Genomic DNA, 72,089 nt, shown 5'->3' with positions numbered 1-72,089 from the left:
ACATACATACTACATGCTACATACATACTACATACATACTACATACATACTACATGCATGCTACATACATACTACATGCATGCTACATACATACTACATGCATGCTACATACATACTACATACATACTACATATATACTACATGCATGCTACATACATACTGCATGCTACATACATACTACATACATACCACATATATACTACATACATACTACATGCATACTACATACATACTACATGCATGCTACATACATACTACATGCTACATACATACTACATATATACTACATGCATGCTACATACATACTACATGCTACATACATAGCAAAAAAGTCCCTAGTCTCACTTTATGCCATTGCTGTGTGGGAATTTCCCACGCAGCAATGGCATAAAGTGAGACTAGGGACTTTTTTTTTTTTTAAGTGGCGGAGGAATACAGTGCGGAAGGATACCTACCTTCCGTCATTGGATTCCTGCAGCCCGTAGAGAACGGCGGCATCAGCTGATGCTGCAGTTCTCTACCCAAGATCGTCGTGGGACACACTCGTGGACTGCTTCGGATCGTGGGTGAGTATTTTTGTGGTTTGTTATGTTAATATTTATTCCTTTAAAAGACAATGGCTTCGGGGAACAATGTGACAAGTATTGGTAAGTATGTTACTCTATGTTATATGTACTGTATGTCTATGTATGTATTGTATGAATGTATTGTATGTAGTATGTATGTAGTATATATGTGGTATGTATGTAGCATGTAGTATGTATGTAGTATGTATGTAGCATGCATGTAGCATGCAGTATGTATGTAGCATGCATGTAGTATATATGTAGTATGTATGTGGTATGTATGTAGCATGTAGTATGTATGTAGCATGCATGTAGTATGTATGTAGTATGTATGTAGCATGCATGTAGTATGTATGTAGCATGTAGTATATATGTAGCATGTAGTATGTATGTAGCATGCATGTAGTATATATGTAGTATGTATGTAGCATGTAGTATGTATGTAGCATGCATGTAGTATGTATGTAGTATGTATGTAGTATGTATGTGGTATGTATGTAGCATGTAGTATGTATGTAGCATGCATGTAGTATATGTGTTATGTATGTAGCATGCATGTAGTATGTATGTAGTATATATGTGGTATGTATGTAGTATGTATGTAGCATGCAGTATGTATGTAGCATGCATGTAGTATATATGTAGTATGTATGTAGTATGTATGTAGCATGCATGTAGTATGTATGTAGCATGCATGTAGTATGTATGTAGCATGCATGTAGTATGTATGTAGTATGTATGTAGTATATATGTAGTATGTATGTAGCATATATGTAGTATGTATGTAGCATGTAGTATATATGTAGTATGTATGTAGTATGTATGTAGCATGTATGTAGTATGTATGTAGCATGTAGTATGTATGTAGCATGCATGTAGTATATATGTTATGTATGTAGCATGCATGTAGTATGTATGTAGTATGTATGTAGCATGCATGTAGTATGTATGTAGTATATATGTGGTATGTATGTAGCATGCAGTATGTATGTAGCATGCATGTAGTATATATGTAGTATGTATGTAGCCTGTAGTATGTATGTAGCATGCATGTAGTATGTATGTAGTATGTATGTAGTATGTATGTAGCATGTAGTATATATGTAGTATGTATGTAGTATGTATGTAGCATGTATGTAGTATGTATGTAGCATGTAGTATGTATGTAGTATGTATGTAGCATGCATGTAGAATATATGTAGCATATATGTAGTATGTATGTAGCATGTAGTATATATGTAGTATGCATGTTGCATGCATGTAGTATATATGTAGTATGTATGTTGCATGTAGTATATATGTAGTATGAATGTAGCATGTATGTAGTATGAATGTAGCATGTATGTAGCATGTAATTTTTTTTTTTTTTTTACATTCAACACATTAGCCGGATGATGGGACTACTACTGTCCCATCATTGGCCAATGTGTCAATCACTGTCATGGTAGCAGGCATCGCCCGATGGGACTTGTAGTCCCATCGGACGATGCCTGCACAGACCCCCGAAGCCTGCACAGACCACCGGCAGGCCGGCACAGCCCCCCGGCAGGCCGGCACAGCCCACCGGAGCCTGCACAGCCCCCCGGCAGGCCGGCACAGCCCGCCGGAGCCTGCACAGCCCCCCCGGCAGGCCGGCACAGACCACCGGAGCCTGCACAGACCCCCTGGCAGGCCGGCACAGCCCCCCGAAAGGCCCGTACAGACCCCAGAGAGGCTGTACAAGGGTAAAACAGGGTTTTTCTTATTCCGATACCGGAAGTCCCATAGGCTTGAATGGGACTTCCGGTATCGGAATCGGCGATACCGATACTTTTTTTTAAGATCGGCCGATCCATTCCGATCCGATACTTTGAAGTATCGGACGGTATCGCTCAACTCTATTCATGACCTTTCTCAGAATCATCCTTACCCCATGAGGAGAGATCTTGCAAGGAGCCCCAGACTGTGGACGATTGACAGTCATCTTGTGTTTCTTCCATTTTCTAATAATTGTGCCAAGAGTTGTCATCTCGCCGAGCTGCTTGCCGATTGTCACACATCCCAGCCTTGTGCAGGTCTTCAATTTTGTTCCTGGCATCCTTAGACAGCTTTTTGGTCTTGGTCATCATGAAAAGGTTGGAGTGTGATTGATTGAGTGTGATTGATTGATTTTGGATAGCTGTCTTTTATACAAGTAACGAGTTCAAACAGGTGCAATTGGAAAAATAAATAAAATCTATTGAAACAGAAAAAAACCCCAAAACAACAGGTGCAATTAATACAGGTAATGAGTGCAGAGTAGGAGGGATTCTTAACCCCTTAACAACCACTGATACACCTTTCAACGGCACTGAGAAATAAGTGTATAGCAATCCCCAGAGTCAGAATTTCTCTGAGGTCTCGGCTACCGGGGGTACCTGAGACCCCAGAGAACATGATTCAGGTCAGTTTTTACCTACCCCAGTGTTGCGATCGCCGTTTGTTGTGAACTCTCTTAATCCGACTTTTGAGGCAAGGTTCCCTCTGGTGGATACTGCTGGTAGTGGAGCTGGTCAACATGATGTTACCCAACAGCTGCAGAAGATAATTGGAGAAGTGGGGGTAGTAACTGGGATTACATAAGCGAGCAGACTTCTCTCAGTGGCTGCCAGTGATATACATTTCTTTGCTTATTGAGGATTTCTGTCTCCTGCCTGATCCTGCATTTTTCAGCTAAGTGTCATTTGCTAAACCCTTTGCATCTGATTTTGCCTTGCTGTCAGGGGTCAGCTTGCTCCCCCAGGGGCTGCTGGCTCCTGCCCTGTATTTTTGCATCTTGTGTTTGTTTGCTCAGTCCCTTGCTGTATTAGCCTGTTGCTAGCCGCCAGTTCACACCTGAGTGCTGATATAGTGGGGGCGAGGTTTGTGCAAACCTCAGTATTTTTGTACATCAGTCGTGTTGGAATTGTTAAGGTTTTTGCATGATTGCAGACAGTGCCTTTTCTGTCCTGTCCTATCTAGTCAGTGTGGGCCCCATCATTTGCTCAGTCTATTTTCTGTCTGTGTTTGTGCTTCATCTTGTCTCACCGACAATATATGTTTGGGGGCTGTCTATTCCTTTGGGGATCTGCTCCGGGGCAGTTTAGATTTCACCTTTCTGTCTTTAGGCTTAGTTAGTCCTCCGGCTGTGACGAAGCGTCTAGGGCAACGTAGGAACGCTCCACGGCTACTGCTAGTTGTGTTGTTAAGATCAGGGGTCTGCAATCCGCTGAGTGACCAACCATAGCCTATTGCGCTCTCCTCCTCGGTGACCCATTCATAACAGAATCACCAGCCCAACTGTAGATTCTAGGGTACTCAAAAGAAGGAAAGAATTGCAAAAAAAAAAAAAAAAAAAAAAGGTGTCAGAATTTTTTATATATTTTTTCCTCTTTTTTCTCTGGGGCCGTAGAAGGATTTTTTCCTTAGTGGAGACTAAGCAATTGTCCGATCATGTTGAGCAGCTCGCTGCTGAAGTGCGGAGAATTTCTGCTTATCTCGCCCAATCATCTGTTGTAGAACCAAAGATCCCTACTCCTGATGTGTTTTCTGGGGATCAGTCTAAATTACTGAACTTTAAGAATAATTGTAAACTATTTCTTGCTTTGAAGCCTCACTCCTCGGGGAGCTTGGTGCAGCAGGTTAAAATTGTCATTTCCCTGCTGCGCGGCAATCCCCAGGACTGGGCCTTTTCTCTGACACCTGGAGATCCTATTCTGGCTAATGTAGATGTGTTTTTTCAAGCCCTGGGGTTATTGTATAATGAGCCTAATGCTATTGATCAAGCTGAGAAAACCTTATTGGCATTAAAACAGGGTCAAGATGCTGCTGAGTTATATTCAAAAATTCTGAAAGTGGGCGGTCCTTACTAAATGGAATGATGATGCCCTAGCAGCTCTCTTTCGGAAAGGTCTGGCAGAATCCATAAAGGATGATATGGTGGGATTCCCTGTCCCTTCTGGTCTTGACGACTCTAAGTCGTTGGCCATTCAATTTGATTGACGTTTATGAGAACGTAAAACTATGCGAGAGGTGGTGCCTCCTTTCCAACAAACCTCTGAACCCATGCAATGTGATAGGGTTTTGTATAGGGCGCAACATCAAGAGTTTAGAAGGCGTAATAAGTTATGCTTCTTTTGTGGAGATGCTTGTCATGCTATTTCAGCCTGCCCTAAATGAGAGAAACGTTTTGCTCACTCATTTATGATGGGCAGTGCGCAGCCTAAGTTCCTTTTAGCTGTTACCTTGATCTGCTCTTTGTCCACATTTTCCGCTAAGGCATTTGTGAATTCAGGAGCAGCTTTGAATCTGATTGTTTTTGACTTCACTAAGCGTTGTGGTTTTCCTAAGGTACCCCTGCGGACCCCTATTCCTTTGAGGGGTATTGATGCTACCCCTTTGGCGGAGAATAAACCCCAGTTTTGGACCCAGGTGATTATGCGGGTCGCCCCGGACCACCAAGAGAATTGTAAATTTTTGGTGTTGCACAATTTACATGATATTATTGTACTAGGTTTTCCGTGGTTGCAGACCCATAATCCTGTGTTGGATTGGAAATCTGTATCTGTGGTGAGTTGGGGTTGTCAATGTGCTCTTGGTAACACTCCTGCTTTCTCCACCTCTCCCCAGTCTCAAGATGTTCCTGACTATTTGGCTGATTTTTCTGATGTATTTAGTGAGTGTAAGTCTGCGTCTTTGCCTCCTCATAGGAGTTATGATTGCGCAATTGAGTTGATACCCGGGTGTAAATTTCCCAAAGATCGGCTTTTCAACTTATCGGTACCTGAACATGATGCTATGCAATCTTATATCAAGGAGTCATTAGAGAAGGGTCATTTAAGACCATCCTCTTCACCTTTAGGTGCTGGGTTTTTTTTTTGTGGCCAAGAAAGATGGCCCATTAAGGCCATGTATTGACTATCACTACCTTAATAAGATCACTGTTAAAAATCAGTACCCGTTGCCCCTGATTTCTGATTTATTTTCCAGGATCAAAAGTGCTTGTTGGTTTACCAAACTTGACCTTAGGGGGCGTATAATCTTATTCGCATCAAGCACGGGGATGAATGGAAGATGGCTTTTAATACTCCAGAGGGACATTTTGAGTACCTGGGGATCTGCTCCGGGGCAGTTTAGATTTCACGTTTCTGTCTTTAGGCTTAGTTAGTCCTACGGCTGTGATGAAGCGTCTAGGGCAACATAGGAACGCTCAACAGCTACTGCTAGTTGTGTTGCTAAGATCAGGGGTCTGCAATCCGCTGAGCGACAAACCTCTCTGGTGTTCTGGTGGCATAGCCTATTGCGCTCTCCTCCTCGATGACCCATTCATAACAGCCGTTATTAATGGAATAATGGCAACCACAAAAAAATCTGATTTCTGATTTAATTTCTCTCTCTTCTGATGTGATTGCACATCAGAGGAGAGAGAAATGGGGTCCACCCGATTTCCCCCCGGCACCTCCAGTGCCCCTGGGCCCTCCTGCATCCGGCGTTCCTGTTCCCCTGGCCAACGACGTCTTCTTCTGGGAAGAAAATGACGGGTGCAGTGCGCCCGCTGAGGTCTGCCGGCCGGGCACCCTGCAACAATAGGAAATTTTTCCTATTGGCTCATTTTGATAGGGTCTATCACAGTGATCAAAATAAAAAAAAATAGTAAATCGAACACCCCTTTATCACCCCCTTAGTTAGGTAAATATAATAAAATTACAAAAATGTATTTATTTGCATTTTTCCATTAGTGTTAGGGTTGGGCTAAAGTTAGGGTTGAGCTAAAGTTAGGGTTACAATTGGCTAGGGTTAGGATTGGGTTAGGGTTGGGCTAAAGTTAGGGTTGGGCTAAAGTTAGGGTTGGCTATGGTTAGTGTTGTGGTTATGGTTGGAATTACAATTAGGGTTAGGATTAGGGTAAGGGGTGTGTTAGGGTTAGGTTTGTGGTTAGGGTTATGGTTAGGGTTGGGATTAGAGTTAGGGGTGTGTTGGAGTTAGGGTTGTGGTTAGGGTTATGGTTAGGGTTGGGATTAGGGTTAGAGGTGTGTTGGGGTTGGGTTGGAGTTAGAATTGGGAGAGGCTCCACTGTTTAGGTACATCAGGGGTCTCCAAACGCGACACAGCACCACCATTGATTCCAGACACTTTTGCGTTCAAAAAGTTAAACAGTGCTCCATCCCTTCTGAGCCCTGCCATGCACCTAAACAGTGGCTTCCCCCCATAAGGGGTATTGGCATACTCAGAAGAAATTGCACATCAAATTTTGTGGTCCATTTTCTCCTGATACCCTTGTGAAAATAAAAAAATTTGGTTCCAAATTAAATTTTTTGTGAAAAAAGTAAAATATTCATTTTTTTCTTCCACATTGCTTTAGTTCTCGTGAAGCACCTGAAGGGTTAATAAACTACTTGTATGTGATTCTGCGCGTCTTGTGGGGTGCAGTTTTTAGAATTATGTCACTTTTGGGTATTTTCTGTTATCTTGACCCTCCCCCTACTCACTTCAAATGTGAGGTGTTCCCTAAAAAAATGGTTTGTAAATTTTGTTGGAAGAATGAGAAATTATTGGTCAAATTTTAACCCTTATAATATCCGAACAAAAAAAAATTATGTTTCCAAAATTTTGCTGATGTAAAGTTGAAAAGATGAAATGTGGGAAATGTTATTTATTAAATATTTTGTGTGACACCACTCTCTGATTTAAGGGTATAAAAATGTAAAAGTTTGAAACTTGCAAAAGTTTCAAAATTTTTGCCAAATTTAAGTTTTTTAATAAATAAACGCAAGTTATATCGAAGAAATTTTACCACTAGCATAAAGTACAATATGTCGTTAAAAAACAGTCTCAGAATCAGTGGGATACGTTGAAGCGTTCCAGATCTATTACCTCATAAAGTGACAGTGGTCAGAATTGTAAAAATAGGCTTGGTCATTAAGTACCAAGTTGGCTCTGTCACTAAGGGGTTAAAGAAAAACTAACAGGTCTGTGAGAGCATTTAAAAATCATACAATGTGATTTTCACTTTTTTTATTTTTAAATTCTGTCTCTTACCGTTGAAGTATACCAACGATACAAATTACTGACCTCTCCATTCTTTGTTGATGGGAAAATTTGCAAAATTGGCAGTGTATTAAACACTTATTTTCTCCACTGTATGTCTTCTGGATATCCCCCATCCTCATGCATACATTACTCACAAAAATTAGGGATAAAAATTAGGGATATTTGGTGAAATTTATGGAAAATGTAAAAAGTTCACACTACAGTGATATTTTATCATGAAAGTAGGGCATTTAAGTAGAAGCATGCAATGGTCATTTCCTCATCTCAAGCAATTTATTGAAACAAAAGCCAACAACAGTTGTGGGTATACACCAACAAAAAATGTAAATGTCTTAGTAACTTGTCATGTGGCCTTGGGCACCAATTAAAGCTTGACAACAATGTCTCATGCTGTTCACAAGTGAAGTTATTGTCCACTGAGGCATGACATCCCACTCTTTTTGAAGGGCAGCCCTCAGGTCATTGAAGTTCTGGAGTGCAGAGTTATGAACCTCTACACAGCGACTCAGCTGATCCCATAGTTTTTCTATGGGAGTCAGGTCTGACGAAACTGCAGGCAACTCCATTTGAGGTACCCCAGTCCCCAGCAGCCGTTCCCTAATGATGCGACCTCGATGACCTGGAGCATTGTAATCCATGAAGATGAAATGTGGCCGGTGTTGTTCGTGATGACTGAATTAATGATGTTAATGACTGGGTTAAAAACTGGGTTAGTGATTTTAATGACTGAATTAATTGAATGTTAATGTTATTAAAGTAGTAGGGGCTTATCAGTGCACCATTCGCAAAGTGTAGGGAAGTTCTGTATTGACTAGACACACTTGCCCACACTGTTAACATCACCACAAAATGCTCTACTGGTAACAACAGTGGCTGATTAGTAGTGCTCTCCTTGACATCTCCAACATCGTTGACAACCGTCATTTTTGCTCAGCTTGAGTTGACTTTCGTCAGTGAGTGAACAACACTTTGGCCCACTGATCCCTCATCCAGTGTAGATGCTCCCTGGCCCATGCAAGACGATGACGTCTGTGCTTGGTGATCTTGCAGGTTGTCTAGCTGATTGTCAGGTTGTCTAGACCACACTGATATAAATGGGTATGAATGGTATGGCATAACAATTGCGTGCCTCTCACCTCTTTTAAATGTGCCTGGAGATGAGTTGCATTCATCATCCAGTTCAAAAGGGCATTGTTCACAATGAAGCGGTCATCAGTGTGGGATGTAGCCAAGGGATGTCCATCTCTCTGCTTTTCTGTGACTCTTACAGTCTCTCTGTATCTATGTTGCAACCTGCTGATGACACTCTGTGACACTCTAAGCTCAGTGGCCACCACCATCTGAGAACATCCAGCTTGAAGCATCAAAATAGCATGTTACTGATGATCAGTTGTTAGGTTTCATCTTGGTCTCATGATGTCAAACTGTGAATAACATGATGTAGAGGACTGTTTAAATACCAATTCTATTTGAACCCCAAAATTTATTGGCTGAATGACAGCTGATTTCAACGTGCAAGCGACAGGAGCGCATGATGTCATCGCCATGTGCCCCCAGTCATGTGCATGCCAACTTCAGATGCTTGCATCTGATTGGCCAGCAGCATGTATTGACTCTCAGAGACCTGTCAGGGGCTGGCATTTTCAGGCTGGTAAGGGGTCATGGATATAGGCCCTCCTCAGCACAAAAATAGAAGCCCGCAGCCGCCTCAGAAAAGGCGCATCTTTGACCAGCTTTTCCCACTTGCCCTGTGGCGGTAGCAAGTGGGGTTAATAATTGTGGGGTTAATGTCACCTTTGTATTGTCTTTTGGCATCAAGTCCATGGGATAGTAATGGAGAGGCGTTTATAAGATGTCTATTTATTAATAATCCTATAGTTATATTGAAAATAAACACACACAGAGAATAAAATCGTTTAATTGAAAGAATGACACAAACTCCTTTAACTCCTTTGCCCCGAAGCCTGTTTTCACTTTCCTGACCAGGCCAATTTTTTACAATTCTGACCACTTTCACTTTATGAGGTCATAACTCTGCAACGCTTCAATGGATCACACTGATTCTGAGAATGTTTTCTCAAGACAGAAGTTATAAGGGTTAAAAGTTGACCTGTGATTTCTCATTTTTTCTCATTTTTACAGCAAAATTTGCAAAACCATTTGTTTTAGGGACTACCTCACATTTGAAAAGACTTTGAGGGGCCTATATACAGAAAATACCCCAAAATGACACCATTTTAAAAACTGCACCCCTCAATGTACTCAAAACCACATTCAAGAAGTTTATTAACCATTCAGGTGCTTTACAGGAATTTGTGGAATGTAGAAGGAAAAAGTAAACATTTACTTTTCTTTCACAAAAATTTTCCTTTAGACCTATTTTTTTTTACTTTCACAGGAAAAAATGGACAATTCAATTAGTTGTGCAATTTATTCTGAGCATGCTGATACCCCATATGTGGGGGAAATCTACTGTTTGGGCACACGGCAGGGCTTGGAAGGGAAGATGCACTATTTCACTTTTTGAATGTAAAATTTACTGCCATAATTAGCGGACACCATGTCATGTTTGGAGAGCCTCTGATGTGCCTAAACAGTGGAAACCACCAACAAGTGACACTATTTTGGAAACTAGACCCCTTAGGGAACTTATCTAGATATATATTGAGCACTTTGAAAGCACAAGTGCTTCACAGAAATTAATAATGTAGAGCCGTGAAAATAAAAAAAAAATCACATTTTTCCCAGGTGAATCTTTTTTAGCTCAAAATTTTGCATTTTCATAAGGGTAAAAGGAGAAATTTATCCATACAATTTGTTGTGTAATTTATCCTGAGTGCACAGATACCCAATATGTGGAGGAAAACAACTGTTTTGGTGCATGGCAGGGCTCGGAAGGGAAGGAGAACAATTTGACTTTTTGAATGTAAACTTTACTGGAATAATTAGCAGATGCCATGTCGCATTTGGCAAGCTCCTGATGTGCTTAAACAGTGGAAACCCCCAACAAGTGACACCATTTTGGAAACTAGACCCTTTGGAAACTTACCTAGATGTGTATTGAACACCTTGAAGCAACAGGGGCTTCAAAGAAGCCGTGAAAATAAAAAAATCACAGTTTTCCCGCAAAAATATTTTTTAGCTCCAAATTTTGTATTTCACAAGGGTAACAGGAGAAAATGGACCCCAAAAATTGTTTTGCACTTTCTCCTGAGTTCACTGATACCCCTATATATGGTTGAAAACTACTTTTGAGGCACAGTGCAAAGGTCAGAATGGAAGAAGCGTCATATTACAGTGCATGTTTTGCTGCACTGGTTTGAGATTGCCATATCACATTGGCAGAGCCCCTGAGGTGCCAGAACAGCAGAAGCCTCCATAAGTAACCCCATTTACCAAACTAAACCCCTCAATTAAATCATTTAAGAGTGCAGTGATTATGTTGACACCACAGGTGTGTCACAGAATTTTATTCCATTTGGCAGAGAGGAAAAAATTATTTACATTTTTACCACCAAAATTGTGTTAGCCCTACATTTTACATAAGAAAGCAATAAAAATAGCACCAAAATGTGTCCCACAATTTCTGCTGAATGTAGAAATACCCAATATGTGACTGTACAGTACTGCTTAGCCATATGGAGAGACTCGGGAGGGAAGGAGCGCTATTTGCCTCCTGGAGCACAGATTTTCCTAGAATAGTTTGCGCACTCCATATACAGAGCCCCTAAGTGCTAGAAAAGCAGAATCCTCCCTCAAGTGACCCCATTTTGGAAATTATACCCCTTTGGGAATTTATAGGTATAATGATGATTTTGACTCCATGTTTTTTTCCAGAAATTAGCAGCCGTGGATGTTGCTAAGTGGAAATTGCAAACTGCCGTTGTAGTGACCAGTACGTTGCAGTGACCAGTACGTTATGACCAGTCCGTGCTTCTGGAGGCATTCACCCATAAGTTAGGAGGGCTCTCATCAATACAGAAATGGCAAACATGTGGGAGCTAAATGTGATTTAGGCACACTGGGACTCAGAAGGGAGGGAGGCATTTGGATTTGGGAGGGAAGAATTTGCTGAATTTCTTTTGTGGAGGGCAAGGAGCCATTTCACTTTTCCAGAACCTTTGTGCTACCAGTAACGTGCAAGCCCCTTTTGTGATGCAAATCACTATAGTAAATAATAGTCCCAGAAGTGGAGGACAAAAAACTACAATGACAGATAATAAAAATATGTATTACTTACTGAAAGTAAAGGGAGGTCAAACAATCCAAGGTCAGGTCCAGGAAATGGCAAAGTACGACAAAGGCAAGTCAGAGACAAAATCCAATACACGAGCCGAGGTCAGGAAAGCCAGAGAGACAAAACAGTTTACAGGGAGCAGGCACAAGAGAAGTCAGGTCACAAGCAAAGGGTCTGAGTCCAGGAAGAGAATCAAGTCAAGCAGGGTCAGGCGCACAGAGCGCAGAGGGATCAATGTTACACAGACAACAGCAAATGTACAATTGACACAAAGTGAAGGATCTAGCATGCTTAAGTAGAAGACTAATCAAGGAAAGCGAACACAGCTGATGCAACACAAACCCAGCACAACCCCTACGCAAAGTAACATATGAGACAGAAACAGAGTGGAGATCGAGACACCTATATTTCCGTTAAAAGATGAGAGACAGTGGGGACTTGCTTTTTTGTGGATTGAGTTGAAGCTTTTATTGGGAACATTTTCCATAACATTTATGATCACATTTATCCTGTGCTCTACGCTGATCACTTACATCGGGGTTTTCATTTCAATCTACAAGTGATGTGACAGATGTATCCATTCACTATAATGAGGCAGCAGAGTTACTCTGGACTCTGTCTGGCCTCTGTTTTAGATGTGAACAAAACTGTGGCAAACGGCACTTTTATGCAATCCTAAGAAGACGGACACCGCCGGATCACAGGTTTTATCGCATCCACAGTGTCTTCATCTGCCTCATTATAGGTGTAAACGCTCAACGCAGAGCACAGGATAAATGTACGCCGAGCCTTACTGCGATCTTCAGGAGGCAGAGTGAAAAAATCAACAGCAGGTGAAGAATTGATTTGACTTTTTTATATGCCATTCCTCGTGTGGTATAAGTGATTAGGCGACTTTTTCTTCGGGTAGGTGCGATTACTGCGATAGCAGATGTATATCAGGTTTTTATGTTTGGCTTCTGTCACACACTAAAAGACGCTTTTTATTGCGAAAACTAGTTTTTGCATCGCCACATTTTGAGAGCTATAATTTTTCCATATTTCAGCCGACAGAGTCCTGTGAGGTCTTGTCTTTTGTGGGACGAGCTGACATTTTTATTGGTACAATTTTTGGGCACATGACATTTTTTGATCGCTTTCTATTCCGATTTGTGGGAGACAGAATGAACAATAACCAGCAATTCAGGAATTGCTTTTTGCTTTTTTACACCGTTCCGCTTGTGGTAAAATTGGTAAGGCAGCTTTATTCTTTGGGTCAGTACGATTACAGCGATACTCAATTGATATAGTTTTTTAGATTTTGGTGCTTTTACACCATAAAAACTATTTTATAGAAAAAAATAATTACTTTTGCATCGCTTTATTCTGAAAGCTATAATTTTTTTTATTTTTCTGCTGATGGAGCTGTATGATGGCTTGTTTTTTGCAGGACAAGATGACGTTTTCAGTGCTACCATTTTTATTTACAGTGACCCATTTTGGAAACTGCCCTCTTCTTGAAATTTATCTATCGGACCCCAAAATTTGTTGATCAATTTCTCCTGAGTACACTGATATCCCATATGTGGTGGAAAACTACTGTTTGGGCGCACAGTAGGGGTTGGAAGGGAAGGATTACTATTTGACTTTTGAAGTGCAAAATTGGCTGGATTAGATAGCGGAAGCCATGTCATATCTACTGAGCTACTGAGGTGTCCATATTGCGGAAAGCTCCCACAAGTGACCCAATTTTGGAAATTACACCCCTCAATTAAATTATATAAAGGTACGCCAATACTCCATATGTGGTCAAAAACTACTTTGGAGGCACAGGGCAAAGTTCAGAAAGGGAGGAGCACCATATTCCAGTACAAATTTTGCTGGAATGGTTTGAGGGTTCCATGTCACATTGGCAAAGCTTTTTAAATGCCATAAAATCAGACCCCAGATAAATGACACCACTTTACAAACTACACCACTCAATGAATTCATCTAGGGGGTACAGTGAGCATATTGACACTACATGTGCCTCACAGAATTTTATACCATTGAGTGATGAAGAAAAGATAATTACATTATTACCACTAAAATGTTGTTTTAGCCCCCAGTTTTTAATTTTTATAATGGCTAATAGGGAAAATTGGACCTCAGTGTTTTGTGCAATTTCTTGTAAGTGCGTCAATCCCCTTATATGTAATCAGGAAATATATTTTACAGGTACAGTGGTAAGCTCAGAAAGGAAAAAGGGCAATATTTTAATGCGGATTTTGCTGTTAGCTATGCGGTAAAACTCCTGAGGAAAGGAGAACTATTTGACCATTGGATTACAAAAGCCAAAAGAGCAAAATCCCACCCTGAAGTGACTGCATTTTGAAAATCGCACCCTTCTGGGAATTAATCTACAGGTGTTGTTACAATTTTGACGCCATGGCCGTTTTCTAAAAAACAAGCCGCAATGGATGTGGCTGAGTGAAATTGGAAATCTGACATTGTAGTGCCCGTACGCTGTAGTACCCAGTACATTGTAGTGCCTATACATTGTGCCCAGTTCATGCTTCAGTATGGAGACATAGTCCCTATAAATTAAGCAGTTTCTCATACCTTTAGAAATTCCAAATGTGGATGCTAAATGTGGTTTAGGCACATTGTGGGGTTCAGAAGTGAGGGGGGCATTTGGTTTTTGGAGTGCAGAATTTGCTGGATTTCTTTTAAGAGGGTGAGGAGCAGTTATGCTTTTCCAGAGCCTTTGTGCTACTAGTAATATGAAAGCCCCCTATATTACTATTTACAGATGGACCTAAGTGAGGACTTTTTTTTGTGGATTGAGTTGGAGCTTTTATTGGGAACATTTTGCATAACATTTTGGATCACATTTTTTCTGAGGTGAGCTGAGCGCTTACATCGGGGTTTCCATCTAAATCTTCAAATTACATTATTCAGGTGAAACCCCTGAGGGATCCCTTCTTTTCAGAAGTGCACAAAACTGTGGCCAACCACACTGTTTGCAAACTTAAAAAGACTGACAGCACCAGATCATAGGCCAGAAAAAGTCCACAGTAAAGCCATCTGTCTCATTATAGGGAATCTTCCACTGGGGGTTCCGTCTGAATCGCATATTTCAGAGATTTACATGGAAACCTTGGTGTAAGCACTATATCTTATTTGTTTTTTCCTCTGATGGAGCTGTAATGTGGCTTCTTTTTTGCGGATTTTTTTCAGTGATTCAATTTTTATTTACACTTGACTTTTTGATTGGGTTTTATTCCACTTTTTGTTCTGTGATATGATAAACAAGCACATTTTCATTTTTTTTTACTACTTTTTTATGGTGTTCACTGAAAGAGTTAACTAGTGTGACAGTTTTAGGGTGTGTGCACACGCTGCGGAATGCTCTGCGGATTTGTCCCCGCGGATTTTGTAAAATCCGCAGGTAAATCTGCAGGTCAAAAGACCTGCGGTTTATCTGCGGATTAGCCTGCTGTTTTGCCCTGCGGTTTATCACCTCTACTATGGAGGAGATGGTAAACCTCAGCGGAATCCGCAGAAAGAATTGGCATGTCAATTCTTTCTGCGGATTTGAAACCGCAGCAAATCCGCGTGGAAAAATCCGCACCGTCTGCACTGCGGTTTCCAATTCCCATAGGATAATATGGTACTGTACACCGCAGCAGAAACTGCTGCGGATCCGCAGGGCCAAAACCGCTGCGGATCTGCAGCAGAATCCGCAGCGTGTGCACACACCCTTATAGTTTGGGTCTTTACAGATGCAGCAATACCAAATATGTGTACTCTTTTTGTTTATTTTCGTTTTTACATAAATATATCTATTGGTATAATAAATAATTTATTTTTTCATTTTTTTATTTTTACTTTGTGATTTTATAAATATTTTTACAATTTTTTAAAACTTTTTTTTATTTGGTACATGGCAACGATTGGGCCCTTGCGATGATGTTGCAAGGGCACCAATCAGACAGGAGAGGAAGTCCCCTCCTGGCCATGATAGCTCGGCTATCACTCACACCGAGCTCCCAGCCGCGATCGCACGGGCACTGCTCCTGCCATCGTAAACTTACATCAAAGGTCATAAAAGGGTTAAAGGGGTTGTGCCACCGTAATACAGGTGCTTCTAACAAAATTAGAATATCATCAAAAAGTTAATTTATTTCAATTCTTCAATACAAAAAGTGAAACTCATATTATATAGAGTCATTACAAACAGAGTGATGTATTTCAAGTGTTTATTCCTGTTAATGTTGAGGATTATGACTTACAGCCAATGAAAACCCAAAAGTCATTATCTCAGTAAATTAGAAGAAGAAACAAAGATAAGCTATATAAGATGGGATCTCCAGATCAAATCAAAAGTAAAAAGTAAACCTTTATTGATGAACATACAGTACGTAAAAACAATTAAAAAGGCAATTACAAAACTCCAAGCATGATCAACCATGTGGGGTGATCAACTCTTTCAGGCAATCGATAGCAAGTTCAATCTCTGTAAATAGCAAATATAGCCCAGGTTAAATACACAATATAATAACAGTACACTGATTACGCTCAAAATACATATTGCACAAATCCCTGCAATAAGAAAATACAGCCAGCATGAGTGTTAATAAAGCTATGCAGCTAAAAGCACCTAGCTCTAAATAATTATCAAATAAGGATAATAAGCAGCAATAGAATGTCTAATACAGGTTAAACACCACAAAGTCAGATAGTCAGAAGCACGCGCTTTCGGGGCTTTTGGCGGGAGGAGAGCTGACCGTAAGGGAGAAGGTTCACTCCATCTCCAGACTGGCTGACACAGCTTACAGCCAGGTCGACCGCCTTCCCTCCACCACGCACGCTGATTGTGCATTACCTGAGACTGAGGTCTATAGCTGCCCTCGCAGTTCGGTGTCCCTGACTAGGTCCAACACGCACACCACCGATGAGCCTCATCACCACCCTGTACGCGACGGCACGTCAGTGGCCTGCGTACCAGGATCTCACACTACGCACTCAGAGCCAGAGTGCTTCACCCGTTCTCCATCGTGTACCAGGACAGAGAGTCTTCGCTGGGAAAAGCCAAGGAGCACCGTTTAAGGACAGAGACTGTGCAGTAACATCATCTGGGACCATTTCAACCCTATCTTGCGACACCTTCGCCGCTATCGAGGACTCTTCCAACCTCCCTCCATCTAGGAGCTACGAACTGATAAGTTTACACCTTTTATTTGTTGACTTTTCTCTCTGCAAAGTGTTTATTGCACATTGTCTGTGTACTGTGCACTATTTCACTGTTGTTAACTCCCACGCTCCCTGCGAGGAGCATAAATTGCTACTCTTATTCTTACATAAAACACCTGTTAACTCTTGGTTTGCCTCCTGCTCGTCACTGTATCCCACGTTCCTGGTAGCACATAATAAATCTATCACATGTAAATCCACGCTGGAAAACATAACATATTGCTAGGGGTGAATACAGATGAAGGGTAAAGCATACCTACATCAAGCATATTATGATGCCAATGGTGTATGTTGTTGTGGGAGTAAGCCAAACTGGATTAGCAAACAGTCCATGCTTCAGACAGGGCACAAAGTGCTCAAGGTGTGTCACCACAAGCGTGTGGCTTCCTCAGGGGCTAATGCAGGGAAGGTGTGCAGCAAGCATCTTATATATACAATCATTAATTATAAAGCAGGATCAACTGTTAGAGGACTTACCAGGGGCAAGAAGAGAATTGCGGTAAACGCAAATACCGACACATGTGCAAGGCAAAAAAAGCTGGTAGTAGGTTTAGCTATGGTGTCCTCCCATCAGCGGTGATGTAGGAGGAGAAATCGTGCAATCGTGTACGTGTCACCTTGCGAATGCGCAATTAGCTGGATACAACATCCACCCAACAGCGATGGTATAAGAACGTATGCAACACATACTGGAGTGCTGTATCCAAGCATATTAATGGAATGTTGAGTGGAAGGAAAAAGTGTGGTAGAAAAAGGTGCACAAGCAACTGGGATAACTGCAGTCTTGAAAGGATTGTTAAGAAATGGCCATGCAAACATTTGGGGGAGATTCACAAGGTTTGGACTGCTGCTGGAGTCATTGCTTCATGAGTCACCGCTCACAGAAGTATCCAGGACATGGACTACAAGTGTCGCATTCCTTGTGTCAATCCACTCATGACCAATAGACAACACCAGAAGCGTCTTACCTGGGCCAAGGAGGAAAAGAACCGGACTGTTGCTCAGTGGTCCAAGGTGTTGTTTTCAGATGAAAGTAAATTTTGCATTTCATTTGAAAATCAAGGTCCCATAATCTGGAGGAAGAGTGGAGAGGCACACAATCCAAGCTGCTTGAGATCTAGTGTGAAGTTTCCACAATCAGCGATGGTTTGGGGAGCCATGTCATCTGCTGGTGTAGGTCCACTGTGCTTTACGAAGACCAAAGTCAGCGCAGCCGTCTACCAGGAAATTTTAGAGCACTTCATTCTTCCCTCTGTTGACGTGATTTTAGAGATGAAAGTTTCATTCACCAGTAGGACTTGGCACCTTTCCACACTGCCAAAAGTACCAATACCTGGTTTAAAAACAACAGCATCACTGAGCTTGATTGACCAGCAAACTCACCTGACCTTATCCCTATTGAAAATTTATGGGGTACTGTCAAGAGGAAGATGAGAGACACCAGACCCAACAATGCAGACAAACTGAAGACTGCTATCAAAGCAACATGGGCTTCCATAACTCCTCAGCAGTGCCATAGGCTGATCGCCTCCATACCACACCACGTTGATGCAGTAATTGATGCAAAAGGAGCCACGAACAAGTATTGAGTGCATTTACTGAACATACACTTTAGTAGGCCAACATTTCAGATTTTAAAATAATTTTTTAAGCCGGTGTTATAAAGTAATAATAAATAATTGGTGTTATAAAGTATTCTAATTTACTGAGATAATGACTTTGGTGTTTTGATTGGCTATAAGTCATAATCCTCAACATTAACAGAAATAAACACTTGAAATACATCACTCTGTTTGTAATGACGCTATATAATAAATGAGTTTCACTTTTGTATTGAAGAACTGAAATAAATGAACTTTTTGATGACATTCTAATTTTGTGAGAAGCACCTGTATGTATATTTATTTATGAAGAAAATTTAAATTCTGACCTTTTTTCAATTTCCTTCTATTAAAAATATTACTGTCATGATCCAGGCCGGGTTTTTGTCTTGTCTCTCCTTTCCCCGTCTGGACATATCAGGAGTTAATTTTCCCGGCCTCTTTCCTGTGTCAGTCTGCTATATCTCTGTGCTGCAACCTGTGTGCAGTGTCAGTTATATTGCTTGCCTTCAGAGTGTTTAGCTGGCTCTGGTGAGTTCCTGATCTGTCCTGCTTCGTACATCTGACTCTACCTGTGTCTGTTGACCTTACTCCTATTCGACCCTGCTGCTTATTGACCTGTGTGTTTGGATTCCCCAGTATTTGACTTTGGCTCGTTCCTGACCTGATCTGTCTCTCCCTTCTGATACCTCTGCTATTGACCGGAGACCTTTTGCTCTCTCTACTGACTCTGCGTTTTTGGATTCCCCCTTTGTACTACGTTACTTCTGGTATTAAATCGGCCCTCTGACTATTCCACTGCCACCTAGTGGTTGCTTCGCTGTAATTCTGCTGGTCTGCTTCATTGCTGAATATTCAGAGCATTCTCCGCTCTGCTGCCATCTAGTGAAGATTGTTACTCCGCCTTAACCCTCAGTATTACAGCATGACAAATACATTTTTCTGTGTTTTATCCTAAGAATGTTGCCTATAAATTTAACAAAAGTGCCGGGCTTATAATTTTTTAAATAAACAGATCTACCCTTGAATTAAAAGAATACAGCTATGGAGCATTGGAATATCTTAGCATAAAAAAGTATAATAGTCAATTAGTCAATTTGAGATTAGTCAGTGATTTTTACTATGTTAATTTATCTCAATCCACTTAAAAGAGATAACTTTGTGAGAAAAGTTATCAAGATAACAAATTATTTGCGCACATAAATCTGGCTATATCAATAACTGTTTATAGATTACTGTGTTTTGAGTAGAAAAAAATACTACTAGACACCTATAGTAGTGGCTTAACTCTAAGAAGAACAAAGATAAAGTTGGGGGAGAGATGGATTCATGATGTTAAATTTCCATGCCCAATGTCCCTCTTCCAACATCACCTGTTGTGAACTCATTTTCTGATTTACCTCTGGCTTCTGGTGAGGGTGGTGGAGCTGGCTGTGTTGACAGAGGAGCCGTGAGTTCTCCATCCGGGCTCCCTCTAGTGGTGACAGTAGGTAATGAAGCTGATCTAAATGGCAAAATGGCAGAGACCTGCCACCTGAGGAGGAGGACTGTGAGTGGACATCAGGAGTCTCTGACTGGATTTAAGACAGCCGACTCCCTAATTTTGTGCTGGTGATTTTTTCCTGCCCTGAGGTTCTGGTTTCCAGTTCTGTTCCTGCCTTTTCAAGCTAAGTGTGCTCTGCTATTTTTTCACATGAGATTTGGTCTGGTTTACTCAGTTTTTGGGGTCAGCCAGCCCCTGCTGGGGCTGTGCTGAGTTTCCATTCTTATGTCTCTGTTTATGCCACTTTGCTTTTTGTCCCTGATCAGATTGGTCTCTTTTTACTCTGTCTTCAGAATATACCAGAGTGCTGATATAGGGAATTGAAGTCTAGCGACTTCAGGGTTTTTGTTATCAGAAAGTGTTGGAAATTTTTTGGCAGGGTTTTGTGCGTGATTGCAGACAGCATCTTTCCTTTCCTGTCCTTTCTAGTTAGTGTGGGCCCCATCATTTGCTCAACCTATTTTTCTATCTGTGTTTGTGTTTTCATCTTGTCTCACCGACAATACATGTTTGGGGGCTGTCTATTGCTTTGGGGTCTGCTCTGGGGCAGTTTAGATTTCCCCTTTTCTTGCTTTAGGCTTATTTACTTCCCCGGCTGTGACGAGGCGTCTAGGATCATCGTAGGTATGCTCCACGGCTACTGCTAGTTGTGTGGGTAGGATCAGGGGTCTGCAATCCGCTTAGTTACCAACCTCTCTGGTTTTCTGTGGCTTAGCTTGTTTTTGTTTTTCCGCATCTGCTCCGAATGGGTATTAAAATTCGTGATGAACCTTACCACCTCTGATTTAGCTGGCACCTCACTAGACTTATACAGCAGGACATTCCTGTCACTAGATTTGGCACGTAAATACACTCTTTTAATAGAGCGTTTACTGTAACCCCTCTCCGAGAAGCGAATCTTCATATCCATGGCCTGCTCCTCAAATTCCTCCATCGTTGAACAAATACTGCCCTATGGGTACCGAATGCACCATATGTGGAGGATGGGAAGAGGATGCGTGCAGAAGCATATTCGTAGAGGTTGGTTTTCTATAAATGGTAGTCTGAACCATCCCCTTCCCATCCCTACTTATCAACACATCCAAAAACGCCACACTGAATTTATCAGTCAGGGAGCATGTCCTAGGCATAGAGGCTGCGGCCAATGAAACGGATGTATACTTGCTAAAAACTATCCCGAGACATTTTAAAATCTTCCACGACTGCAATAGTAAAGGTCTCAAAATAAGGAGAATTGGCATGGTGGATCTGGGGATACGGGGTGGGAGAATATCCCAACGCCTTGCCCAGAAGGAGACACGGTGGATCTGGGCTTTGAACACGGTCCACCCGCATGGGTTGAATGAAAATCTATCAGATGCTTCATTCCTGTGATATACTTAGTCCTCTGTGGGGCAGTGCTACGGTAGACATACAGGTGCCGCAGTGCTGTGTTTGTTTGTTTTTAATTCCTTCTATTTATGTGTTGTTTTAATCATTTTTAGATTCACCCTTGCACTTGGTTGGGACCACATGATTGTCTTCACTTTATATCTGCTCCCAGCGGGGGATGAAGATCTTCGGATTCCTTCAATGAAGTTCTCCTAGTTTGGATAATATGAAAAACACAGAGGTCTTAACATTGAGGACTTTTGTATTACCCTTACATTCTAGTGTAATTTAATTGTCCTTATTTGGATTAATGTAATTATATCTCTATAAGCAATATGTTGTGTGATATAATTTTGTCACACTATAGGTACTATAATGACTTTTTTTAAGGTGTTACCTTCCCCCCCCTTTCTCTTTTTCTATACCCTTCAAATTTTAAAGTTTATAATTAATTTTTTGGCTACATGAGAGGTATAGATTTTTTGCTCTATTAGGGGATCTTTTGATATTGTGCCATTCATTATCCACTTTTTGTGGCTCCCTTTATGGACGCCATTCACCAACCTAATTGTTTGTAGTGATGTGTTATAATATGATTGCTATCCAGTTTAAAGGCTCCTTGTATTAAATATTTATGGGGTTAATACGACCAAATACCTATTCTCCTGCTTCTGAGTTGATTCTAATCTGGTAATTGTATTATGGCCATGGCAGTGTCCCGATGACGCATGCGCGCCATGCCCCAGGCTTGTATGGTGACCGCGGTGTCTTTATGCATGGGGTGGACTCCGGTGTTCTCCGGAGCCTCCCACTGCATGACGCGGCGTGCACCTTGCGCTCTGCGTTGCTATGGCGATGCATGCGTCACCTCTGGGATGCGTCATATGCCTTTCCGGTCCAGCGCTATTTTAACTGACACCTCACTTCCTTTACCACGCCCCCTGACGAAGGAGCCACTCTCCGAAACGCGCGTCGGGGAGACGCGCCGTCTTCCTGTCTGACCGCATGATTGCCCACAGATAATAACTTATTGGATTCCACTCCTGTTCCCTTGCCCTTCTCCCTGGTTCTCACCCTCCCCTCTGGGTCATATTCTGCGATTACCACACTGACTCACTATCGGTGGGGGTGCAGTATCCCATACATATGGTTAGATACTTATCAACACATAAGGATATAACATGGACACTGATATTACATCAGTTGGGTGGGAAACTGCTGGGAATTCAATTTACTCTTTACTCTTATTGATTTGATCATCATTCTATTGCATATAGATGGAGTCATTTAGCAGGGGTTTGATTACACCTAGGGGCATTATTTAGGGACAGTTCCTCCATCTTGTTTACATTGGTATTTTAATTTTGATGGCGATTTGAGTGTATTAGTTTCATCTGACCATTGTTGCATATGGAATATCATGAATAGATGTGAGCTCTCAGTAGTAATACACAGACAATATTCCATGCGGTCTTGTCAGGTCTTTGACGCGTCCTATAACACTGTTGCACTTTATTGTCTTCTGCACCTGCTCCCCCATTTATTCTGTCTAGTCCTGTTTACTTAATAAAGTGTTATTTGCTACAATATTTAGGACCTTTGTGTCGTTTTCTGTGTGGTTTCCACACTTGTGTTCTACTTAGTGTAACGATGGGTTCTTAACTCTCCGTTTTCTGTAAACAGCACGTATTCATGAATGTTGATTATAGCATACTGTTTTTTACCCTTGCTGTGATATTGTGACCTACCAAAAGAGGAGTGTTTGATTGACTTCTTCTTCTAATGCGTATACTAGCCTTAAACGGTTTGTCAGATGAGATATTATTTTAGGACAGAAAATACTCCAATACTTGGAAATGCTGTTCATTTGCCACCTACATGGATATAATGCAATAATAATATACTCCAGTTGGTAAACTTATTTAATCATATTGGAAACTTTTACATGTAGCCCAAAATTTAATTATAAAAGGAAAGTGTGCTCTGGAAATTTATAAAAGGTGAACTTTAAATGAAACTGGGCAAAATGTCAGTACTGCTTTTTATCTACATTAATGTTTCTATATTAAATAGGGGAAATAATGATATTAGCACAGAATTCGCAGAATACTAAATGGAGAAGAGTCACAACACTGCTCTTTTAATCTTATTAAAATAGGTTTGATCAAATTAGTTGTAAATGCTATGGACGTTTTCTTCAGATCCTTAATGTAATAATTTATTTCATCTTCCTGTTTTTATTGAACTGATTTAAATGTTATTATGAATTTAAAATATAATGCTGCATAAACATCACATTAAATTACAAAAAATATAGATGAAAAGGCTAAACTTAGAAAATAGGTTGTCTACCACTGGTGAACACAGACCAAAAAGGGTCATGTGCAAGAACAGTATATGGGCCTTTTACAGTCCAATAGCTCATCAAAATGCAACATTTCCCTGATTTGGAGGTGGATGTGGTCCCCTTACTACATGGGCACCTTTGCTGTTGCAGAGGTTGCACTGTAAGCAGGTTACAGGATGCAGCAACGCAGGGAAGTCAGAGCAAGGGTTAACAGTAAAACAATTTAATTTTAACAATAAAGGAACTCCTCGCAGGGAGACAGCAGGGAAATCAACAAAAGGGATTGCAATGTAACACAACAGTCCGGTTATTAAACTTATTATGTCTTTATGTTCCTCAGCCACAGGCAGTCCGCTGGGGAGCAGTAACAGCAACGGCCGGTTTGAAGTCTTCAGGCGTCTCCCGCCAACACACGAATAAGCTTCTGGCGGCAACAGGTGGTCTCCGGTTTTGCCCGTTAAGCCCTTAGTCCATCAATTTGCAAAGCTGTTAATAGGCATTGGGGTAGAAGTCTCTACCTTGTATGTGCCTCTCAATGAGAGCACGACACAATGTATGGCTGGGTGCCCGACACTCTGTGCACCCACTATCTCTGCGAGGCCCTCACGCGTCCTCTGCTGAGTCCCAGCTCCACACTGTCCCTCTGCAGAGCGCAGCGCACCGCTGTGTCTCCTCTCTGCGGCGGGAAACTGAGATTCATTCCCTTGCATCTTGTACTCTCCTCAGTCTCGCACGCCCCCTCTCAACAGGTCAGGGGTCCTGTGCGGCCCAATTCTTTCCCCCCGGCAACACCGGACAAAGCATCGACAGTTCCGGACCCAGCATCGTGCAAGTACTCACAACCCGGTCTTCCTCCTTACAGCACCAATGATATGTTTGCCCCTGTTGCCTACATACCAGGCTTCCCACAAGCTGAGTGTATTCAGTGAAGCTCTAGGATCAAAATGGCAAGCGTCCAAAGAAGCATTGTTCCCCTAGTTGCTCAAAGTAAAAAAATCAACAAAAAGGCTGGCAATGGGATGTAAACGCGTTTCAGTGCTGGACCGCACCTTCATCAGGTGTAATGGACAGTAGTTACTGGTTGTAATATATACATTGGGAAGAAGTTTAAGTGCGGTGACCCCTGACCTCATTTAAAAATTGGTCAATACAAAATAGTATAAAAAGTACAAAGGTAAAAGTCAGAATGTAAGGGGTTAATGAGACTGTCCTGTATTGATATGCATACATTTATGTATAGTTATACAAATGTATATTGTTATATGGTAGGGAAAGCGTAGTACCCTAGTTGGTCCATTAAATGGGGGTAGTGTGATGCTCAGCATGTAAATAGCTAAAAGTAGAACGGGCTATCTATGGTTAAGCTGGGGAGCATCTGACATTTTAGTCAGTTGGGTTAGGTATCCCTGACAAGGCAGTTAGCCCCGTAGCATTTAAGGAAGAGCCCAGCCATCCATAGCACAGGTCAGGACAACAACAGGCCAGGAAAACAGCAAGATAGAGTTACAGTGGGCTACAGCAGTGTGGTACAGAAGCTGAAGGAAAGGCCAGGAGTGTACAGGGACCCAGGAGACTCCATGAAGTGGCAGCTTACTGCGTGGACTGATGCCCTCAGTACTGGGGCTAAACGGCTGAGGGAGTCTCCAACTGCAGTGAGAGTGAACAGAGAGGACGCTGCATTACCGTTAAAGGCGGTAGGTCCCCGCAATGTACTGGAGGCCATAGAAAGTACCTCAGGAGAAGCTAAGACAGTACAGAAGGGCATGTCGCTCGTTATGTGGCAACTGACTTCGGGTACAGGTGATTTGGTGTCTGGGGCGAAATAGATAGAGGAGTATCTAACCGTGGCAGAGGCAAACAGGGAGGATGCTGATAGACCGGCTGGGCCGGTCTGACCCAAGTTCGTGCTGAGTAGCCATGAGAGAAGTGCAGGGAAAGATGAAGATATATATATTGTGCAACCTGTTATAAAAGCTGTGGAGTATAAAGATGTGCTGTGTAAAGAATCTAGTAAAGTCGTCCAGTTAAAAGTTGCAATGGACTATGCCTTAGTTTGTGTGAGTTGGACCTGGAGCTACAGGTATATCATTGTCATCCGATTTGTATGTGATGCTGTAAGGGAATGGTCTATCTTTTAACTCTTACTCGTATTTTACTGGTACTGCTACACGTTCATGTGTATTACCATTATGTGTGTGTCACATAGGTACTGCTACACTATTCTGTGTATTACCTTAACCTCTTTACTCCCAAGGGTGGTCTGCACGTCCATGACCGGGCCAATTTTTACAATTCTGACCACTGTCCCTTTATGAGGTAATAACTCTGGAACACTTCCATGGATCCCAGTGATTCTGACATTATTTTCTTGAGACATATTGTACTTCATGTTAGTGGTAAAATTTAATTCATATAGCTTGTGTTTATTTGTGAAAAAATGGAAATTTGGTGAAAATTTAGAAAATTTCGCAATATTCCAAATTTAAATTTTTATGACCTTAAATCACAGAGATATGGCCCACAAAAAAACTTAATAAGTAACATTTCCCACATGTTTACTTTACATGAGCACAATTTTGGAACCAAAATATTTTTTTGGTCCGAAGTTATAAGGGTTAAAAATTGACCAGCGATTTCTCATTTTTACAACACCATTTTATTTTTAGGGTCCACATCACATTTGAAGTCACTTTGAGGGGTCTATATGATAGAAAATACCCAAAAGTGACACCATTCTAAAAACTGCACTCCTCAAGGTGCTCAAAACCACATTCAAGAAGTTTTGTTAACTCTTCAGGTGCTTCACAGGAATTTTTTGAATGTTTAAAAAAAAAAAAAAGAACATTTAGCTTTTTTTCACAAAAAAATTACTTCAGGTCCAATTTTTTTTATTTTACCAAAGGTAACGGAAGTAATTGGACTGCAAAAGTTTTTTTGAAATTTGTGCTGAGCACGCTGATACCCGATATGGGGGGGAACCACTGTTTCGGCTGATGGCAGAGCTTGGAAGGGAACAAGCGCCGTTTGACTTTTTCAGTGCAAAATTGGTTGGAATTGAGATCGGACACCATGTCACGCTTGCAGAGCCCCTGATGTGCCTAAACAGTGGAAACCCCCCACAAGTGACCCCATTTTGAAACTAGACCCCCCAAGGAACTTATCTCGTTATGTGGTGAGAACTTTGAACCCCTAAGGACTTCACAGAAGTTTATAACGTACAGCCATACAATTAAAAAATCATATTTTGTTCCAAAAAAATGATCTTTTCACCCCCAATTTTTATTTTGCCAAGGCTAACAGGACTCCAAAAGTTATTGTGCAATTTGTCCTGAGTACGCTGATACACCATACCGCCACCATATGTGGAGGTAAACCACTGTTTGGGCACATGGCAGAGCTCAAAAGGGAATGAGCACCGTTTAACTTTTCACGCAGAATTTGCCTAAACAGTGTAAACCCCCCCCACAAATGACACCATTTTGGAAAATAGACCTCACAAGGAACTTATCTAGATGTGTGGTGAGAACTTTGAACCCCCCAAGGGCTTCACATAAGATTATAACGTACAGCCATAAAATTAAAATAATATTTTTTGAACAAAAATGATCTTTTCATCCCGAATTTTTACTTTCCCAAGGGAAACAGGACCCTAACAGTTATTGTGCAATTTGTACGCTAATACCCCATATGTGGGGGTAAACCACTGTTTGGGCGCATGGCAGAGCTTGGAAGGGATGGAGCACAGTTTGACGCATAATTGGCTGGATTTGACCTGGGGCACCATATCGCGTTTTGGAGAGCCCCTGATGGGCCTGAACAGTGAAACTCCCCACAAATGACCCCATTTTGGAAGCTAGACCCCCAAAGGAACTTATCTAGGTGTGTGGTGAGCATTTTGAACCCCCAAGTGCTTCACAGAAGTTTATAACGCCCAGGCGTGAAAATAAAAAAATCACATTTTTTTCCACAAACATGACTTTTTAGTCCCCAATTTTTTATTCTTCCAAGGGTAACAGGAGAAATTGGACCACAAAAGTTATTGTACAATTTGTGCTGAGTACCCTGATACCCCAAATTTGGGAGAAAACTACTGTATGGGCACACGTCGGGGCTCGGAAGGAAGTAGTGATGTTTTGGAATGCAGACTTTGATGGAATGGTCTGCGGGTGTCATGTGGAAATCACAGGGGCTCTCTCCTCTGATGTGATCACACATCAGAGGAGAGAGAAATAGGGTCCCTGATCCCCCCTGGTACCTACCGGTGTCCCTGAGTCTCCTGGCTTCCCCACACGGGTATCACCATCTTCTTGTAAGAACTGCGCATGCGCCCGCCGAGATCTGCCAGCCAGCACCCGGCAACAATAGGACAATTTTCCCTATTGGATCATTTTGGTCACTGTGATAGACCCTATCACAGTGATCAAAATAAAAAAAATTAAATAACAACCCCTTATGACCCCCTTAGTTAGGGAAAAATAATGAAATAAATAAAATATATTTATTTCCATTTTTCCATGAGGGTTAGAGTTAGGCTAAAGTTAGTTAGGCTAAAGTTAGTGTTATGTTAGGGTTAGTATTAGGGTTAAGATTAAGGTTAGGGTTAGACTTGGGGTTGGGATTGGGGTTAGTGTTAGGGTTGGGATTAGGGTTAGGGTTGGGATTAGGATTAGGGGTGTGTTGGGGCTAGGTTTGTGGTTAGGGTTATGGTTAGGGTTGGAATTACGATTAGGCTTGTGGTTAGGGTTGGGATCAGGGTTAGGGGTGTGCTGGGGTTAGGGTTGTGCATAGGGTTATGGTTGGGATTAGGGTTAGGGATGTGTTGGGGTTAGGGTTGTGATTAGGGTTGGGATTAGGGATGGGATTAGGGTTAGGAGTGTATTGGGGTTAGGGTTGGAGTTAGAATTGGGGGGGTTTCCACTGTTTAGGTACATCAGGGGTCTCCAAATGCAACATGGCACCACCATTGATTCCAGCCAATTTTGCATTCAAAAAGTCAAACGGTGCTCCCTCCCTTGTGAGCTCTGCCGTGCGCCCAAACAGTGGTTTACCCTCACATATGGGGCATCAACCTATGCAGGTCAAATTGCACAACAACTTTGGAGTCTAATTTCTCCTGTTACCCTTGGGAAAATAAAAAATGCGGGGCTAAAAAATCATTTATGTGGAAAAAAATGATTTTTTTATTTTCACGGCTTGGAGTTATATACTTCTATGAAGCTCTTGGGGGTTCAAAGTGCTCACCACACATCTAGATAAGCTCCCTGGGGGGGTTAGCTAACAAAATGGGGTCACTTGTGGGGGGTTTCTACTGTTTAGGCACATCAGGGGCTCTGCAAATACAACATGATACCTGCACATCAATCCATCAAAATCTGCATTCCAAAACGGCGCTTCTTCACTTCCGAGCTCTGCCATGTGCCCAAACAGTGGTTCCCCCCCACATATGGGGTATCAGCGTACTCATGACAAATTGCACAACAGCCTGTGTGATCCAGTTTCTCCTGTTACCCTTGTGAAAGTAAAAATTTGGCTGTGAAAAATAATTTTTGTGGAAAAAATATGATTTTTTATTTTCACGGCTCTACGTTATAAACTTCTATGAAGCACTTGGGGGTTCAAAGTGCTCAACACACATCTAGATAAGCTCCTTGGGGGTCTAGTTTCCAAAGTGGGGTCAATTGTGAGGGGGTTTCTACTGTTGAGACACATCAGGGGCTCTGCAAACACAACATGATGCCTGCAGACCATTCCATCAAAGTCTGCATTTCAAAACATCACTACTTCCCTTCCGAGCCCCGACGTGTGCCCAAACAGTGGTTTCCCCCACATATGGGGTATCAGCATACTCAGGACAAACTGGACAACAACTTTTTGTGTCCAATTTTTCCTGCTACCCTTGTGAAAATAAAAAAATGCGGGTTAAAAAAAATCATTTTTGAGGGAAGAAAATGATTTTTTATTTTCATGGCTCTGCGTTATAAACTTCTTTGAAGCTTCATGAGGGTTCAACGTGCTCACCACAAAATAAGTTCCTTAAAGGGTATATTTTCCAAAATGGTGTCACTTGTGGGGGGTTTCCACTGTCTAGGCTCATCAGGGGCTCTCCAAATGTGACATGGTGTCCGATCTCAATTTCAGGCAATTCTGCATTGAAAAAGTCAAACGGCGCTCCTTCCCTTCCGAGCTCTGCTGTGCACACAAACAGTGGTTTACCCCCACATATGGGGTATCGGCATACTCAGGACAAATTGCACAACCAGTTGCACATATAATTTCCCCTGTTACCCTTGTCAAAATAAAAATTTGTGGGAGAAAAAAATCATTTTTGTGGAAAAAATATGATTTTTTATTTTCACGGCTCTACGTTATAAAATTCTGCAAAGCACTTGGGGGTTCAAAGTCCTCACCACACATCTAGATAATTTGCTTAAGGGTCTAGTTTCCAAAATGTTGAAACTTGTGGGGGGTTTCCACTGTTTAGGCACATCTCCAAACACGACATGGCGTCCAATCTCAATTCCAGCCAATTCTGCATTGAAAAAGTCAACCGGAGCTGCTTCCCTTCCAAGCTCTGCTGTGCGCCCAAACAGTGGTTTACCACCACATATGGGGTATCGGCGTATTGAGGAGAAATTGCACAACAAATTTTGTGGTTCATTTTCTCTTTTTAAACTTGTGAAAATAAAAAAAATTGTTTCTAAATTAAAATGTTTGTAAAAAAAAGTTAAATATTAATTTTTTCCTTCCACATTGCTTCAGTTCCTGTGAAACACGTAGAGAGTTATTAAAATTTTTGAATGTGGTTTTGAGCACCTTGAGGGGTGCAGTTTTAGAAGGGTGTCACTTTTGGGTATTTTCTGTCATGCACACCCTTCAAAGTGACTTTAAATATGATGTGGTCCCTAAAAAAGATGGTTTTCTAAATTTTGCTGTAAAAATGAGATATCGCTGTTCAACTTTTAACCCTTATAAGTTCCTAACAAAAAAAAATTGTTTCCAAAATTGTACTGATGAAAAGTAGACATGTGCAAAATGTTATTTATTAACTATTTTGTGTGACATACACTACCGTTCAAAAATTGGGGTCACCCAGTCAATTTTGTGTTTTCCATGAAAACTCATACTTTCATTAATCAAATGAGTTGCCAAATGAATTTAAAATCTAGTCCAGACATTGACAAGGTTCGAAAAAAGGATTTTTATTTTTTTATTTGAAATAATAATTTTCTCCTTCAAACTTTGCTTTTGTCAAAGAATGCTCCCTTTGCAGCAATTACAGCATTACAGACTTTTGGCATTCTAGCAGTTAATTTGCTGAGGTAATCTGGAGAAATTTCACCCCATGCTTCCAGAAGACCCTCCCACAACTTGGTTTGGTTTGATGGGCACTTTTTGTGTACCATATGGTCAAGCTGCTCCCACAACAGCTCAATGGGGTTGAGATCTGGTGACTACGCTGGCCACTCCATTACAGATAGAATACCAGCTGCCTGCTTCTTCCCTAAATAGTTCTTGCATAATTTGGAGGTGTGCTTTGGGTTATTGTCCTGTTGTAGGATGAACTTGGTTCCAATCAAGCGCTGTCCATAGGGTATGGCATGGCATTGCAAAATGGAGTGATAGCCTTCCTTATTCAAAATCCCTTATACCTTGTACAAATCTCCCACTTTACCAGCACCAAAGCAACCCAGACCATCACATTACCTACACCATGCTTGACAGATGGCATCAGGCACTCTTCTAGCATCTTTTCAGTTGTTCTGCGTCTCACAAATGTTCTTCTGTGTGATCCAAACACCTCAAACTTGGATTCATCTGTCCATAATACTTTTTTCCAATCTTTCTCTGTCCAATGTCTGTGTTCTTTTGCCCATATTTATCTTTTCCTTTTATTAGCCAGTCTCAGATATGGCTTTTTCTTTGCCACTTTGCCCTGAAGGCCAGCATCCCGACGTCGCCTCTTCACTGTAGACATTGACACTGGTGTTTTGTATGTACTATTTAATGAAGCTGCCAGTTGAGGACCTGTGAGGCGTCGAATTCTCAAACTACAGACTCTAATGTTCTTGTTGCTCAGTTGTGCAGTGTGGCCTCCCACTTCTCTTTCTACTCTGGTTAGAGCCTGTTTGCGCTCTCCTCTGAAGGGAGTAGTACACACCGTTGTAGGAAATCTTCAGGATCTTGGCAATTTCTCGCATGGCATAGCCTTCATTTCTAAGAACAAGAATAGGCTGTCGAGTTTCACATGAAAGTTGTTTTTTCTGGCCATTTTGAGAGTTTAATGGAACCAACAAATGTAATGCTCCAGATTCTCAACTAGCTCAAAGGAAGTTCAGGTTTATATCTTCTCTAATCAGCCAAACTGATTTCAGCTGTGATAACATACCTGCACAAGAGTTTTCACGGGTATTCTAACCATCCATTAGCCTTCTTACACAGCAAACACATAGTATCATAAGAACACTGGAGTGATGGTTGTTGGAAATGGGCCTCTATACACCTATGAAGATATTGCATTACAAACCAGACGTTTGCAGCTAGAATAGTCATTTACCACATTAACAATGTATAGAGTGTATTTCTGAATCTTTGAATGCTAGCTTCATTGGAAAAACTTGTGCTTTTCTTTCAAAAATAAGGAATTTTCTAAGTGACCCTAAACTTTTGAACATTAGTGTGTCTCTCTGATTCAAGGGCATAAAAATTTTGAAAATTGCAAAATTTAAAAAAATTTCACCATATTTCTGTTTTTTTCATAAATAAACGCAAGTCATATTGAAGAAATTTTACCACTAACATGAAGTATAATATGTCACGAAAAAACAGTTTCAGAATAAGTGGGATCCTTTACAGCGTTCCAGAGTTATATCCTCATAAATTGACAGTGGTCAGATTTGTAAAAATTGGCCTTGTCATTAAGATGCAATTTGGCTCTGTCACTAAGGGGTTAAGTGGTTAATCATTGTAAACAATATGTTCAATACATCAGGGAAAAAAAACTATATTTCTGTTATAGAATGCCATACTACATTAAATCTCCCTGAAAATATGTGTGTGCATATTTAATTGTCATCTTTTAAGTGCTTTGCAGAGTCTAGTTACTATGGAAACAGTGAACATTTTGCAATATACACTATATAGATTGATAAACTATAACATTAAAGAGGTTTTCTTAAAAAAACATTCCGATGATAGGTTTTAAATGATTGATAGATGGGGTCCGACATCTGAGACCACATTGATCACCAGAATAATGCAGCATCATGCTCAAACTATTGAATTCATAGATACTGTAACTGAAAACCCACTATACAGAGATAAAAATTCTCTGGAGGTTTTATAGCACAATTCACATACAGATATGTCCTTCTTTACCTTTCCTCTAGACAAAGCAATAAAAAAAGCATTTTTAATTGCAAAGCTAGTCATCAGGTGCCACTCATCTTGAGAAATCTTGGTCCAACAAAATAGGTAAACAGAGACATATAGTACTGCATCTACATATAGTGACCCCTTTAAAAAGCCTCAGGGTACTTGCCCAGGAATTCTGCGGTTTTAACGATGCGTATTTATGCAGTGCCAAAACCGCTGTGGACAGATGTTACCGCATAATGGATGGGATTTCTAGAAATCGCATGTTCACTATGCGTGCATACTCGCTTGCGGATCACACTGACATGCGGCGCATCTTTCAGGACCAAAGCATGTCAATCACTCTTGCGGATACGCAGGTCTCCACAATAGAAATTTAATCAATAGAATGTACTGAATGTGGTAAACACGTGCGGATTTACATGTTTTCAATAGATTGCATCGTTTCAGAAGCAGAGAAAATACGCTGCATCCAAAACTCTGCTACTTCCAGTTCATGGGCACATAGCCTCTTACTTAACTCCTGAAAATAGTGCTTCCCAAAATGCTCCATAGAAAATTTGTGCTTCAGTGTATACTGTGCCTTCTAGAAATGCCCAATGTAAGATGATGCCATGTACACTGTAAATGTAGTGTGCCATGACGTGACCAGTCCACATAAAAAATGATTTCCCTCAAAATGGTTCTTACAAAATTTTGCCCTATATAAAATTGTGACTCCCTTAAAAGTTATGCAAAAAAAATTAACACTCCTAATACTCCATGTAAATTTGTACCCCTTCCCCACCCCATATTTCCCTATATAAAATAATGGTCCCATGCAAAACTATAGTCTTTATAAGTTCACCATATCAATTTGTTCCTTTATGTAATATTAACAGATTCTCAATAATTTCACATTATCATGCATCATGTACTTATGTTAAGCCCTGGAAGTCTGCTGCAACGTCACATTGGTAGGTGCTGTGATGTTATAGCACTACAAGAAGTGCTGAATTCTGTCTGCCAATAAATTTAACTATAGGAAAATATTACAATTTGAGAGTCCTTAGTGGTTGAAGCCTTTTAATGGCTAACTGTAAAGATGGTAACAAATTGCAAGCTTTCGAGAACTCGAAACTCCTCAGCAGCAGAGTCAGCATCATCACCCGGCGCACCCGCGTAAGTGCCAGGGCCCTAAATAGGCGGGGGGATCCCACTCGCATATGTATGGAGCCGTCACGATGCCGCGGCCGCGGCCTGCTCCTGTCTTGCTGCCGCTGCCTCTCCCTGTCACGCCGCCTCCCCCCAAGCCCCGGTGTACTTATCGGTCCTCAGCGTCCCGGCACGTGCCCGCTCAGGTCCCTGCTCTGGCTCCTGTCTCCCGTCAGGGGCGCGCGCACTGAGTTCAGTGGTGTGTGCACACTCCATCCCTAGTAACCGTTCCTAGCAACCCTGCCTCTCTCTCCAGCCTGCTCTATGGTCTGGAGAACCCTGACCCGGAAGTCCTCTGCACACTCTGCTTATCAGGCCGCCTCTTCCTCCTGGCTGTGCCTGACTGTCATTTGGCCTATACAAGTGTTCCTGGCCCTACGTCCTTCGGCACTCCTTGTCTTCTCTGCCGCTAGCCCTTCCCGCCTTGCCTCTGAGCTTACGCCCTCCGTGTGCTTTCTCCTAGTGCCTGCCCACCTGTGTCTCCGTGACCTACCCTTGTTCCCGTGTCTCCGCCACATCTACCAGCCAGTGTCTCTCTCCGTGTTCCTGTGTCCCAGCTGTGTCTTCCTGCCAGTGACGCCCATCTGTCTGTGTTCCTGTGTCCCAGCCGTGTCTTCCTGCCAGTGTCTCCAGCCTGCCTGTGTTCCCTTGTCTTAGTCGTGTTCGGCTGTCAGTGTCTCCGTCCTGTCCGTATTCCCGTGTTGCAGCCGTGCCAGCCTGCCGCCAGTCTGCCTTGTCTTTCGCTGAGGCTCCTGTTGTTCTACCCTGGGTACCAGCTGCCGTGGTGACAATCTCCCTTGGGCCTGCCCCTAATGCTCCCTATATAGGGGTGGTCCACCTGGTCAGCTTGTCCGAGGGAGGTTCATTGTCACTGTCTAGCGGGTCAACCCTTGGACGTCTACTAGCCGCCACAGTACAGTCAGGCCATGGACTCCGCTGGTACCTCAGCCCCCGCCCAAAAGGAACTGCTGTTCCTATGGGAAAACCAAACCCGGATCATGGCTTTCCTAAAGTCCATGGAGTCTCGCAAAGCAGCATTACAACCCTCTGATCCAGGGAACGCGTCCCAGCTGGCCAGTCTCCAACAGGAACTTGCCCAGCAACGCAACACTCAGGCCCACATCCTTAATTATATGGCCTCCGTGGATAATCGACTGTTATCCCTACAGTCCGCCACCTCGATCCCTGCTCAGGTTCCTGCTCCACATCCACTGCCCCATTTGGCCAGACCTCCGCTGTATAGCGGAGATCCCAAATTATGTCGGGGGTTCCTGAATCAGTGCCAATTGCACTTTGAATTACTGCCACTACAATACCCCACCGATCGGGCTAAGGTGGCCTTTGTCGTGCTGCACCTGGAGGGCGAGGCTCTGGCCTGTGTGAACCCCCTCAGGGAGCAAGACGATCCTCTGGTCTCCCAGCTCGCCACCTTTCTTGAGACATTTCGCGAAGTCTTCGACGAGCCCGGGCGCTTGGCCTCTACCACCAAGTCCCTTTTTAATCTCCACCAGGGCACTCTCTCTGTTGGCCAGTATGCTTCTGTACCCTGTCCTCCGAGCTGGGATGGAACAATGAGGCCCTGTTGGGAGCTTTTTGGCGGGGTTTGTCTGCCCAGATCAAGGACGAGCTGGCAGGTCGGGACACGCCAACGTCCCTAGAGTATCTAATTTCCCTGGCAACTCGCACTGAATTGTGTTTCCAGGAACACTCCCGTGAAGATGCCAGGGAGAAGAGACTTCCCCATCTATCTTGGGTCACACACAGCCCCCCTGTTCATGACTCGCATCTGCCTCGGCAGTCTCGCACCAGAATCCATGCAGGTAGACCGTCTCATGCCGGCAGAGCAGCGCCACAGAGAGAGAGTCACACAGGGTCTCTGCCTCTACTGTGGCAGTGCCTCTCACCTTCTACCTGTCCAGAGAGGCCGGGAAATGCCTCCGCCTAGGCCAGGTAAGAGAGGCCTCCCTAGGTGTCAGTGATACCTCTCTACCCTTGACCCTCTCTGTCTTGCTGAATCTGGGCTCTTGTCGCTTCTCGGAGGTCACATATATTGATTGTGGGGCAGCAGGGAACTTCATTCAGCTCGAGGTGGTCAAAAGACTTCAGATTCCTGTCAGGTCCTTGAAGACTCCTAGGAAGAAAGCTTCAGTTGATGGCAGGCCTTTGCGGGAGACCATCACCCTGGTCACCGAATAGGTGGAGCTACAGATCGGAGCCTTGCATCGGGAGAAGATAGCCTTCTACGTGCTGCCCTCTTTGTCCCATACGTTACTAATAGGTCTTCCTTGGTTGCGAGTCCACGAACCCATCCTTGACTGGCGATCTGGTGACTTCTACGTTGGGGTCAATGTTGCCAGACCAAGTGCCTGCTCCCTGTTCAGCCGTTAAAGTCCCCTCGGCCTGCCATGGTACCTGCAGGTTTGCCTCCACATTACTGGTCCTTCGCGGACGTCTTCAATAAAAAGCAAGTGGCGAGTCTGCCCCCGCGTCATCCTTATGATTGCCTGATCGAACTGCTTCCAGACTCCACTCCGCCCAGAGGCCGCATTTACCCGTTAAATCCTCTCGAGTCCCAAGCCATGACCTAGTACGTCCAGCAAAATCTGGCCAAGGGTTTTATTCAGAAGTCTTTGTCCCCCGCAGGCGCTGGGTTCTTTTTTGTTAAGAAGAAGGACGGATCTCTTCGTCCCTGCATCGACTACCGGGGTCTCAACACTATTACTGTGAAGAATAAGTATCCGCTCCCTCTCATTCCTGAGTTATTCGACCGGCTGCGGGGAGCACGAATCTTTACCAAACTGGATCTCCGTGGAGCTTACAATCTCATCCGTATCCGCCCTGGAGATGAGTGGAAGACCGCTTTCAACACCCAGGACTGGCACTACGAGTATTTGGTGATGCCCTTTGGCTTGTGCAATGCCCCTGCAGTGTTCCAGGAATTTATGAATGATATTTTCCGAGATGTGCTGTATTCTTGTGTGGTCGTATACCTGGATCATATTTTAGTTTTCTCTCCGGATCTGCCTACCCATAGAAGGAACTTCCATCTAGTACTGCTGCGCCTGAGGGAGAATCGCCTCTATGCCAAGCTTGAAAAATGTGCCTTTGAGCAGTCGACTCTCCCGTTCCGGGATTACATCATCTCCAACTCCGGCTTGCGCATGAACTCGGAGAAAGTGTCTGCCGTGCTCAATTGGCCGCGCCCTCATGGTGTCAAGGCAATTCAGCGATTTCTCGGCTTCGCGAATTACTATCGACAGTTCATCCCTCACTTTTCTTCACTGACCGGTTCCATCTCATCTCTAATTCGCAAGGGGGCCAATCCTCATGTCCGATTGTCGGAGGCCGAAAATGCCTTCTTGTCTCTGAAGCAAGCCTTCGCCACAGCACCCATCCTCCATCGTCCGGAGGCTAACAAACCTTTCATTCTGGAGGTAAATGCCTCAGCCACCGGGGCCGGAGCAGTACTTTCTCAGAGGTCTACCACCGGTCGGCTTGTCACCTGCGTTTTTTTTCTCCAAGTTCTTTTCCTCCTCCGAACGGAGCTACTCCATTGGTGACAGAGAGCTGTTGGCCATCAAGCTGGTGTTACGAGAATAAAGGTACTTACTGGAGGGGGCCGTACATCCTTTTAAGATCTTTATGGACCATAAAAACTTGACATATATCCAAGTGGCACAGAGACTTTACCCCTGGCAAGCTAGGTGGTCCCTATTCTTTGCCCGCTTCGACTTTGAGCTCCACTTCCGTCCCGGCAGTAAGAACCTCAAGACTGACGCACTGTCCAGGTCCTTTTTTGTCGGTGGATACAGAGGAGGAACCCACGCACATCTTAGACCCATCCAAGGTCATTACGCTAGCACCCATCAGTTTAACTTCCCTGCCTCCGGGTAAGACTTTTGTTCCTGTGAACAACAGAAGGTGAATCCTGCGCTGGGGTCAAGCCTCCAAACTGGCAGGTCATGTAGGCCTCAGAAAAACTCTCATCCTTGTGTCCCGCTGCTACTGGTGGCCAACCCTTCCCCAAGATGTCCGTAACTTATAGCCTCCTGTCTGTCTTGTACTAAGAACAAGATTCCCAGACAGCTTCCCTCCGGTCTGTTACACCCGCTCCCAATTCCATTGGCCCCTTGGCAGCACATTACTATGGACTTTATTACGGATCTGCCTCGGTCTTCGGGCTGCACCGTCATCCTCGTGTTGTGGACAGGTTTTCCAAGATGGCTCATTTCATCTTGCTTCCTGGTTTACCCTCGGCATCTGAGCTAGCCAAGATTTTCGTCCACCATGTTTTTCGTGTTCATGGCCTTCCACAACATATTGTTTCGGACAGGGGAGTCCAATTCACCTCTCGGTTCTGGAGGGCTCTCTGCAAAAGTATGAATGTCACGCTTGACTTCTCCTCTGCTTACCACCCGCAAATCAACGGTCAAGTAGAACGCACTAACCAGATTCTGGTAACCTATCTCCGACATTTCTCTAATGCCCACCAGAACAACTGGAACAACTTACTCCCATGGGCTGAATTCGCATTCAACAATCACGCCAGCGATTCTTCTTCCATGTCACCCTTCTTTGTCGTCCATGGGCAGCATCCTGGTGTACCTCTGCTGGTACCTCCTGTCTCGGGTGTGCCAGTGGCTGATCTACTGTCCGGGGAGTTCTACAGGATCTGGCAGGAGACCAAGACCGCTCTCGAACAAGCACGTGACAGAATGAAGAGACACGCGGACAAGAGGCACTTAGACCCTCCACTATATCATCCTGGAGATAGGGTCTGGCTGTCTTCTAAATTCATCCTCCTAAAGATCTCCTCATATAAACTAGGTCCCCGGTACATTGGACCCTTTGAGGTCTTGGCTCCCATCAATGATGTCTCTTACAAGTTGAGGCTACCCGCCTCGCTCCGTATTCCCTATTCATTCCATGTTTCTCTTCTGAAACCAGTTGTCTGCAATCAGTTCCATGCTTCTACCACTCTTTTACCTCAGTCGGTCTCCACTGATGATGTTTTTGAGGTTAAGGGCATCCTCGCCATGAAAAAACAAAGAGGCAAAACCTTTTTCCTGGTTGATTGGAAGGGTTTTGTTCCTGAGGAGAGATCTTGGGAACCCCGGGAGAGCATCCAGGCTCCTCGAATCTTGGCTAAATTTCTTTCCGGCCATAGGAGGGGGGCGCAAAAGGAGTGGGGTACTGTCACGATGCCGCAGCCGCGGCCTGCTCCTGTCTCACTGCCGCTGCCTCTCCCTGTCACGCCACCTCCCCCCGAGCCCCGGTGTACTTACCCATCCTTGGCATCCCGGCGCGTGCCCGCTCAGGTCCCTGCTCCGGCTCTTGTCTCCTGTCAGGGGCGCGCGCACTGAGTTCAGTGGCGCGAGTACGCTCTGTCCCAAGTAACCGTTCCTAGCAACCCTGCCTCTCTCTCCAGCCTGCTCTATGGTCTGGAGGACCTGACCCAGAAGTCCTCTGCGCACTCTGCTTATCAGGCCACCTCTTCCTCCTGGCTGTGCCTGCCTGTCATTTGTGCTATACAAGTGATCCTGGCCCCACATCCTTCGGCGCTCCTTGTCTTCTCTGCTGCTAGCCCTTCCCACCTTGCCTCTGACCTTATGCGCTTTCTCCTAGTGCCTGCCCACCTGTGTTTCCGTGACCTACCCGTGTTCCCGTGTCTCCGCCACGTCTACCAGCTATTGTCTCTCTCTGTGTTCCTGTGTCCCAGCCGTGTCTTCCTGCCAGTGATGCTCATCTGTCCTTGTTCCTGTGTCCCAGCCATGTCTTCCGGCCAGTGTCTCCAGCCTGCCTGTGTACCCGTGTCTTAGCTGTGCTCGGCTGCCAGTGTCTCCATCCCATCCGTATTCCTGTGTCGCAGCCGTGCCAGTCTGCCGCCAGTCCGCCTTGTCTTTCGCTGAGGCTCCTGTTGTTCTACCCTGGGTACCAGCTGCCGTGGTGATAGTCTCCCTTGGGCCTGCCACTAATTCTCCCTGTATAGGGGTGGTCCACCTGGTCAGCTCGTCTGAGGGAGGTTCATTGTCACGGTCCAGCGGGACCACCCTTGGAGGTCCACTAGTTGCTACATGAGCATTATATGGGGCCCATCATATACTGTATGGCATTATATGGGGCCCATCATAAACTGTATAGAGCATTATATGGGGCCATCATATACTGTATAAAGCATTAGATGGGGCTCATCATATACTGTATAGACTAGAGCATTATATGGGACCATCATATACTGTATAGAGCATTATATGGGGCCCTTTATGTATGGAGCAATATATGGGGCTCATTATGTATGGAGCAATCTATAGGGCTCATTATACTGTATGAAGCATTATATGGGGCTCATTATACTGTTTAGAGCATTATGTAGGCGTAGGCCTCCTTATACTGTACTAGCTGAAGAGTCCGGCGTTGCAACTAACTACGGTTAGTTATAACAAATTATAATGATCTATATATATATATATATATATATAAAGCTGAGTGTATAGCCCCACCCACTCCGCATAGCTACATTCACTATAATATCCCACATCATCCTGTCAGAGTCACTGGACTACTACCCCTAATATCCCACATCATGCTGTCAGAGCCACCGGACTACTACTCCTAATATCCCACATCATCCCGTCAGCCAGAGCCGCCGGACTACTACCCCTAATATCCCACATCATCCTGTCAGAGCTACCCGACTACTACCCCTAATATCCCACATCATCCCATCAGAGCCACCTGACTACTACCCCTAATATCCCACATCATCCCATCAGCCAGAGCCTCCAGATTACTACCCCTAATTTCCCACATCATCCCGTCAGAGCCACTGGACTACAACCACTAATATACCACATCATCCCTTCAGAGCCATCAGACAACTACCCCTAATATCACACATCATCCCGTCAGAGCCACCGGACTACTACCACTAATATATCACATCATCCCGTCAGCCTGGGGTCAGAACCAGAGCGCTGAGTGGAACAGCTCTAACTTCCATACTGGGGATCCCTTTAAGAGAGGCCTGGAGTCAGAACCAGAGCACTGAGTGGATTTGCCCTCACTTCCATGTGACACCCCAGAGTCCGGTTGTCACAGTGACATTACCTCCCTCTAATTGGTAAAGTCATGCTTGGAGGCAGAAAGGGACCCCCGTGCCAGGCAGCATATATTTAATCACAATTTCCTGCTGCAGGTCAGAAAAGGGAGATGTCTTATAAATTCTGGCCAGCAGAGGGGGTTGGTGAGTCAGCTAGAAATCAGCTGAGGGGGTTGTCATGGAAACGAAGCAGCTGTGAGCTGTGAGGAGAAATGATAACGACAGTTAAATGTGAGGACGTGGGGTAAAAGGATCTTTCTGGAAGATCCTGTCAGATGAAGACAGGGAGCTGATTTGAGAGGAGCTCGTTAGGCAAAGCTGATCTGTGAAAAGGGAAAGGACAAGAGCAGAGACTGAGAGACTCTAGGGAAGCTAAAATACTGCATATAGCAGACCTCTGAGTGAAGCGCTAATAAAGAGAAAAGGGACATCAGAGTCCTAGGCTGACAGGAACTGTACGCCCTGATAGCCATATCTGAAAGTACAGGGAATTGTAAATTCCTGTGCGACATTGAACACCTGAGGGCACGGCATCGGATAAGGAGCCCGGGGCCGACGGTGAAAAGGACGGTACCCGTGGAATAGGCTCATGCTGACAACTGTACAGGTTAGTGAAACCATCATGAATAGAGGGTCGCAGCATAGTTATATACAGTGGAGACCCACACACATAGCGCAGAAAGGAAGGTCCTAAATCCTCACCTGGCAAGGTGGATCCCCTGAATGCCTCCAGGCGAGCCGGACTCATTCCATCACCTGTATGTGGTACTTTGGACTACAACCAATTACCAGTAAAAGGTAAAGAAACTGCACCTCTCTGTGTCTTTCTCTCATTTCTCTGCACCCCAACGTTCACAGCCATTTTTACTATTTATTTAATATCTTTGCCCTGGGACTACAGCCCTACCTGTGGAGGGCTACAACATCATAGCTGCACCCAAGATCCATCCGAGAGAAGCAACACCGCAGTGCTGGCCACCTCTGACTAGAATACCACACGTGGCGTCACGTATTTAACCATCTATAAACTTAATCTTCATTTTTACCACATAAATACCACACAACTTCCCCTATTCCATTTACTGGACGCCTCTGGGCCACGGACCGGGTCGCCACCGCCGTGACACCGTCCCCCATGGAAGTCGACGGGCCCGGTACCGAGTACCACCAGGCCCCGCGGGGCGCTCCATCCATACCGGGGATTCCTTTAAGATGGGTCTTGGGTCAGAGCCAGAGCGTTGAATGGAATTGCCCTCACTTCCATATCGGGGATCCCTTTAAGAGAGGCCTGGCATCAGAACCTGAGTGCTGAATGGATTTGCCCTCACTGTCATACCCGGGATCCCTTTAAGAGGGGCCTGGGGTCAGAACCAGAGCAAAGAGTGGATTTTCCCTCACTTCCATACCGGAGATCCCTTTAAGAGGGAAGATGTGCCTATGAGACTATGGGATGGAGGATGTGTGATGGGTATATGGGCATGGGAGGGGGTGATTCATTTCTGTCATTTGCTCTCTGCTCCTTTCTGGGGGGCAGACAATGGCTGGGAGCTTATGTTTTCGGGGATGCTAGATTTCTCCCACCTGGTCAGTGTCTGCTGAGGTGTTGTGGAGTGGGAAAACTGTTGCTCATCGCAGCCAATCACAGCTCAGCTTCTTTTAAACAGCTCTGGTGAAATGAAAGATGCTTAGTGATTGGGTGGGGCTATGTGGAGTGGGCGTGGCCGATACACACATACATTCATTTTTATATATATAGATGGAGCAATATATGAGGCTCATTATTCTTTAAGGAGCATTATATGGGGCTCTTCATACTGTATGGAGCATAATAGGGGGCCCATTATAATGTATTGAGAAATATATGGGCTCATTATACTGTGTGGAGCAATATATGAGGCTTATTACACTGTATGAAGAAATATATGGGGCTCATTATTCTGTATGGAGGAATATATGGGGCTCATTATTCTGTATGGAACAATTTATGAGGATCACTATACTGTATGGAACAATATATGGGGCTCATTATTCTGGATGGAGCAATAAATGGGGCTCATTATTCTGTATGGAGCAATATATGGGGTTCATTATACTGAAACCCAAATCCCAACATTACAGAGAGGACCATTTTCATTTTCAGAGCAGTTCTAGGATAATGGAATATAAAACTCGCGTCAACAGGGGAAGAAGGAGATAAAAAGAAGACTAACATTGTAATAATTCTATTTCTAATCAAAAGATTCATGGGCAGCCCTGGAGTATCCAAACAAGGACTACATATCTTTTCAAATTTTCGAAACAAATTATGTTTATGATAGACTTCCCTTTCCAATCAGATTATATGATTTATCTTTTGTTGTAGATTTCCCATAGATGAAGGATGTGTGTCTAATAGGGATGATCGACTAGCTTTGGATATGAGCTTATCCGCATAGCTATAGCGCTTCCTGAATAGCTGCATCGGTAACCCGGATACCTGGAGCGCTCCCAATGATCAGCTGTTCGGTGCCGCAGCTGCATGTGTCGTGACTGTGTGATAGTCACAACACATGTATGGAGAGCCTGTTTGTTGGGCTCTCCATGCATGCATTGTGCCTGTCACACAGCCAGGACACATGCAGCTGCGGTGCCGAACAGCTGATTATTGGGAGCACTCTAGGTATTCGGGTTACCGATGCAGCTATTCAGGAAGCGCTATAGCTATTCAGATAAGCTCTTATCCGAAGCTAAGCGATCATCCCTAGTGTCTAACCAATGATATTCAAGAAGTTTGCGTGCTTGAAATAAGATACAAGATGTCACATCTCCACCAGAACGTGCCCTTGCAACTTCTACTTCTGTCACCAGGCGCCGCCGAATTCACTCTGCAGGTGGTGCTGGTGATAGAAATGTCAGAACTAGAGATGGGCGAACCCGAACAGTAAAGTTCTGCAGGACGTCCATGATACTGATAAATTTAGAGTACCTTGAACATCGGATGCTTCCCACGCTGTCATGTGCATGACAGCATGAGAAACACTGGTGGCTATGATTGGCAGTAATGGTGACGCGCACATGTCAGGTTTTTCACATGCAGCATGTGTCATTCTGAAAAACCCACAGACATGTCAGGTTTTTTTGCGCAGTGCGGATAGAAATGCATGCTGTACACGTGCACACTGATGATACAAGGATGACATCTGTGTGTCATTAGAGTGACACGTACCAGCACATGGGACCAAGAGGTACAGCTCATGCTATTCCCTGGCACCAGCCAGCTGCTGACGGAAGCTTTCATAATTGTTGCCTGATCGCACTGTTGTCAGTGTAACCAGGAGACAATAGTGGGAGTTGTCATCAGTGTGACAAGTACCGGCACCAGGGAAGAAGCGGTACAATTCACGTTGTTCCTTGGTGCCGGCTGGCAACTCTCATCATTATCTCCTGCTCATGCTGATCACAGCACGACCAGGAGACAATGATGACAACTGTTGTACTCAGCAGCAGCCGTGTAACTCCTGTGTAAAATAAATAGATAAAAATAAGGTGCAGAGGAATAGAGAAAAAACTTTGTCCAGCTTCACGATGTAGTGAAAAATATTCTTTATTCACTCAATAGAAATGAGGTTTAAAAGCCAGCATGAGTTACAAGGCATGCGATCGATCTACGCGTTGTGAGTGGCTAGGCACTCTTAATCATGATACGTATCATGGGAATCTCAGGCATGAGCAGACCCACACACCAGCGTTCAGCTTTGGGGCTTTTAGAGGGAAGGATGTGATGCCACAGCAATAATGGATGACCTGACAATTCCAGCGATGACGCTGCAATGTAGGAAAGAGGCGGAGGGATTTCCGGGAGTCGGAGAGCCGCAGATAACTACTGCGCATGCCTGAGATTCCCAGCCCCGCAGTGTGAATAAACCATTAGCGACTGCTGGGCGAGATCTCTGGCCGCACATCCATGCAGGCGCGAAAGGAAGGCCAGGAAGTCATGAGAGAGGATGGGCAGCGGTAACTGCGCATGCCCAAGAATACATAGTACAGCGCAGGCGCCAGGATTTGAAAAGGACGATGTGGAGGTGGAGCAAACAATGCAGGAAGACATGATGGATGTGAGGCGTCTCTGTCAGATGGGGAAAGACCTGCCCCCCTGTCAAATATCAGGTATGTCTGACCAATTTTAAAAACGATTATTTCTGCGGTGGAAGGTGCCCTAAATAAAAGAGCCACCTTGACAGAATGCAGCATTAGTGCTGCACAAGGTGGCTCTTTTACTTAAAAACACCTGGGGGGTGACAGGTTCCCTTTAATAATTTGGGAGAAGGGACAATACTCCATAACCCTCCCAGGCTATTAATAACAGCTCACAGCTGTTTTCTTAGCCTTTCCTGGTGAATGTTATGCATGCGCCATTTCTGGGGTGGCTGAGGGCTGATGTTGGCAGCCTGGGGGGTGTAAACTGCTTTTCCAAGGCGCTGGTACGTGTCATAGGGATGGATCGCATATGTAACACATGGACACACGGACACACTAACCCAAAGACACTAAACACGGGCGGCACACAGTTGTCATATACATACACTTGGACACAGACCACGGATCTCTCCAGTAGTTTTTTCCTGTACAGGAATCACCATGACGTGTGATGGAGGCCTTACGCATAATGCACATCGAACAGGTGAGGGTTATGGTTTTTTACTATTTTTCTTTTCTTCCAGGGGACATGGGATCAGTGACTTCGGTGCAAAGGTGTATATTATGGTTGCTTATTATTTTCTGTTTTTTACAGGTGACATGAGCTTCAATGAATTAGATGTAGATATGAATATAGCTGTGATTTTTTATTTTTATTTCAAATAAAGGTTTCAGTGTCTTTCTTTCAATTAAAGGATTTTATTCTGGCGGTGACTTTTTTACAATCTACTGTAACTATGGGGTTAGTAATGGCGGGTGGTGTCTTATAGATGCCTCTCCATTACTAACTTCTGGGCTTGATGTCAGCTACCATTACAAAGCTGACATCAACCCCACAACTATTGTCCCACTTGCCTTTGGGCCTCACAGAGAGATAATTTGCGAACAGTTTTTAGAATCTCTCTCCATTGCTCCACCGATATAGAGTGTACATCTGCCTCCCAATTAGCTTTAACTGTCGGAGGGTAATTATCCTGTTGCGACAACAATAGACAGTTTATATGGTAGAAATGAAATCCTTTGTATGACCTGTAGAAACAATGGTATCTATTAGGGGATGATGTTGTATGCTAAGATCCGATTGAGCTGAGAGAACATGTCAGATTTGTAGATATAGTTATTGGTAAAAAGTGTTACAAGACAAAGTTTAGCTGCTATTACATATTTCCTAGATCTATAAACTGTATGTAATCATCTGCATTAATGTTTGTCCTCACACAATTATATTACCTTTGACAATTCTTTCTACAAACAGATTTCCAGGACTGCGATGGGTGTACGTTGCGTGCTCTCCTTTGCCAACTACTTTGGTTGGTGGGAGGGCATGCACCTGTACCTTTCCAGACTTCAAATAGCTTTGCTTTATTGATTACATCCATCTAATTTGACTCGGAATGTGAATGTATTGACTTAATTTAGAGACTTAATATAAACTCTCTAAACATTCACTTACTTACCATATCTCTTGTCTTTCAGACAACTTTTAGGATCTGAAGATCGCTAAAATGGGCAATTGCTTTGTCACCAATTTATTAAGAAAATCTACGGCTACAAACAGCTTGCTCCACTACTGGATCTTTCATTTTCAGTCATTAAAAGATGGGATTTCCATTGGCTAATTCTCCAGGGTCAAACAAAACTGCTCTGAACCGTATGAATAATGAATATCACCATGAGACCATGGATACCCTACATTGGTTGTATCTCAGGCCTTCCACATTATTCCTTACTTAATCCATCCAATCGATCAAAAGATAACCAAATTAGGTTTATATCCTTGTTAAATAATCAGTGAAGCCTGACTGGCAGAATATCCAACTATCATTAGAGTATTCTTAGAACAGATAACCGTATAGCCTCTTTTTTGCCCAAACAATCTTTACTAACAGCTTGACGTGCACCTAACTTGCGTGATAAATTACTCAGAAGCCACAAAATATGGGTGACGCTGCATGACAGCGCAAGAAACACCAGTGGCTCTGATCGGTGGTAAGATCATTACCACTGGTAAGAGAGCTGCGGTTCCCATGTTGTCAGATGACATCATGAGCCAGCAGCTCTGACCGGTGGTAAAAAGGTTACTGACAGTGACAGGTGTCGGCTGATGAGAGAGTACTACTCCTATCAGTCTACACCTGCTGTCGCTGAAAAGATGGGATCTGTTCGATCTTTGATAATCAGTGCAGTGAAAACTGTCAGCAGCAGACTGCAACCATCAGGAACCAGCTTTATCATGGCTGGTTATCAAGAATAGAGTGTCCCCATCCAGTTTTTCTAAAGTATTTGAATGTATTGGTTTTGACAACCAGCCAAGCTAAAGCAGACATCTGGGGGCTGTATTCTCAGGTTGTAAGGGGTCATGGATATTGCCCCCTAGCCTAAAATAGCAGCCCACAGACACCCCAGAGAAGACACATCTATTAAATGCGCCAATTGTGGCACTTTGCCCAGCTCTTCCCACTTGTCCTGTTGCAGTTGCAAGTGAAGAAATGGTTGTGGTGTTGATGTTACTGTGTCAGGATTCTGGATTCCCTGCTTCATCTGTGGTCAGGGTTGGATTAATGGCAGCCAGGGCCCTGGGCTGTTCAGACTCCGTGGGCCCCCCGGTCATGTGACGGGGTCATGTGACGGGGTCGGGAAGTCACTAGTTTTCATGACGCATACTGTGCGTCAAGGAGCGGGAAGGAGTTAAATACTGAGGTAAAAAACTCAGAAAATACACGTGTGCATGAGGCCTCACAAATACTGAGGTAAAAAACACCAAATACTCAGCATGTCCATGAGGCCTCACAAATACTGAGGTAAAAAACACCAAATACTCAGCGTGTCCATGAGGTCTTACAAATACTGAGTGAAAAACTCACCAAATACTCAATGTGTGCACGAGGCCTTATAAATACCGAGGTAAAAACTCACCAAATACTCAGCGTGGGCATGAGGCCTTATAATTACTGAGGTAAAAAATCACCAAATACGCAGTATGGGCACAAGGCTTTAAAGATACTGAGGCAAAAACTCACCAAATACTCAGCATGTGCACGAGGTCTTACAAATACTGGAAGGCTTCCACCCAACATCTAGTCCTGACTCACCTGTACCTAACATCGAAACCAGCTAATAGTCTACAATCACCTGCTGACCTGGACCCATGACCTGTCAGACAAGTTACTTCACATGAGTCACACAGAGGCTTCTGCTTCATGAACTTCACCAGATAGAAGAAGCAGCCTCCGGTGTGCAGCCTGTGGCCGGATACACAGAAAGAGATGCTCCTTGTCACAGGCTGTGCCCAACATCGCAGCAGAGGAGTTAACGCCACAGACAAGTCGCCGTCTCCTCACACACTGGACACGACGCTGCATCTGCTGACGAACAAGTGCACATTGCGCAATATTAGTCATGTCCCAGATGTTCAGCATGTGGAGGACCAAGGGGGGACAAAAAAGACCCCAGGATTGGAACAGAAGCATGGGAAAGTGGATGGCGGTTGGAGGGGCAGGGTTTATATAGGGGTTGGAGTAAGTAAATATATATATATATATATACACACACACATATTACTACATGCGGGCAGCGCACACATGCACAATGCTCAGGTTGTTTAACTTTCAACTGGTCAAAACATTTCTCTCAGTAGGCCAAGAAAGAAACGTGGCAGGAATAAAGTACACCTCATAGTAACTTATGTGTGAGGCAGAGGTGACAAGACCCGCCATCTCGTGCCCACCTCACTAGAGGTGCCCACTGCCCACTGCCCACATATAACAAAGTTGATGGAAACACATGATTTCCACTATGATGATTGGTTACCGGCCGCCCGACCACACCCATGTCCACGCCACAACCACACCCATTTAGCACTGCTGATCACACTGACTGGTACTGAGGGCACAGTGGCTGGCATTATGGGCACATTGGCTGGCATTGTGGGCACAGTGGCTGGTACTGTGGGCACAGTGGCTGGTACTGAGGAAAAGAAAGAACAGAGAGAGAGAAAAAAGAAAACAAAGAGAGAAAGAAAGAAGAAAGAAAGAGAGAAACAGAGAGAAAACAAAAGAACAGAGAGAAAAAAGAGGGGAAAAAAGAAAGAACAGAGGGGGAAAGAAAGAGGGGACAGAAAAAAGAACAAAGAGAGAGAGAGAAAAAGAAAGGGGAAAGAACACAGAGGGAGAAAGAGGGGGAAAGAAAGAATAGAGAGAAATAAAGAAAGAATGAAAGAAAGAAAGGGGAAAGAAAGAAAGAACAGAGAGAAAGAAAGAGGGGAAAGAAAGAACAGAGCGAAAGAAAGGAAAAACAGAGAGAAAAAGAAAGATTAGAGAGAGAAAGAAAGAGGGGAAAGAAAGATAAATAGAACAGAGCGAAAAAAAAGAACAGAGAGAAAGAGAAAGAAAGAACAGAGAGAGAGAAAGAAACAGAGAGAGAAAGAAAGAAAGAAAGAAAGAAAGAAAGAAAAATTCTATAAATATACCATACCAGTCTGGCTCACATTGTAGCGCCCACCTGAGCCTCCTGCTGCAGAATATATCACGATCCACTCACATGGCTGACATCCCTGAGTCCAAGGCGATCCCGCTGTCCGCGCTGTCGGAGGAGGACACGGTGATGGATCTGAAGCATTCCCTGACGTACCTCCATGGTTCCGTCACAATCTCCTCCCGAAATTATGTCATTTACGGTTGCTTACAGCACGTCACTTCCGATGGAACGTTACGTGCGAGTTTTCAAGTGCTCCTTGGAGCTCCGCCGTGTACTCCTGTGTCCGCGGGAAAAGTCAGCTCCCGGTAGGCTTGTCATTGTGTATTTATTATGAGGACTTGCTATGATTTAATGCTCTTGTTCTAAACTTGTTATAGCAGACTGACGAAGGCCAATTGTAGGCCGAAACGTTTGTCTAGGACTGCACACAAATAAAAACTTCATTTATAAAGGATCATTCAGTTGAGTACCAAGTTACTTTATTATTCACAGGAGGGGAGGAGTCAGGAGTTACATGATCATGGGCCTCCGACTGAGAGCCCTGATCATGTGACCCCTGACTCCTCCCCTCCTGTGACCTCATCACAGGTCCTGTGCACACAGAGCAGGGATTTTTCAGTGAGGGGCTGCGGTGGCGGATTATAATGGGGCAATGTACCCTAGGCTGGTGGGCCCCCCCACACCACTGGGCCCTGGGCTACCGCCCATATTGACCTCATTATAATCCGCCACTGTCTGTGGTGATTTATTGCCCTTTTCCAAGATGGCATCTGCTGCCTCGCTTCTGCTCATGTGATCCATCTTCCCTGTCTTTATAACCCTGGTTACTCTCTCAGTCCATGCTTGTGTATTCTGCTTTAATTCCTGGCTTTGTGTTTCAAGAGACTTATCCTCTCCAGAGAATCCGGCTCAGCCTTTCCAGCAAACCTTCCCTGATCTCTGTAGTGCTCGTGCTACAAGCTGTGTGTCTGTGTTTTTCTGCATCTGCTTCCACCTGCCTGCTTAGGACATGTAAGCTCGGCCCGCTTCAGCTAATCTTGTTTGTATTTAGTGCCAGTATATTTGGCTGTTCTGGACTCTCAGCTCTGAACGGTTTCTGGGACTCTTATTCTGAGACTGCCAGTTGTATTGTGAACTGTGTCTTCTGATCAGCATTCCCCAGTGTGTGCCTCATCCATGAGACTTTGCTTACAGCAGTGCTGCATATGAACTTCTAATATCATCCTGCTTGCTGTGTTTACTGGAACTGTTGCTCACATACTGCACCTACGTTTATTCATATAAGGCTAAGTTCACATTAGCATTTGAGGCCGCAGCTTGGTGCTGCAAACTTCTTTCCTTAAGCTCTGTCTACTTCCTCATGCATGCTGCGTACCTATCTTTAACATTGTTTACACCGGGACATGCATTGTATGCGGAGGCGTTGTTTTGACATGCCGGCCAAACGCAAGAAAATGCAACATGTTGCGTTCGGCAGACACGTCAAAACGACGCACGCGGACACATCCATATACAACACATGTCCCTGCGTACACATGTTAAAGATAGGTACACAGGACGCATGCGGAAGTAGGTGGAGCTTAAGGAAAGAAGTCCACAGCACCATGCTGCGGACTCAAACACTAATGTGAACCCGGCCTAAATACAGACTTTGCTTGCAGTATTGCTGCTTATGACCTATTTCAAATATCACCCTGTTTGCTGTGGTTACTTGAACTACTGCTCACGCGCTGCACCTTTGTTTGTATAATACAGACTTGACACCGTACTCTGGTTCTGTTGCTTCATTTGTCTCAAGCCAAGAGGTTCCTGAGTGTACCACTATAATTGTTACATGCTGTTTCATGGCTGTCAAGCCCACAGGTTAGTAATGGAGAGGCGTCTAGAAGACGCCCCCATTACTAACCCCAAAGGTTGTAAAACAGTCACAGACAGAATAAAATCCTTTATTTGAAAGAAAGAAACAAACTCATTGTATTTGTAATAAAAAATAAAAAATCACAGTTATACTCACCTTACGCCTATTCCATTGAAGCTATTGTCATCTGTAAAAAACAGAAAATAATAAACAATCATATCCCTCACCTGTCCGAAGTGAAGATAAGCCATATGATCCAGATAATATGGATAGCGGTCACATCAGGACAAAATCTTGGGTCCTAGCATTTATGTGCATGTTACTTTGGCATGCACTGTCTATCTAAATATTGTTTTTTGCAGACTAAGTACACCTGCATTCACGACATCACGTACAACCATTTATGGAAATAGTATTACCTAATTGCAGTGGCCTCATTCGCGATATGAGGACACTGTGTTCTGCCACATTGTAAAAAGTGTTCAGAAATGGAGTGAGGAACATGACAAATAGTTTAAGGTATTGACCTGGCCTCCAAGTTCACAAGCTCTCTATCTGATCTAGCATCTGTGAGATATGCTGGAAAAGCAAGTCTGATTCATTGAAATCCACAACTTTCAAGACTGAAAGGAACTGCTGCTTACATCTGTATGTCAAACATCCCATCACAGAGGTTTTATGGAATCTATGCCTTGATAGGTAAAACCTATCTTGGAACTAAGAGCAGGACCTACAAGATATTAGGTTGGTGGCTTAAAGGGGTTTTCCTAAACACGGCCATTACACTGTACATAGCAGGGGCACATTTATGGGATTATCTCAGCACAGGAACATTTTATTTAAACACATCCAATTGTAGAAATGATAATTATTCCAAAATCTATTGATTAAAATAAACTTTTGTTCGTGGGAAAACCTTTGGGGGACTGATATATAAAAATCTACAGGGTGGGCCATTTATATGGATACACCTAAATAAAATAGAAAAGGTTGGTGAAATCAACTTCCTGTTTGTGGCACATTAGTATATGGGAGGGGGAAACTTTTCAAGATGGGTGTATCCATATAAATGGCCCACTCTGTACTTAACATAATTTTATTCTACCTACTTCAATCTCATAATACTGGCCTGACATGACACTTTTGCTAGTCCAATGATTTGGAACTATTTTTAACATTCAGACTACTAATCCCAAGGGGTACTACTGTGACTAACAATGTTATAGGGGTAGTGTGGAATTTCGAAACTTTGACTAATTCCCTAGAGGCACTGAAGCTTACCTCAACACTGTTGCTAGCACATTCATAGGGTGTCTGGCAATTTTGTAGGGCATATTGAAAAGGTAATATTTATTTTCTTTGTCAATATAGCTTTGCACAGTTTGTGGTATAGGAGAATTATATCGAGTTTGGGGCACAGATGGAAATTTCACATAAAATACGATTGGTTTCAAAGTATAGAAAAACAATTAACACCAGTTACATTTTGTCATTATAGTATTTCCAATTAAAACAGTTTCTCAGAAGACTCTTTTAACTAAGAATGTCAAATTCAGTATGTATTCTGGAGTGATCTTTTGTGTATTTGGTGAGATATTTGCTTTCAATGCCATTACTTACAAAGTGGAATAACAGCGATATAATGTTCCTCACTAACTTAGGAACATCACAAATGAACAAATTGGAACCTTTTCAGATTGTAAGCTAGAACAAAAACTTGTTAATGCAGAGTTCTGAGCAGAGCATTACCTTCCCGGATCTTCCAATGATTCTTCCAATCAGAGCTTTGGGTACCGGAATCACATATTTCCGCAAACCCAGCCGATCCATAGCCTCCTTCGCTAACTCTAGGCGTCGAGCAGCCTTCATGTTACTCCGCCTGACCAGGTGTTTGGCGTGGAGACATTGTAGATGCATCTCCTTCAGGACAGCTACTCGGTTTGATGTGCCTTCTCTGACTGATACTATCACCAACTGCCGAGTCTCAGGTGCCCAGTGCACCTTACACGCTTTGACCGCCTCTTTGAAAGCCTCTTGCACGCACTCCTCAGCACAGGCTTCTTGCATGTCTTCTGGTACATCAATCACAGACTGGAAGGTCATAGTCTTGCTTTCTTCCTGGATCGAAGGCTCTAGCTTTACCCCGGACACTTCCCTCACTACCGTTGACCTGACCGGGTGACTGACTTCTTCAGTTCTTAACTCATCAACTTCACACGAATTGATCACTTCATGACCCTTTGCCACAATGGCTACTGGCAGTTCTGTCTTATTATCACTCGCGCTCACCCGCGGTAAGTCTTCGTCCAACTTCTCCCGCAGAAGACTTTTTACTACTCCTCTGAGTTCCTCCATCTCTTCCTTGAGGTTCTTGTTCACACTTTGCCAGGTGGACAGGTCACCTCTGAGCTCCAAGACTTCTTTCTCGAGCCCCTCCACTCTGTGCTCTGCCATTTGTCTCAGGACTCTTTCTCGTTAGAGATGTTCTTCCACCGTCTCTTTTTTAACTGTATCTCACAATCTTGTTCTCTTTTGGCCAGCACGTGTTGCACCACTACTTCTTTGATTATATTGTCAAAGGGTACCAGTGGCTCAGTCCCGTCAGCCGAGTGAACCGTCCCGTTACCGTTTAACTGTGTTTTTACCCCAGTTGTCTCATCTCCCAGCCCATCATCTGTCATATCACGAGACATCAGGTCTGTAAGTTGGGCAGATGTACTTCTTCTTCTGGTCAGTTCTACCTCTGACTTGTCCATGTCAGGAGCTGTCACTGTCTCAGTGTTTGCTGGCCCCACAGTCGTAACATCTCCATCGTCCGACCATACGTCATCAAACAAAACAAAGTCTCGACGCATCTCCAAGGCATAGACTAAATCCCGTGGTATTCCGCCCCCTTGGCAGACACCACCTTTGGTCCCTTCAGACATTACTCGGTCTACTGCATAGTTCACCGTGACCCCATGTTTACAGCGAACCCTGGCATTTTTTTCTTGGTCAGAGATAAAACGAGTGGAGTTCCTGTCAGAGTCACCTGACTCTCTGAGTCCAGTCTACCAGAGACTCCTTCCCTGTGCAGCATCACGGTACACACCTGTGTACCGTCATTATCTGAAAAATACATGCTGCACTCCTCAAAACTCATACAGACACACTGCAGTTCCCCAGACATACCCAGTGAGGCAACCAGAGCTGCCATTTCCTGAACCACCTACAAGTCCATCTCCAAAGACCTGAATGTTCCTGTGTCTATCGTGCGCAGTGTCATCAAGAAGTTTAAAGCCCATGGCACTGTGGCTAACCTCCCTAGATGTGGATGGAAAAGAAAAATTGACAAGAGATTTCAACGCAAGATTGTGCGGATGTTGGATAAAGAACCTCGACTAACATCCAAACAAGTTCAAGCTGCCCTGCAGTCCGAGGGTACAACAGTGTCAACCCGTACTATCCGTTGGCGTCTGAATGAAAAGGGACTGTATGGTAGGAGACCCAGGAAGACCCCACTTCTTACCCCGAGACATAAAAAAGCCAGGCTGGAGTTTGCCAAAACTTACCTGAAAAAGCCTAAAATGTTTTGGAAGAATGTTCTCTGGTCAGATGAGACAAAAGTAGAGCTTTTTGGGCAAAGGCATCAGCATAGAGTTTACAGGAGAAAAAAAGAGGCATTCAAAGAAAAGAACACAGTCCCTACAGTCAAACATGGCGGAGGTTCCCTGATGTTTTGGGGTTGCTTTGCTGTCTCTGGCACTGGACTGCTTGACCATGTGCATGGCATTATGAAGTCTGAAGACTACCAACAAATTTTGCAGCATAATGTAGGGCCCAGTGTGAGAAAGCAGGGTCTCCCTCAGAGGTCATGGGTCTTCCAGCAGGACAATGACCCAAAACACACTTCAAAAAGCACTAGAAAATGGTTTGAGAGAAAGCACTGGAGACTTCTAAGGTGGCCAGCAATGAGTCCAGACCTGAATCCCATAGAACACCTGTGGAGAGATCTAAAAATGGCAGTTTGGAGAAGGCACCCTTCAAATATCAGGGACCTGGAGCAGTTTGCCAAAGAAGAATGGTCTAAAATTCCAGCAGAGCATTGTAAGAAACTCATTGATGGTTACGGGAAGCGGTTGGTCGCAGTTATTTTGGCTAAAGGTTGTGCAACCAAGTATTAGGCTGAGGGTGGCAATACTTTTGTCTGGCCCATTTTTGGAGTTTTGTGTGAAATGATCAATGTTTTGCTTTTTGATTCATTCTCTTTTGTGTTTTTTCATTTAAGACAAATTATTTGAAGATAATAATACCAAAGAATTTGTGTTTGCAATCATTTTCAGGAAGAAACTGAGTATTATCTGACAGAATTGCAGGGGTGTCAATACTTTTGGCCACAACTGTATTAGGGCCAATGCACATGTTGCATTTTTGTCACATTTTAGCCACACAGTTTTTTTCACAAGAATTTCCTAGCACCAGCAAAGTGAATGAGATTCCTGAAGTATCATGCACATGTTTATTTTTTCCTTGCAGATTTGCAGCAGATTTAAATCTGCTGCATGTCGATGCGTTCTCGCTGCAGATTTCACCCATACTGATGAGTGGAGAAACATCTGCAAAAAGAAAAGGCATATGAAAAAGTGCAGATCCTCTCAATACACTTCTCTTCCATCTCCTTTGTCCTATCTAATATCTGTGTACGTCTGATGAAGGCGTAAAAGCCCGAAACATCATTTTTTACACTGCGGAGTGGATGACACAGAAAAATACTATTTTTTTCATTCTTTCAATATTCTCTCAGTGCCTGTATTTTATTCAAAGATTGAAGTATCTACTAAACTGCAATCCACAGTCTGCTGACAATTCTTCAGGAAAACAGAATAGAATTTAAAGCTCTCCAACTCTGCTACATTATATTTAAATATGATTTAAACATATTTGAAATGTTTTTATTTACATTACATTCATTCGACATCTCAACATTTCTTCTTTGGTGTTAATGTGTCTTATATAAATCGGGAAGACATGCAAATCTCATAATGGATGTTACATAATCACTGTGGCCATGTATCCTAGATTTCACAGCAAAAACACTCATATGATCAGGAGATAGTTACTTTCTGAGTGTAATTCAGCTTTCTTAAAAAAAAAAAGTTGAGAATTTTCTCTTAACATAAAGTGTAAGGGGTAACGTTTCTCATTATGGGGAGTGACATGTCTTACATGCCATGGTAAGGAGACTTATAGGCCATGCATTGTTTCTCTGGGAAATTAAACATGCAAATTTCCTTTCCAGAGAGGAAGATGACTTGAACTCTAGTGCCTCTTATTGGAAGTAGCAATCCTAAAACTCAATATGAACCCTTTAACGAGGTTTTACAGTACATATGACTTAGTATAAAAGCCAAACCAGAATCTCAACTGGCAGACCAGTTTCTAGGTCTTGCCCCTCCTCAGTGTAAAGTATGAGATCTGATTTGGCTGTAGGAGATGCCTTTGACTGGAGTCTAAGGGGCAATGTTTCTCTCTATGGTGAGTGACATGCCAGGGTAACAAATACAACTGATAATGTTCAATGCGCTGTGATGATGAAGATGAACAATGCAGGGTTGTGGGATTGTATAGGTGTTCTGTCTCTGACATCTGATCCATAATCCTGATTATCTGCTTGTTAATGTTTAATGTTTTTTTGGCTGCATCTAGCGACCAGAATCATAATCGCAGTGTTATTTTACTTTCACTTTGCTTGCTTTTCCCTCCGCTGCAGTGTATTCTGGTAAGGTTGCAATGCATCCTGGTAGCCCTTGCAAAGGATTATGGTTAGTTCAGCCCCCATTTCCTTCCAGTTCTCCATTTTTCTTCTGCCTGTATTCAGGAAGCATCTAATTTCTCTTCTCCCCTTGTGATAGCATCGCTGGTATGTAATTTATGCTTCCCACATCTAATTCCTGTCTCATATTAGCCTGCTTAGTTAGTTCTCCCCTGGTTAGCTACTAGTGCAGATGATGTATTATGTATATATGAATCCCTGATGAACCCAGTATTGATTGTATGCATATATGTTTTTGTTTGTAGTTTCACCATGCCAATATACCATCACATTCAATAAAGCACAGATTCAACCAACAGTCTCCTTATTGGATCCGGTATAGCGGTTTAGCTGCCTGTATAAGCTGCAATGACGTCTGTCTCATTCAGTGAGGATAGAACAATAGGAATTTCATTTTTCTCCATAAAATGGCAATTCATCTAACCTAATTTCTAGCACAGAGCTTCAATTTTACTGTAGTTAGGCTGGTTTCACACTAGCGTTTTATCGCGCAGCGCATCATGCGTTATCGGTCCCACGCGCAATTGTCCCCTATATTTAAAAAACGGCGGGCGCGGTGTCTAGCGATTGCACACGTGCCTCAGCGTTTTCATGCACTGCGCATTTTCCAGGTGTGCGACCAGACGCGCCAGACGTTACATATTGCATTTTTTGCTCCGCCCAACATCGTTAAAAAATCGCATGCGCGCGTATGCGCACGCAATGCGCAAAAAAATAGCATTATAGTCTATGGGGTCGCTGATGTGCGCTGTGAAGTGCGCACGTCAGAGTAAACAATGTCTAGACACTTGTTTAATCCACCCCCTAAACAAGCTACATTGTTTTGGAGGAGTGTACATAAAAGAAGGGGGCCTGTAGTGCCAGACCACTTACTCTACAGACAGTCTGCAAGAGATAAGAAGCCCTGGAAGAGAGAATACACCCACCCAGCAAGAGACAAGACACAACTTTGGAGAACAGCTTCAGCAGCTAAAATGTGAGTATTATATACAGTGGGGAAAAAAAGTATTTAGTCAGTCAGCAATAGTGCAAGTTCCACCACTTAAAAAGATGAGAGGAGTCTGTAATTTACATCATAGGTAGACCTCAACTATGGGAGACAAACTGAGAAAAAAAAATCCAGAAAATCACATTGTCTGTTTTTTTTTCATTTTATTTGCATATTATGGTGGAAAATAAGTATTTGGTCAGAAACAAAATTTCATCTCAATACTTTGTGATATATCCTTTGTTGGCAATGACAGAGGTCAAACATTTTCTGTAAGTCTTCACAAGGTTGCCACACACTGTTGTTGGTATGTTGGCCCATTCCTCCATGCAGATCTCCTCTAGAGCAGTGATGTTTTTGGCTTTTCGCTTGGCAACATGGACTTTCAACTCCCTCCAAAGGTTTTCTATAGGGTTGAGATCTGGAGACTGGCTAGGCCACTCCAGGACCTTGAAATGCTTCTTACGAAGCCACTCCTTCGTTGTCCTGGCGGTGTGCTTTGGATCATTGTCATGTTGAAAGACCCAGCCACGTTTCATCTTCAATGCCCTTGCTGATGGAAGGAGGTTTGCACTCAAAATCTCATGATACATGGCCCCATTCATTCTTTTATGTACCCGGATCAGTCGTCCTGGCCCCTTTGCAGAGAAACAGCCCCAAAGCATGATGTTTCCACCACCATGCTTTACAGTAGGTATGGTGTTTGATGGATGCAACTCAGTATTCTTTTTCCTTCAAACACGACAAGTTGTGTTTCTACCAAACAGTTCCAGTTTGGTTTCATCAGACCATAGGACATTCTCCCAAAACTCCTCTAGATCATCCAAATGCTCTCTAGCAAACTTCAGACGGGCCTGGACATGTACAGGCTTAAGCAGTGGGACATGTCTGGCACTGCAGGATCTGAGTCCATGGTGGCATAGTGTGTTACTTATGGTAGGCCTTGTTACATTGGTCCCAGCTCTCTGCAGTTCATTCACTAGGTCCCCCCGCGTGGTTCTGGGATTTTTGCTCACCGTTCTTGTGATCATTCTGACCCCACGGGGCGGGATTTTGCGTGGAGCACCAGATCGAGGGAGATTATCAGTGGTCTTGTATGTCTTCCATTTTCTAATTATTGCTCCCACAGTTGATTTCTTCACTCCAAGCTGGTTGGCTATTGCAGATTCAGTCTTCCCAGCCTGGTGCAGGGCTACAATTTTGTTTCTGGTGTCCTTTGACAGCTCTTTGGTCTTCACCATAGTGGAGTTTGGAGTCAGACTGTTTGAGGGTGTGCACAGGTGTCTTTTTATACTGATAACAAGTTTAAACAGGTGCCATTACTACAGGTAATGAGTGGAGGAAAGAGGAGACTCTTAAAGAAGAAGTTACAGGTCTGTGAGAGCCAGAAATCTTGATTGCTTGTTTCTGACAAAATACTTATTTTCCACCATAATATGCAAATAAAATGAAAAAAAAACAGACAATGTGATTTTATGGATTTTTTTTCTCAGTTTGTCTCCCATAGTTGAGGTCTACCTATGATGTAAATTACAGACGCCTCTCATCTTTTTAAGTGGTGGAACTTGCACTATTGCTGACTGACTAAATACTTTTTTGCCCCACTGTATCTATCAGGGAACATAACAGTGTCCTCAGGAAAAACAGTGAATGCATTGTGTATTGTAATGCTGTATTGATCATGCTTTAACTCTTGATGCTGTTGATACTGGTGTGTTTCTTGCAAGATATATTCTTGCAGTAATACACCAGTGTCATCAGGATCAACAGTGAATGCATTGTGTATTGCAATGCTGTATTGATCATGCTTTAACTCTTGATGCTGTTGATACTGGTGTGTTTCTTGCAAGATATATTCTTGCAGTAAACACACCAGTGTCCTCAGGATCAACAGTGAATGCATTATGTATTGTAATGCTGTATTCATCATGCTTTAACTCTTGATGCTGTTGATACTGGTGTGCTTATTGCAAGATATATTCTTGCAGTAAACACACCAGTGTCACCAGGATCAACAGTGAATGCATTGTGTATTGTAATGCTGTATTAATCATGCTTTAACTCTTGATGCTGTTGATACTAGTGTGTTTCTTGCAAGATATATTCTTGCAGTAAACACACCAGTGTCACCAGGATCAACAGTGAATTCATTGCGTATTGTAATGCTGTATTGATCATGCTTTAACTCTTGATGCTGTTGATACTGGTGTGTTTCTTGCAAGATATATTCTTGCAGTAAATACACCAGTATCATCAGGATCAACAGTGAATGCATTGTGTATTGTAATGCTGTATTGATCATGCTTTAACTCTTGATGCTGTTTATACTGGTGTGTTTATAGCAAGATATATTCTTGCAGTAAGCACACCAGTGTCATCAGGATCAACAGTGAATGCATTGTGTATTGTAATGCTGTATTGATCATGCTTTAACTCTTGATGCTGTTGATACTGGTGTGTTTCTTGCAAGATACATTCTTGCAGTAAATACACCAGTGTCACCAAGATCAACAGTGAATGCATTGTGTATTGTAATGCTGTATTGATCATGCTTTAACTCTTGATGCTTTTGATACTGGTGTGTTTATTGCAAGATATATTGTTGCAGTAAACACACCACTGTCATCAGGATCAACAGTGAATGCATTGTGTATTGTAATGCTGTATTGATCATGCTTTAACTCTTGATGCTGTTGAAACTGGTGTGTTTATTGCAAGATATATTCTTGCAGTAAATACACCACTGTCTTCAGGATCAACAATGAATGCATTGTGCATTGTAATGCTGTATTGATCATGCTTTAACTCTTGATGCTGGTGATACTGGTGTGTTTCTTGCAAGATATATTCTTGCAGTAAACACACCAGTGACCTCAGGATCAACAGAGACTGCATTGTGTATTGAATTCTTTTGTGATGCCGCATTGAATGTTTGCCACGTTCACTCAGGTGTGTGAGATGATACAGATGTTGCCATCAGTCATTGTATAACGTTTTTTCTTTGTTTTTTCCACAGTGAACAAAGTCCGCATACGTTGGAGCTCAATGAAGGACCGCTTCAACACTGATGTTCGTGCTGAGGGACAGGTTCGCAGTGGTTCAGCTTCAAGGACCAGAACAAAGTACTGTTATCATCGCGAGTTGGCTTTCCTGAGACCGGTCCTTGCCACTAGAGCGTAAGTATTTTTTTAGTTTTTATTATATATTTTTTTTAATTACCTGTGCTTTTCTATTCCACAGCTGATGCTTCTAGTAAATGCATGATAGTAATGTTTTACTTTTCTTTCCACAGCACCTGGAGCAGCACCCTGCAACCTGTCCCTGGAGCGGTCTTTCATCGATCGACCTCGGACCCGTCCCAGCCATCCGACAGCCAGGAAGCAACTTGCAGGTCAGCAACATGGACAGCTGGTGACCAGGAAGCTGGTCCATCAGGTGTTCCCCTGTTCCAGGTGTCTGTCACTGGTTATGCGGGCACTACCCGCCAGTGGCAGAGGGCCTTGGACAGGCCTGTCTTGCCAGAGTTCATGCACTTGAGCGAGGCCTTTCATGCCAGCCTCGAGTCGCTGTCCGACAGAGTGAAAAGCGGTTTTTCACTCATGGAACGCAGTTTTACCCACATGGAACACCACTTCCACTCTGTCCACCAGCGCCTTGACCGGCTGGAGGCCGTCCTCAACAGACCAGCGCACCATTTCTTTAGTAAAATTGAACAGGGCATGGTGGAACACTTTAGTCCTGAGCAAGAGCTGAATGTGTTACAGGCCTGCAACACTGCTTTCTTACAGGCTATGCAGCAGAGTCAGTACGTGCAGCACTCAGTGGTGTCATTCCCACCTGTGCCACCACTGACTCGCCTCACCACAGTGCTGACTTCTGCTGCATATTACTGCACGGCCACCTGCATTCCTAGCTAAGCCGCACAACAATACAACACACCAATGCAGAGTGCTGCTGGACACTCCACCCCCGCCACTACCATGGCAAGCGCTGCTCCTGTCTGGAGCACCACTACCGCCACCGTTCCACCATCTTGGCGCACCGCCACCACACAACCAGCTTGGGCCACCACCACCTATTCTCCTGGTCGGAGCACCGACACAACATCTCCGTCTAGGAGCACCGCCACCACTCAGCATCAGTATCTTGTGTCAGTCTTGGAGATATGTGTAGTCAAAAACACAAATCTATTTGACTTGTATTTTCCCCACCAGTCTCTTGAGTCAGCTAATATTACACAGACTCAATAGACGATGTTGCTGAGTGCAAGGCGTATCCATTAATACCTTGCCAGGTATCATCAAAAGTTAATTGACTATGGTGTGTTTTTACCATCGTCATTTAACTTTTTGTGATACAAGGCAAGGTGATTCTAGATATACCTTGCAATTAACCACATCCTCTATTCAGTGTATGTTGAGAAACTGAGGAGATGATGGGGAAAATACACACCATATGTACAATACCCTGCACTTGTATCATAACTATCACACCTGGGCAGGTGAATACACATAAGTTTTAACCTGCATCATCGCTTCAGTCTACACATATTTCTAACAGACTGTAGCGATGCTGCAGTTTACCTCTTATGTGCATTCTCCTGCCCATGTGTGATAACCTTCTGAAGTATGGATGCATTACTTTTTGCGTCCTCACTTCAGCATGACACCAGGGCTGGGTATTGTATTAGTTGTATAAACTTTATTATGTCTACTGTCTGCGTTCAAACTGAAGCCAGAGTGATGATACTACAAATAATATTTATAGTCACAGCGTTAGGTGTCATAAATAGTGAGGGATGCAACTGCAGTCCCAAATCACTATTGTTAACATCAGGCCAGGTGACACAAAAATTATTTGTATTATCTCCACCGTCACAGCAAATTGAACTCAAAGTGTAGAGATGATAAAGATCATACAACTTGTGTGTATGTATAGTCACCTGGTCAGGAGTACTAGTAAATTCATGATGCACAAAACACAGCATCATTAATTCACTGGTACACTGGGCCAGATGATTATTGTATTGAAGTGTAAGAAGACAGAGTGCACTCGGTACAGGTATCAACACAGGTTTTTTATTAACATACACACAAGAAAACTTTGTTACACCATTTGATCTTGCCATTCCACCCATCCCACATCTGAGTTGAAGTAGGCCGCAAATTGGTCCCTCATTTGGCCAACTTCAACGGATGACCTGAGAGGGTGCTGAGTAAATTCAGGCAATGGGTTAGGAGCAGCATCATCAAGTTCAAAGTTAGGGTGCTCTCTAACCATGACAAAATTATGTAGAACCACACAGGCCTTCACCACCTCATCCACTGTTTCCAGTTTCAGATTAATGGCTGTGCTGAGAATGCGCCATCTGGAGACAAGTATACCAAAGGCACACTCAACAGTTCTTCTTGCCCTGGTCAGCCTGTAATTAAAAATTCTTTTGGTGTGGTCCAAGTCCCCGCTGGAGTAGGGCTTGAGCAGGTTTTGGCACATCTGGAATGCCTCATCCCCAACCATTACAAAGGGCTATGGCAGACCTTCGGTGTTGGGAAGAGGCCGTGGCATGGGGAAATTGAACTGGTTGCCATACATCCTCCGGCCCATGTCAGAGTTCTTAAAAGCCTGGGAGTCATTCCCACGGCCAAATGCACCAATGTCAACTGCAACAAACATACAGTCTGCATCCGAGATGGCCATGAGTACTGTAGAAAAGTACTTTTTATAGTTATAGTACTCAGAGCCTGTTCTTTTTGGTTTTATAATACGGATGTGTTTCCCATCAACAGCACTCAAACAGTTAGGGAAATTGCAGACTGTCCAGAATCTTTCAGCAATTTCAAACCACTTTTCCACGGTGGGTAGGGGCATAAATTCGGGACAGAGAATGTCCCACAAAGCCCAGCAGGTGTCTGCAACTATTCCAGACAAGGTTGATATTACAATACGTATAGAAAGTGTAGTCAGCTTACCCGTCTGCAATGCAATCCCCAAGCCTGCCAACGCCCAGCACGGACTGTGGTGAGCATCCACATCAATTAGGAGCAAGAGGAAAAAAAAATTTGACCCAGCTTGAGACGGAGGCGGCTGCAATGTTACAAAGCTTTCTTTATTGGACAACTTTAAAAATATGTTGGTTCTTTAAAAATCTCTTATAGCAAACACCAAGCACACCAGTGAGGAGGATCAACGCGTTCCAACTAAAATAAAGTCTTAGTCATGATCCATGATCATGACTAAGACTTTTTTTAGTTGAAACGCATTGATCCTCCTCACTGGTGTGCTTGGTGTTTGCTATAAGAGATTTTTAAAGAACCAACATATTTTTAAAGTTGTCAAATAAAGCTTTGTAAAATTCCAGCCGCCTCCGTCTCAAGCTGGATCAATTTTTTTTTTCCTGATATTACAATACGGTACTGGAAGTGCAGTGAAGAGAGGCTCTTGCCAGTAGCCAGGAATCTGTGAAACCGAGAAACGACAAAAATTAATATTTGTGTATATGGATTGTTACAACAACAAAAAATACAGTTTAACACAAGAAAAAAAAAATGTCATACAAATATATATACAGCCTTTTCTTTACTACATGGCATAAAAAAAAACCTGCAGCCTTTGGTTAACTACATGGCATAGCAATAATTCTGCCAGCTTTGTAATAGTACATGTGAGAACAAAGAAAATTATGCAGGCATTGTTTTTGCAATACTACATACCGTAATGTGAACAGGAGCCGTTCCTCGGGAGGAATCGCACGACAGAGCTGTGTGTCCTGTCTCCGGATGGCATCTTGGACACGACCAAGCAAATACCTGAAGCTTTGTTGGAACATCCATGTGTAATCAGTAAATTTATCCAGGTTTGCCTGGAGCTTGCTGTAGAGGGTGTGGTACGCTCCACAGCTCTCCCGGAGTTCAATAATCGGATGTATCCACAAACGCCGACACTGCCGTCTTTGCTGTCTCTCTCTCTCCATTTGTTGATGGCAAGCAACTGCATAAGCCTGAGCCATCCTGATGTCCAGATCCAAGTTGAAGTGAAAACTCTTCCAGCGCAGATCCATGTTGTCAAGAGAAAATCCAAGCAAATGTGAAGAATTCAACTGTAAACTGGGTCTATATAAAGAATTTCCATAACACAAGCCCACTGCTGTCCCATTGGTGGAGTCTGTTGCAAGAATTTTTCAAGGATTTTCCTCCTGTGATTGTGACACCATGCGCATAAAAAATGCAAACGCATGGAAAAACGCATGAAAACCCATACAAACACAGCATTGTTTGTTGTAATGCGCACGATAATGCGATGAAAAATCGCAGCATTTACCAGCATTTGTAAGCGTTTTTTGCATGCGTATCATGTGCGCTTGAAATGCTGTGCAAAAAGGCGCACGTGTGAAACTAGCCTTACCTCTACTTTTTATAGTTTCTGTTATACTTTATTTTATTCTGTTGGTTGCTATTACATCACTGGTTATGGTGTAGATACAGTGGGGAAAAAAGTATTTAGTCAGTCAGCAATAGTGCAAGTTCCACCACTTAAAAAATGAGAGGCGTCTGTAATTTACATCATAGGTAGACCTCAACTATGGGAGACAAACTGAGAAAAAAAAATCCATAAAATCACATTGTCTGTTTTTTTTTCATTTTAGTTGCATATTATGGTGGAAAATAAGTATTTGGTCAGAAACAAGCAATCAAGATTTCTGGCTCTCACAGACCTGTAACTTCTTCTTTAAGAGTCTCCTCTTTCCTCCACTCATTACCTGTAGTAATGGCACCTGTTTAAACTTGTTATCAGTATAAAAAGACACCTGTGCACACCCTCAAACAGTCTGACTCCAAACTCCACTATGGTGAAGACCAAAGAGCTGTCAAAGGACACCAGAAACAAAATTGTAGCCCTGCACCAGGCTGGAAAGACTGAATCTGCAATAGCCAACCAGCTTGGAGTGAAGAAATCAACTGTGGGAGCAATAATTAGAAAATGGAAGACATACAAGACCACTGATAATTTCCCTCGATCTGGTGCTCCACGCAAAATCCCACCCCGTGGGGTCAGAATAATCACAAGAATGGTGAGCAAAAATCCCAGAACCACGCGGGGGGACCTAGTGAATGAACTGCAGAGAGCTGGGACCAATGTAACAAAGCCTACCATAAGTAACACACTACGCCACCATGGACTCAGATCCTGCAGTGCCAGACGTGTCCCACTGCTTAAGCCTGTACATGTCCGGGCCCGTCTGAAGTTTGCTAGAGAACATTTGGATGATCTAGAGGAGTTTTGGGAGAATGTCCTATGGTCTGATGAAACCAAACTGGAACTGTTTGGTAGAAACACAACTTGTCGTGTTTGGAGGAAAAAGAATACTGAGTTGCATCCATCAAACACCATACCTACTGTAAAGCATGGTGGTGGAAACATCATGCTTTGGGGCTGTTTCTCTGCAAAGGGGCCAGGACGACTGATCCGGGTACATGAAAGAATGAATGGGGCCATGTATCGTGAGATTTTGAGTGCAAACCTCCTTCCATCAGCAAGGGCATTGAAGATGAAACGTGGCTGGGTCTTTCAACATGACAATGATCCAAAGCACACCGCCTGGGCAATGAAGGAGTGGCTTCGTAAGAAGCATTTCAAGGTCCTGGAGTGGCCTAGCCAGTCTCCAGATCTCAACCCTATAGAAAACCTTTGGAGGGAGTTGAAAGTCCGTGTTGCCAAGCGAAAAGCCAAAAACATCACTGCTCTAGAGGAGATCTGCATGGAGGAATGGGCCAACATACCAACAACAGTGTGTGGCAACCTTGTGAAGACTTACAGAAAACGTTTGACCTCTGTCATTGCCAACAAAGGATATATCACAAAGTATTGAGATGAAATTTTGTTTCTGACCAAATACTTATTTTCCACCATAATATGCAAATAAAATGAAAAAAAAACAGACAATGTGATTTTCTGGATTTTTTTTTCTCAGTTTGTCTCCCATAGTTGAGGTCTACCTATGATGTAAATTACAGACGCCTCTCATCTTTTTAAGTGGTGGAACTTGCACTATTGCTGACTGACTAAATACTTTTTTTCCCCACTGTAGATATAGCTCAAAAATGTATATGAAAATAAAGGATTAGGCCAAAGTAGGGCAACCTTACATCAGATTGTAATACCACTAGATCAAAATTACATCCAAAAGATCAGAACCGTATAAGCTTTCTCTAAAGGATGAATTTTGTGTCAGGTTTTTACCACTCCTCAAATCTCATGCCATCTGTTCTCTGTTGCTTTAATACTTTTATTGCACACTTGGACTCAACCCATAAAGGCAGCTTTGTATTTATAAAAATGATCTCACCAATACAGCCATCTCAAAATTCATAAAATAATCCTGCTGGTCTCTGCAGCCTTTCATTATACACCATATTTATATTCATAGATAAGCACTTCAGCGGTGTGGCTAATGTGATACTTTATGAATTTATCCATATTCTCGCTTGCATCTTTTCTTAGTGCATTTTAAAGAGATGCAAATCGGATCAACCATACACCACGACTTGTAAACTTTTATTATGCTGATAACATTCATTTATTACAGTGTACAAGTTGGAAACAATGTCATAGCCTTTCATCACAACTGCTTTATATGCAGCTACTTGACGCCAAAACTTTGTTGCCGCACTGTTAACTTCATAGTTGTTAAAACAAAAAATACTACACCTTTTTTCTGTAAGAAAAAAACAAACAAACTAAAAACCTGGGTAAGTTGAAAAGTATATTCATAGTTTGTATTTATTTCATTATTTATCCCCCTCCCTACCCCCTAAAAAAAGGCAGCCTGGTCATGTAGTGTAGAAAAATTAAAGGGACTCCTGCACAAAGACAATTGTCCCAAAAGATGATTGTCATCCGTGACATCATGCTGCTAGAATTCAGCGCTTGTGCTTTCTAGCCCTACTGCATGTATCAATTATTGTTACCTTTTCTGCTAGCGCTTAAGTCCCTGTCTCACATAGCGAGATCGATGAAGCGTCACCGATTTTGTGACGCAACAGCGACCTCGCCAGCGATCTTGCTACGTGTGACACCTAGCGGCGACCATGGCCTCCGTTGCGATGTCACTGATTCTGCTCGAATGTCCTGGGCCATTTTTTTGATCGCTGGTGTCCCGCTGGCCAGTGCGCATCGCTGTGTTTGACACTGACGAGCGACCTCGTTAGCGACGCAGAAATCATGGATGCAGGCGAGAGTCGTCAGAATAGCTGCTGTGTGACAAGGTCCCGATGACCGCCGAGGTTGTTATACAGAACGCTGGATCGTTGCTGCGTCGTTGGGTAAGTCTGCCTGTTTGACAGCCATGTAGCGATCATTTAGCGATGCACCAGCGATCCTTACCAGGTCCTATCGTTGTCGGGATCACTGGTGCATCGTTTAGTGTAACGGTACCCTTAGAGTACCAGTTTTTCTGACATTGTATTACTTCTTTGTCTAACAATAGTTGTCTGTTTGGTTTCCATTGGCGCGACCTTCATTTTGATCCCTTAACCCCTTCACCTTTGGGCCATTTTTCTTTTTTTGTTTTTTTTCCTCCCCTTCTTAATTTTTATTTTTGCCTCAGTATAGCAATATCAAAGCTTTGTTTTTGCAAGACAGGTTTTACTTTTAAATTGAACCATTGATTTTTCCATATAGTGCACTAGAGAACAGGAAAAAATTCCAAATTCGGTAAAATTTCAAAACAAGTCCACTTCCGTTTTTTTTTTTTTATTTACTATGCTCACTATGGGGTAAAACTGACCTAGCAATATGATTCTCCAGGTCATTAGAAGTAAGCAGATACCAAACATGTACAGTATATACTTTTTTTTTCATTTAAGTGATTTTAAAAATGTTGACCATTTGTATGAACATTTTTTTCATTTCTCACAATTTTCCGAGATCCATAACATTTTCATTTTTCGAGATCTGGGGCTGTTTGAGAGCTTATTTGTTTGTGCCCTGAGTTGACATTTTTACTGATACAATTTTTGGGTAGATACAATGTTTTGATTGTCCCATTGCATTTTATTGCAATGTTGCTGCGACCAAAAAAAATGTAATTCTTGCCTTTCCATTTTTTCTCTCGTTATGCCATTTATGTATCCGACTAATTTGTTTTATAGTTTGATAGATTGGACATTTCTAAATGCTGCGATGCCAAATATGGTTATTTTTAATTTTGTTATTGTTTTATTTTCAATGCGGGAATAGGGGGTCACTTGAACTTTTGTGCTGTAAATTTTTTAATATGTAAAAATATATTTTTTTAAACTTTTTATTGTATTCGTTAATACCCTTGTTTGATTGCTTGTGCTATACATAGCAGTGCACGAGCTCGCAACAAAGTCAGGAACAAGACGTTTAACGTAAATATACGTCATATAAGTCATGAAGGGGTTAATGCTAATTGATATACATTTGTGTTCTATAAACCTATGATGTTCTGATCATCCGCACTGCTTTTGTACTGGTGCGATCAGCTGCAGGAGCCCGACTGATATGCACAGCCATTCTACTGTTGTAACTGTGTTCTCACTGATTTAAGCATTTTAACCCCTCATAATTCCCTTTGGATAGGTTCGGAGTTTGACAGAGGGAAAGTAGATGAAAAATAGAACACATCACTATATCTTTTTTTTTTACCCATTTTAATTGATTCATTGCTAAGAGTGAATGGATAAAAAAAAGTTCAGACAGTCAGCTTGCTTCAGTTTTTTCAAAACTTGCATTGAGGAGAGATGTGGATGGCTGCCTACTTCCTCCTTTCTTCCTCCGTGAAACTCTGCACACGCTCCGCCTACTTCCACAAGCGTCCAGTGTTTCCCTGCGTACCTAGGAAGAAAGGAGGAAGTAGGCTGCCATCTGCAGCCCTCCTGAATGCTAGTGTGAAACTAGCCTTAGACATGGGGATCGTCATAATATAAAATATGATATTGGGGTCAATGAAGGGTCCATGAACCCTTAGGATGCTAACGATACCATTCCTATTGCTTTACCGCATATACTCCTGAACACTGAAATTGCAGCACCAAGAAGTAAAAGTCATGGAATTATGGAAATCACAGAATTGATAGACATGTTAATGATGTGCAAATGATAAAAAATGGAAACATTTTAAAAACATCTTGATTTAGTTAGTATCAAGTATGAGATCTATCCGCAGAAACACATGCACTCACACACCTTGACTATCAATGAGGTTATTAATGATTGTCTAAAGAAGTGGTCCCCAACCTTTCTGACCTTGAGAGCCACATCCAGCTCTGAGAGAGGGTTGTGAGCCACATCCAGCTCTGAGAGAGGGTCGCGAGCCACATCCAGCTCTGAGAGAGGGTCGCGAGCCACATCCACCTCAGAGAGGGTCGCGAGCCATGTTCAGCTTCAAGAAATGGTCGCAAGCCACATCCGGTTTCCACACTCCCTCACATTAGTAGCAGCCAAAGCCCCTATTATGGCTATAATGACAGCCAAAGCTTTTCCACAGAAGTAGTATACCAAGATCCAAGGGTTCCCACCATCCCCCCTTCAGTATTCTCCCATCAAGCACGCCCACCATCCTGTGGTATCCAGCTTCAAGCACCTTCTCTGACCGGTAGTATCATCCTGTCTCCAGCACACCATCCTTAAATTATCTCTAAACCCCTAAGACCAGTATATGTGCAGCCAGATCTGCTCTTCTGTGCCGGACTACTCACAAAATTCGTCATTTTGAGATGATCATTTTTCATAGCCCTTTGCTAGACCTGGAGCTAATACACAAAGCTAGCAGAAAGTCGCAAGCCACAATTCATGAGATCGCGAGTCACATGTGGCTCACGAGCTACAGGTTGGGGATTCCTGGTCTAAGGAATGTGCTGCCACAATGAATACACTTGGGCACGCAAATCAGCAAATTCCTGTCAACTCCCTTTGCAATTGCCGTCTAATGATGTCCTAAATGTGCTCAATGGGAGACAAGTCCAGAGATGTAGGACCAGTGTGACATTCCTTCATGAAATCAGCAAACTTGGTTATAAAAGTACTGTATATGTATAACTGCGCTGACTAGAATCCAATATACAACAGGAGACCAGATGCTGTATGGATGCGGTTTAGAGATGATCATACCTCTTCATCAGGACAAACCACAATGATCCTGATAATCATCCATAATGATTCCTTCAT

Source organism: Dendrobates tinctorius, unplaced genomic scaffold (assembly GCF_039654945.1).
Source record: "Dendrobates tinctorius isolate UK_male_01 unplaced genomic scaffold, ASM3965494v1 ptg000241l, whole genome shotgun sequence".
NCBI lineage: Eukaryota > Metazoa > Chordata > Amphibia > Anura > Dendrobatidae > Dendrobates > Dendrobates tinctorius.
The sequence above is the reverse complement of the archived record's forward strand: the minus strand, read 5'-3'. Positions refer to the sequence as shown.